Below are 72,089 nucleotides of genomic sequence, written 5' to 3'. Positions count from 1 at the left end.
CAGAGAAAAGATGACTAGGGTGCAAATGGAAGAAATTTGGATGTGCCAAATATAGGGGCAGCCTCTGCCAGGCAGGGACAGACCCCACCCGCTCCTTCAGAGCTTCCTGCAGGGCCATCCTTGGGCACAATCAGCATGGCTGCCCAGGCACTCACCACAGCAACTTCCGAGTCCGGCACTTGCACAAGTGACTGTGGGGAGAGGAGTAGGAGAGAGAGTGAGAGATTGCGTCGGGGGTCCCCAGTAGCCAATCACCTCCAGCCCCAGCCCACATCCCCCACAGATGCTTCACCTGAGCTTCCACTGTGCAGCACAGGGCAGCAAGGAGCATCACGAGGCTGAGCACAGCTGCCTTCATGTTCCTCTGTGCTCTGGGAGCTGGGTGAGGCTGCAGGAGGCAACTCCCAGAGCCCCTCCCACTCCCCAGATGCCCCTGGGCTTGGCAGACTCCCCTGACATGGACTGAGCCCAGCATGCAGCCGTCCCCTTCCTTGGCCCCAGGAAACATGAGGAAGCCAGGGATCAGAGGAAGAACACTGAGTGCTGGGATCCTGATGGCACTGAGCCCAAAGCCCTCAGGTACCAGCACTCAGCACACACAGCCTTTCTTTCACCCAGGACCACCCAGAGATAACACTGTCCTCATATCATGTCTTTGTCCAAGGACTCATCCCTGAGTTCTGTCCTGTCCTGTGAAACTACAAGGTGTGAGGCTGATTCTTTTTGGGAACTAGGATACAGCATTTGGGGAAACTGGGAGGTGAGAGGGTAATAGGGACATGGGTAGTGAGGAACTTATGGAGATATTTGGAAGGCAAGGGGACACAGGGATATGAGGACATGAAGATATGAGAACATCATGTGATACGAACACATCATGGGAACATGAGTATGTCACGGCAGTTTGGGGAAGTCATGGAGATATGGGAAAATGGGGACGTGCAACCAAATGGGAACTTCTTGGTGACAGGGATCTGGAGGTTTGTAGGTGGGGCCATCATGGCCAGGCTGGATGTAGCTCTGGGCAGCCTGGTCTGGTGGTTGGTGACCCTGCACATAGCAGGGTGATTGAAACTAGATGATCATTATGATACGTTTAACTCAGGCCATTCTATGATTCTGTGTGGGCAGTGGGGACAGTTGGGTGATAGGGAAACATAGACACAGGAAGGTTGGCAGTGTTCACTCAGTTGCTTTGTCATCATGCTGGAGATCAGGAGTGAATAACAGAACTTGGCTATGGCTGATTGGTTTCCTCCTTATTTATTGCTTCAAAACCCAAAGACCATGCCTTTTAGAATCATGGAATCTCAAAATCATGGAATACCTGAACCATGGAATCACAGACTAGAATCAGCGAGTCATGGAATCACAGAGCCATGAAATCACAGCACCATAGAACTATAGAATCATGGCATCATTCAGGTGGGACAAGACCACTTAAGTCACGTCAGGAGATGTGTCATGAATTTTCTGCTGTCTTTACATAGCCAAGAGCAGAAGTCCCCATGTTACATCCAGATATCTGCATTGCATGTCTGAGATGGCAGTAGTGCTGCCTCTGTCCATGAGGACAGTTTGCCATTAGGACACGCAGGCACAGAATCCAAGGCTGAGGGTGAAAATTGGCTGAAGGTACCTGAATAAGATCTGAAGTCACTGGGCTGTGTGCCTGAACTTCAGAGAACAAAGGTGTCCTATGGGTTTTGTTCCCATGATGGTCCAGCCTCCTGTCATAGCTTCAAAGAAAGTGAGTCTTGTTGTATCTGGATGAAAGGAAAGAAATAATAGAGAGCTGATAAATGGCTTAGAACTGCAAACAATTCAAGGATTCTACAAGGAAACATGATATGCCAATTTGAAGTGCTTCATCTGACAGAACAGCCAGCTGGTCACAGCTTTCACGGGGCATTTCCCATAAACAGGAGAGCTGCTGTGGGTCATCTCTGAGAAGAACACTTGAATGTTTACGTTGGAAATTGCCCAGAGAGCAGCCAGCTGGAAGAGTTTCCTTTGGGCTGCTTCTGCTCTGTGCAGTATTTGTCAGAGCTGATCAGTGCTGCCTCATTCACTACACTTAAATGTAACGTGGCATTATCCCTACTCTGGGGTGCTTTTGGAAAGAACCAACCAACTGCCCGTGCTGCCATCAGTGAGGAATCTTGACTGAGGTGAGGTACAGGCTGTCTTTGAGATCAGTGTAAAGTAGGTGGGTGACATTTGATAGCAATTTTATGTGAAAGGTTCTCCTTGGGAAAACCCCTCGGCTGGTTTGATGATATCTAAAAAGAAACACTCAGGCTTTTGTAACAGTCAAACACTGAACAAGTGAAATGTGACATGGTTGGAGTTCTCAGGCTGCTCATCCAACAGCCTCCCCTGCAGTGAACTCCCCATCATGGCATCATTTAGGTTAGAAATGATCTCTCAGGTCAACCAACTGTTACCTCAGATAAGAGCTGCATCAGAAGTAATGCCTCGTCTTATGTTACCTGGGCTGTAAAATCAAAGGCGGATGCTGGAGATGTGACTGTAGGGGCTGAACCTTCCCAACAGCATCTCATTACGTGTTGCTGCCAGGAGACAGTTGTCAGCAGATGGGCAGCCTGACAGAATGGCATCTGACGTGGAAGTGCATATGAAGCAAAAGTGTGTCATTCAATAACTACAAGTGGAAAAAAGTTACATTCATTGACATTGACCAATACTTGCTGAATGTTTCTGGAGACCAAACAGTGGATGTGAGCAGAGTGAGCGAGAGGGAGGTGTGTTTCAGCAGTGGTAATGATGACAGACAGAGCGACTGCATTTCCTTTATTCTGTTAAGGTTGACAAAGAGCCTAGTTCATTATGTACACTGTGTTTGGGCTACACTACAAAGGGTTTCAATTACGACTTAGTAGTGAAAAGATTGCAGTATTTTTTAAAAAAGGATAAGAATAAATTACACATATAAAATGGCACAAAAAAAAAAACAACAATAAAAGAGAGCTTGATTCAGTAAAAAGCTGCATTACAAGCCATGAATTCCACAAGATGGGCAGTTCACTGCTTTTGAAAGAAATTGGTCATCGCTTTCCTCACTGCATCCTTGACCTCCCTGTTCCTCATGCTGTAGATGAGGGGGATCACTGCTGGAGGAACCACTGAGTACAGAAGTTCCACTGGCAGATCCAGGAGTGGGGAGGAAATGGTCGGGGGCTTCTGGTAGGCAAAAGCACCAGTGCTGAGAAACATGGAGACCACAGCCAGGTGAGGGAGGCACGTGGAGAAGGCTTTGCGCCGTCCCTGCTCAGAGGGCATCCTCAGCACAGCCATGAAGATCTGCACATAGGACACAACTATGAAAACAAAGCACCCAAAGAATAAACTGGAACCAAAAAAGAGAAACACAACTTCCCTGAGGTAGGAGGCTGAGCAGGAGAGCTTGAGGATCTGTGGGATTTCACAGAAAAACTGGTTGACAACATTGCCTTGGCAGAGAGGCAGTGAAAACGTGCTGGCAGTGTGCAGCAGGGAATGGAGAACCCCAGTGCCCCGGGCAGCTGCTGCCATGGTGGCACAAGCTCTGCTGTCCATCAAGGTCCCGTAGTGCAGGGGCTTGCAGATGGCAACATAGAGAGACATGATGGTGAGAAGGACATGATGGTGAGAAGGGAATACTCTGCTGAGATGAAGAAGACAAAGAAAAAGAGCTGTGCAACACATCCTGTGTAGAAGATGGCCCTGGTGTCCCATAGTGTGTTGGCCAAGGCTTTGGGGAGAGTGGTGCAGATGAAGCTCAGGTCAAGGAGGGCCAGGCTGAGGAGGAAGAAGTACATGGGGGTGTGCAGGCAGCGGTCGCAGGCTACGGCTGTGCTGATGAGGCCGTTGCCCAGGAGGGCAGCCAGGTAGATGCCCAGGAAGAGCCAGAAGTGCAGGAGCTGCAGCTGCCGCGTGTCTGCCAACGGCAGCAGGAGGAACTTGCTGATGGAGCTGCTGTTGGACATCTGCTGTTCCTGGGCTTGGAGTCCTGTTCAGAGAACAGAAGGTAATGACAAGTCCAGACTATTCTCAGAGACACTCCTGCTATGCTATAAAATTTTCTGTTCCCTCTGGAAAATGATCATTTAACACCATAACTTGTATTTATTTCCATGAGCTTCACCATCCCATTAGGAGAAGATTAGGGAGCTCTTTCTCCTCATTTCCTAATCATACCCCAGCCTCCAGGATATTTTCCTCTTTACTGCAGCTGTTCTTCGACACCCCAGCCCCAGCCTCTGTGCACTTCAGTTTGTCTTAGAGAAATCTGCCTGTTTGCAGGACAAGTGAACTATTAATATCTGCAGAAAACAAAGAAACTATAACCTAAGCTGGTTATATCCTTTTAGGTAGATGAGGCTGACTCATAACCTGTGTGACTGATTACAAAACAGCCAACTGACTGGAGAAATATTGGGGAGTCTCAGAGCCTGGCAGGCAGCAGAGTCCTTGTCCCAGCACAAAGTCCTTGGGGCACAGCAGGGACCCTGCTCTACAGGACAGCCTTGGGCACCTGCCTGCAGCCCCAGCAGCACAGCCTGCAGCCATCCTGATGCTGCAGCACAGAAGCCCTCAGCTGGAGCAGAAATCTTTTTCCACAGTAAAGCAAGATGCAGTGCCTACAGACAGATCTTCTATGGGATGTCCCCAGATTGGTGATCCCTCCTGAAAAAGCAGCTGTGCTGCCTACTGCAAGAGACTTACCATGTCGTGGTCTGTGAGAAATGCTCCTCCAGTGAGCTCACAGCCTGCTCACACCATACACACTTTGTAAGCTCTCTCTCCCCTCTCTTCTGTCCTCATATCACCTGCAGATCATGACCCAGCCCTGCTGTTCTGTGCACAAGAGTGGTTCCTGGGCACAGCTGTCTCCCTGCAGCGCTCCCCACTTGTAAGAGCTCCCTGTGTCTCAGGAGCCTGGCCCTGCTCAGCAGCAGAGTATGCCATGTTTATCCTTCCCACTCATCTCCCATGAGATGTCCCTGGGTCTTCATGGCCAACAGCTCCTGAAAGACAACAGCATCATGACTGTACTTTGAAATCTGTTAAGTTAAACACCATATTTCAAGTGGTCAGTGACTAATTCCAGACATGTGGTGAGTCCTACCAGAGTGTGTTTGCTGAAACAAAAGGGGTACGCAGACAAGGACAGGGAATCCTAGAATCATAGAGTCACCAAGGTTGGAAAAGTCCTAAAAGATCATCCAGTCCAGCTATTCACCTATCACCAGTAGCTCCCACTAAACCATGTCCCACAACACAACATCCAGTCATTCCTAGAACACTTCCAGGTGGCTTGCAGAATCAATGGGGTCAATGGGGCCCATATGGGGTTGTGGGTCCTTTATGGGGTTGTGTAGCCTGAATGGGGTCAATGGGGCACATATAGGATTGTGGGGCCTATATGGGGTCTTTGGGGCCGATATTGGTTGTGGTGCCAGTATGGGGTGTATGTGGCCCATATGGGGTCTATGGGACTCATATGTGTTTGTGGGGCTTATATGGGGTTTTGGGCTTATATGGGGTTGTGGGGCCATTATGGGGTCTATAGGGCCCATATGGGGTTGTGGGGCCTGCATGGGGTCCATGGGCCCATATGGGGTTGGGTGGCCTGTATAGGGTCTATGGGGCTCATATGGGGTTGTGGGGCCTGTATAGGGTCTATGGGGACCATAAGGTGTTGTGGGGTCTGTATGTGGTCTATGGGGCCCATATAGGGTTGTGGGGCCTGTATGGGGTCTATGGGTCCCATATGAGGTCTATGGGGCCTATATGGGTTTGTGGGGCCCATATGGGGTTGTGGGGCCTTTATGGAATCTATGGGTCCCATATGGGGTTGTGGGGCCTGTATGGAGTTGTGGGTCCTGTATGGGGTGGTGGGGCCTCTAACGAGTCTTTGGGGCCCATATGGGATTGTGGGGCCTGTATGGGGTCTTTGGGGACCATATGTGGTTGTAGTGCCTTTATGGGGTCTATGGGGCCCATATGTGGTTGTAGTGCCTTTATGGGGTCTATGGGGCCCATATGGAGTTGTGGGAACTATATGGGGTTGTGAGGTCTGTATGGGGTATATGGGGGCCCATATGGGGTTGTGGGGCCTGTATGGGGTTAATGGGGCCCGTATGGGGTTAATGGGGCCCGTATGGGGCTGTGCGGCATTTATGGGGTCTATGGGGCCCCTATGGAGTTTTGGGGAATGTATTGCCTCTATGAGGCTCATATGTGCTTGTGGGGCCTGTATGGGGTCTATGGAGCCCCTATGAGGTCTATGGGCATATATGGGATTTTGGGGCCCATATGGGTTTGTGGGAAGTATATGGGGTTGTGGGGCCTGTATGGGGTCTATGGGGCCCATATAGGGTTGTGGGGTCTGTATGGGGTCTATGGGGCCCATATGGGGTTTTGGGGGCTGGATGGTGTCTATGGGGCCCATAAGGGGTCTATGGGTCCCATATGGGGTCTATGGGTCCTATATGGGGTTGTGGGGCCCATATGGGGCTGTGGGGCCTTTATGGAATCTATGGGGCCCATATAGGGTTGTGATGCCTGTATGGGGTGTATGGGGCCCATATGGTGTTTTGAGGCCTGTATAGGGTCTATGGGTCTTATATGCTGTTGTGGGGCCTTTATGAGGTTTTGGGGCCTGTATGGGGTCTATGGGGCCCATATGGGGTTGTGGTTCCTGTCTGACATCTGTGGGGCCCATATGGGGTTGTGGGACCTGTATCAGGTCTATAGGGCCCATATGGTGTTGTGGGGCCTGTATGGAGTTGTGGGTCCTGTATGACGTGGTGGGGCCTCTACGGAGTCTTTGGAGCCCATATGGGATTTTGGGGTCTGTATGGGGTTGTGGAACCTGTATGCTGTTGTGGGGCCCACATGGGGTTGTGGGGAATATATGTGGTTGTGGGACCTGTATGGGGTCTGTGGGGCCCATATGTGGTTGTGGGGCCTGTATTGGGTCTATGGGTCTCATATGGGGTAGTGGGACCTTTATGGTGTTTTGGGGCCTGTATAGGGTCTATGGTGCCCATATGGGTTTTTGGGGCCTGTATGGGGTTGTCTGGCCTATATGGGGTTTTGGGAACTGTATGGTGTCTATAGGGTCCATATGGGGTTTTGGAGCCTGTATGGGGTCCATGAAGCCCATATGGAGTTGTGGGGCCTGTATGGGTTCTATGGGGCCAATAAGGGGTTGTGGGTCCCATATGGGGTTATGAGGCCCATATGGGGTTGTAGGGCTGGTATGGTGTTTTGAGGCCTGTAAGGGGTCTATAGGGCCCATATGGGATTGTGAAGCCTGTATGGGGTCTCTGGGGCCTATATGGGGTTGTGGGGCATATATGGGGTTGTGTGGTCTGCTTGGGATTGTGGGACTTGTATGGGGTCTTTGGGGCCCATATGGGGTTGTTTGGACTGTATGCGGTTGTGGGGCCTGAGTGGGGTGTATGGGGCCGACATGGGGTTGTGGGGAATACATGTGGTTGTGGGACCTGTATGGGGTCTATGGGGCCCATATTGGGTTGTGGGGGCATTTATGGGGTTGTGGGGTTTGTATGAGGTTGTGCGGCCTGTATGGGGCCTATGGGGTCCATATGGGGTTGTGGCGCTTGTGGGTTTGATTTAGGGTGAGTTTATGATTTAATGTGAGTGATTATTTTCAAAAAATTAAAGTTCTGATTTAAGAATCACTCTTTATCCTTTCAAAAATATAATTTACTTACCAAAATGATGTTTTTAATCCCTTAGAATTGCACTGTATCCCCAAAATACATTCATATTCATCATAAAGATGACATTATCTCCACAAAATGATATATGGCAGCAAAATATGACACACTACTTTTAGAATACCACAATTCCTCTACAAAATAAGAGCGTTTCCCCTGAAATACCAGTATCAGTTACAATTTTTGATTTTAACGCACGCCGTTCAATACATATAACAAAACTAAAAAAATCTCCTTGCAATGATTTGATTTTGTTTCCAAAATATTACTTATCAGGCCTAAAAATAGCATTTTCTAAACAAAATACTGGTATTCATTTGCAAAATAAGACATTTTCTTTACAGAATGATGCTTTCTAGCAAAACATCATAGTTACACTTCCACATAACCTCTATTACTCTATTATTATTATTATTAATCTTATACATACCCTTAATAACAATTCCACATACATTTGCCCAATAGACCCCATATAGACCCCAAAACCCTATATGGGCCCCACAGGCGCCATACAGGCCGCATAAAACCATAGAAGCCCCATAAACCCATATGGGCCCATAGACCCCCTACTAGCCCCACAATCCCATATGGGCCCCATAGACCCCATATAGACCCTACAACCCCATACAGGCCCCACAACTCCATATAGATCCCATAGACCCCATACCAACCCCAAAACCCCATATGGTCCCCATAGGCCTCATATAGGTGCCACAACTCCATACAGGCCCCATAGATCCCATACGGGCCCCAAAGACCCCATACAGTCCCCACAACCCCATGCAGGCCCCATAGACCCCATACTGGCCCCACAACGCATGTGGGCCCCAAAGACCCCATACAGGCTTCACAAACCCATATAGGCTCCACAACCCCATATGGGCCCCATAGACCCCATACAGGCCCCATAGACTCCATACAGGCCCCATAGACTCCATACAGGTGCCACAACCACATCTAGGCCCCACAACTCCATACAGGCCCCACAAATACATAAAGGCCCCACAACCTTATACAGACCCCACAACCACATATGAGAGCCACAACACCATATAGACCCCATAGACCCCAAAAAGGTGCCAAAATCCCATATGGGCCTCACAAAACCATACAGACCCCACAAGCCAATATAGGGCCCACAACCCCATTTGGACCCCATAGACACCATACAGGCCCCACAACTTCATATGGGCCCCATAGAGCACATAAAGGCCCCACAAAGCAATATGTGCCCCATAGACCCCATGCAGGCCCCACAACACCATACAGGTCCCACAACACCATACAAGCCACATAGACCCCATACAGGCCCCACAACCACATATAGGCCCAACAAACCCATATGGACCCCATAGACCCCATAAAGGCCCCACATACCCATACCGGCCCCATTCCCCATAAAGGCCCCACAAACCCATATGGGCCATTTTGATCCCATATAGGCCCCACAACCCCATATTGGCCCCACAGACGCCATACAGGCCCCACAACCCCATATGGGACACATAAACCCAATATAGGCCCCACAACTCCATATAGACCCCATAGACCCCATACCAGCCCCCAAACCCCATATTGGCCCCATAGGCCTCATATTGGCCTCACAACCACATACAGGCCCAATATATTCCATATGGGCCCCAAAGACGCCATACAGGCCCCACAACACCATACAGGCCCCATAGACCCCATACAGGCCTCACAACCCCATATAGGACCTACAACACCATGTGGGCCCCATAGAATCCCATACAGGACCCACAAACCCATATAGGCCCCACAACCCCATAAAGGCCCCGCAATGTTCTACAGGCCCTACAACCACGTAAGAGACACAACACCATATAGGCCCCATAGACCCCAAACAGGCACCACAACACCATATAGGCCCCACAATCCCATATGGGCACCATAGATGCCATGCAGGCCCCACAACCCCATACAAGCCCCATAGACCCGATACAGGCCCCACAACCACATATAGGCCCAACAAACCCATACGGACCTCACAGACCCCATACAGGTCCCACAACCACATATATTCCCCACAACCCCATGTGGGCCCCACAGCAGCATACAGGTTCCACAACCCCATACAGACCCCAGAATCCCATATGGGCCCCAAAGACTCCGTAGAGGCCCCACCACGTCATACAGGACCCACAACTCCATACAGGCCCCACAACCCCATATAGGACCCATAGACCCCATATGGGACCCAGAGACCCCTTATGGGCCCCATAGACACCATCCAGCCCCCAAAACCCCATATGGGCCCCATAGACCCCATACAGGCCCCAAAACCTCATAAAGGCCCCACAACAGCATATAAGACCCATAGACCCTATACAGGCCTCAAAACACGTTTTTAAGCCCCAAATCCATTGCCCCCCCACCCTATATTATATAACCCCTTTTGAAGCACAAAAAAAGACCCCAAAATGCCGTTTTTAAGCCCAAAATCCACCCTCCCCCTTCATATTAAAAACCATATTTGAATCCCACAAAAAGCCCCATAGACCCCGTTTTTAATCCCAAAATACACCCCGTGATGACCCAAAGTCGCTGTTTTTCAGCCCCAAAATACCGTGTTTGAAGACCCGGATGAGGAGGGACTTGTCGGCCTCCGTGTCCCACCAGGACGTGGGGGGCTCCAGTCAATCCAGCAATGGATCAAACTGTCTGCAATTCCCCCTCTCTCTGACCCCCTTAACATAAACTATCTATCTGTAACTGAACTTTGCCTTAGTGAGGCCCCCTTTCCCTTTCTGTAGCAAAGTGTTCCCTTTTCATCTACTATGGGGTCCTTTTTCACTATTTACTGACACTTCATGACGGATGGGCAAGGAAGATGAGGAAAAGCTGCTGCCCTTTGTGAGAGTGCACTGAGCTCTGCCTGGGGATGGCAGAGGAGCCAGCTGAGAACTGATGGAAAAGGCACAAAGAGGAGAGCAGCAGATTCTGTTCCTTGCTTCCTGATCAGGAAGAACAAGAGGAGAAGGACAGGCAGGAATCTGAGTTACAGCTCAGATGGAATTGTCTTCAGACTGCCTGCTATGGTGCAGTGTTTTGGTTCTAGGAGAAAGCCATTGATAACACTCTGATGTTTACAGCTGCTGCTAAGCAGTGCTGTACAGAGCCAAGGCCATGGTCAGTGGAGGGCACGTGGAGCTGGGGGGGAACAGAGTGAGGACAGCTGACTGAAAGTGGCCAAAGGGACGTTCTCTATCAGCTGACAGCAAGCAGAAATTGTATTGAAAGGGGTGGGAGTTCATCTCAGTCTCTTCTCTTCCCAGTGCCCAACTGAGCATCAGTCTGGTGGTGCTGAGCAAGTGCTTGTGCATCAGTTGTTACATACAATTCCATATCAACAGATATATAGTGATAATTATTACACGTCTGCTTTTATCTCTCTTAGTAAATTGCTTTGTTACAGCCCACAAGTTGTACTTTTTTTCCCAGTTCTCTTCCCCATCCCACTGGGAATAGGGCAGTGCACCAAGCACTGTGAGCTGCTGAGCCACATGTTGGGTTCAACAACCACTGTCATTTTGGTGCCCGATGTGAGGCTCCAAGGGTTGAGATAACAGCACAACTGTCCAGAGTGAGATAACTCTGAGGGCTTTGTGGGAGTTGGAAAAGTGCTGGCCATGATGCTGATTGTTTCCCTATTTGTGGAGCTTGCTGAGTCTTCTCATGAAGCTTCACTGCACAGCTCCTTTGTGCTTGGATGCTGGATTAGGGTATTTATTTTGCTATGCTGTTTGACCTCAGTTTGTACCATGATAAAATTGGCAGCTGACAAAGTGAAGTTCTGTGCACTTTCAGCTCTGTGGCCATTTTTGGGTTTTAGAAGTAATATTGTCAGTATGATTAGGAATTACACAATTTAGTGTCGCCCCTGTGAGCCCGGGGGTGTTCAAGGAGTGACTGGATGTTGTGTTGAGGGACATGGTTTATTGGGAACTATTGGTAATAGGTGAACGGTTGGACTGGATGATCTTTTAGGCCTTTTCCAACATTGGTGATTCTATGAATCTATGACTGAGATTAAACATTTATTCAGGAATATCAGTGAGAGATCTGCCCCAAGGTGAGAAGGCTCTGCATGGCAGGGAGTGTGGGACAGTCTGGGCAGCTGCCTGGAGCGGTGGGCACCCCCAGAGCTTTGGAACTTCATCTCCGAGCAACTGCAGGATCCTGAGAAACTGGTAGAATATTGGAGACAGGTCTGCTGTGGCACTGGTAATCCTAAACAGGCACAAATGACTGCAGTGTGCCAGGGCCTGGCCCACACCTACTGAGCTGTGTTCAACACTCTTCAACATCATCAAGGGGAAGAGAGCTGGATCTGCTGACAGTGCTGCAGCCTCTGCAACTCCGGCACCGACCCTGCAATAGCTCCAAGTTTTTGATAGACATCCTGCAGTTGCTCCAAGCTCTGGACAGATCCCTTTGTCACTCCACTCCTCATAAGGAGCTCTGCGGTCACTCCTGCTACAGGTCCTGTAGCTGTTCCAATTATTGCTACAAGAAAATGAAACAAATGCCTCCCAGGGGAGGTGCACTGTGCCAGGAGGTACAGCCCTGTGGTCACTCCAACCCCTCCGATGAGCCCAGTGGGTGCTCCAACTTCAATCACAGGTCCTGCGGTGATTCCTGCTCTGGCAATGAGCTCTGCAGTTGCTCCAACTCCTGTAATAGGAAAACAGCCTCTCCAGTTCCTACAGTGAAACTTGAGGCTGTTAAAACCCCTGCAACTAGTCCTGAACTTGCAAACAGATATGCATATAAGCTATTATCATCTATGTATGATATGTATGTGTATTAGTATATGCATAAATGTTAGCAACTGCCTGTATTGCATACATGTGAAAATATACTATATATATATGTATATATGCATACATCATATTTATAATCGTTTTCTTTTTATCTTGACCTTAGACCACAGATTCTAAACCTCAGCACTGCCTTGAGTCCCTTACAGATCTCCTTGGGACATCTGAAACTATCCCTGCCAGTCAGTGAAATGCACCTGAAGATTTCAAGGTCTTCTCAGGGAGCAGCTCCTGAGGTATATTCCTTACATCAACTTTGGAAGAGGCCTCCAGTTCTCTGGTCATGCTCTGAAGGGGCCCTCTTGTTATGGCAGTGCCAGCAAGGAGACCAGCTCTGACACAGCCGTTCATATTGCCGGCTACTGACTGCAGCCTCAGAGTGCTGCTGTAGAGGCAACAGGACTGTTGTGAGACACACAAGAGCTTCAGGACTGCACAAATGAGAGGGCTTGAGAGCAGTGCAGCACTGGAAATAGAACAGGAATGAAAATAGCACGTTGTGCTGCTGTCTGTGGCTGTACCTCCTCCAAATCCAGACAAAGTTGGATAAAAGAAGGGCTAAGGAAAAGCATATTTTGAATGCTTTTTATTTATCTCTTACCCTATTCGGAGAATCTGGTTCCATGTTTACATGAGCTCTTGGAGTGAGAAAATGGAAATTAGGTAAGAAAGAAGTGAAATTATTTTTTATTTATAAGTTCAATAACATTTTGTTGCAGGTTGCTATATCACGCAATATCAAACAATCAAAGATGCATAAAACAAAAAGAATCATCACTGGGAATCCTGTGAGGAAGATGTGCACTTTATGGAAGCTGGAATAGTGTGTACTGCAACACCTTCCTGAGAGCGTGCTTGATCTCCCTGTTCCTCATGCTGTAGATAATAGGGTTCAGTGTTGGAGGAACCACTGCATAAAGAACTGTAACTGTCAGATCCAGGAGTGGGGAGGAAATGGTCAGGGGCTTCTGGTAGGCAAAAGCACCAGTGCTGAGAAACATGGAGACCACAGCCAGGTGAGGGAGGCACGTGGAGAAGGCTTTGTGCCGTCCCTGCTCAGAGGGCATCCTCAGCACAGCCATGAAGATCTGCACATACGACACCACTATGAAAACAAAGCACCCAAAGAATAAACTGGCACTACAAATGAGAAACACAACTTCCCTGAGGTAAGAGGCTGAGCAGGAGAGCTTGAGGATCTGGGGGATTTCACAGAAAAACTGGTTGACAACATTCCCTTGGCAGAGAGGCAGTGAAAACGTGCTGGCAGTGTGCAGCAGGGAATGGAGAACCCCAGTGCCCCAGGCAGCTGCTGCCATGGTGGCACAAGCTCTGCTGTCCATCAAGGTCCCGTAGTGCAGGGGCTTGCAGATGGCAACGTAGCGGTCATAGGACATGATGGTGAGAAGGGAATACTCTGCTGAGATGAAGAAGACAAAGAAAAAGAGCTGTGCAGCACATCCTGCGTAGGAGGATGGCCCTGGTGTCCCAGAGTGCGTTGGCCATGGCTTTGGGGAGAGTGGTGGAGATGCAGCCCAGGTCGAGGAGGGCCAGGTTGAGGAGGAAGAAGTACATGGGGGTGTGCAGGCGGCGGTCGCAGGCTACGGCTGTGCTGATGAGGCCGTTGCCCAGGAGGGCAGCCAGGTAGATGCCCAGGAAGAGCCAGAAGTGCAGGAGCTGCAGCTGCCGCGTGTCTGCCAATGGCAGCAGGAGGAACTCACTGGTGGAGCTGCTGTTGGGCATCTGCAGTTGCTGGGCTTGGAGTCCTGTTCAGAGGTAATGACAAGTCTAGACCATTCTCAGAGACACTGTTTCTACTGTATTATGAAATGTTTTCATTCTCTTACGACAATGTTTATTTAGCACCACAAATAGAATTGAATTTCATGAAGTTCAGCATTCTATAATTAGAAGAAGCATATGGAGCTTTAACCTTCTCTTCATCTTCAAAATTATCTCATCTCTTTGGATTTTTACAACTGTTTCTTGTCTCATATCTTTACCTTCACTGCTCTTAAAGCCCTCTGTCACAACCTTTGTGCCCTTCAATTTCCGTTCAGGAAACCTGCCTATTTGCAATGTAAGTGCATTATTCTTGTCAAAAAAATTGATAATTTCAACTAGTTACACCCTTGGAAATGTTCCTCTCCATGAAAGGAGAGGCTGAAAGCACATCGTATGTGACAGCTCAGAAAACAAGCAATTGCCTGAAGAAGAGTTTGGGAGTCTCAGATCTGTGTTTATATTTGACAGCCCCTTTTAGATTTCTGCTTCCAATCCTTTCCCCTTCCTTCCAAACAAGAAATAGAAAATTGCTACCTTGTCTGTCCACTCGCAAAGGGCCCTCACAAACATTCAGTTGTGCAGTGGAGCTGTGATTCCCTGCCCCAGGCAGCAGCTGTGGCAGCACAAGTGCTGCTGGGGGGCTCCTTCCCCCCACATGTCTTCCTGCAGCGCCCTGGGGAGCTCCCCGGGCAGGCTGAGTGCTGAGCCTGGCAGGCAGCAGAGTCCCATACCCGGCACACAGCCCCTGGGGCACAGCAGGGACCCTGCTCTGCAGGACATCCGCCTGCAGCCCCAGCTGCAAAGCCTGCAGCCGTGCTGGGACACGCAGCCCTCAGGGCTGTGCTCTGACACTGCAGTACGGAAGCCCTCAGCTGGAGCTGAAGGCTTTTAACACAGCAAAGGAATATGCAGTGCCTGAAGCCAGATCTGCTACGGCATGTTCCCGATTAAGTTAATCTTCTATGAAAAGCAGCTGCATGGTCTGTAGTGAGACTTACCTTGTCATGGTTTGTGAGTAATGCTCCTGTTGTGTGCTCACAGCTTGCTCACACCGTACACATCCTGGAAGCTCTCTCCCCTTTCTCTACTCTCATTTTGGGAGCTGTAGTTTGTGCTGTGTACAAGAGCTGCTCCTGGGCACAGCTGTCTCTCTGCAGCACTGCCCACTTGTATGAGCTCCCTGTGTCCCAGGAGCCTGGCCCAGCTCAGCAGCAGAGGATGTCAGTTTTATCCTTCCCACTCGTGTCCCTTGAGATTTCCCTGGGTCCTCATGGCCATCAGCTCCTGAAAGACAACAATATCATAACTGTTCATTGAAATTTGCTCAATTTTCCACCAGTCAATTCCTGACATGAGGTGAGTTCTACCACAGAGTGTTTGATTAAACAAAAAGGGAACACAGACACGAACAAGGAGGGTTGGATTTCCCTGTGCAGGGCAGTGATCCAGAGGAGGCAGTGCAGGTGCCTCATCCCCAGATAGAAACCCAGGGGTTGAAATGGGATTCAGCTCCCCACAGACCCATGGGAGCTGGGATTCCTCTGGTTCAGCTCAGATGTGCACAAGGAGTTGTACAGTGCTGCTTTAGTATCTTCTATTAACCCAACTATAAATAAATAGACAATAAATGTATTTCGGAGTCTTCCTCTTTAAGCTCTCTCCAGATACCTCTCCATTTCGCTGAACAAGTTTTGAAAACCTGAAGAAGAGAACAGGAAGGCACAAGGCACAGGAGGCTCTTTAGGTTATAATGGGCCCCAGGGCGCATTTGATGCTAAGTCCATCAACCTCCAGTGCAGAGAGAAGTTTGCACAACGTACTCAGCAAGACAAAGTCAGAAGTAACAGTGAAGGTTCTAAGAGTATTAATGGGCCCACTGAGGGCCATTATCAAGCAAGCTTCCCAAGGGACTTGTTAGAGCAGATAATTGGAAGATATGCCTACAGGCAGGCAAAGGCACTGGCATGGTGGCTCTGATGTTAAGAAACCCCTCCTTTCTCTTACAATTCCTGACCCCCAGACCCTTGGTAGGGAGATCCTGTCCCTCATGTTGGCTCACGACCCTTCCTGGGGTGATGAGATGGATGTGTGCATAATGTTAAATGAAAGACATGGGGACAGAAGATCCCAGGCTCTGCATGGGGTGCAAGGATGCTGTGAAGTTCACTTTCCCCGTGTGCCCTGTGTCTCATCTCATGATGTGGGATGTGAGAAGGGCCAGTCTGAACAAGCAGTCAAACCCACAGAAACTCTGAACTTCAGATCTCTCAGTTCCAGTGCCCTCTTTTGCACACCATCCCATAGTTTGATGTCCTTTCTATTCTGTGGTGCCCAGAAGTGCACCCAGTTCTCCAGGTGAGGCTGCAGCAATGCACAGCAGACAGGGACAACCCTTTCCCTCACCCAGCTGGCAATAAATTCCTTAATGCCCTCCTTGGGACCGTTGGTCTTCCTAGCTGCCTTGGCACACTGCTGACTCACATTCAGTTTGATGTTTACCAGGATCCCCAATCCTTTTCAGTCAAACCTCTCTCCAGTGTTCCATATCCAGTCAGTGTGTATGTCCAGGGTTGTCCCTACCCAGGTGCACAATCAGGCACTTGTTCTTGTTGTGCTTTATGGACCAACTGGTGCTCACTTCTCTCTGCAAGTCTTCTTCACCCTTGGTGGAGGCAACAGCTCCTCCTAAACTGGAATCATCAGCAAACTTGCTCAGAACATCTTTTAGTCCTTGTCATGGTTTTGTCATCTTTGCTATTGGTATTCTGCATCATAACATCACGTGGAGCACAGAGAAGAACAACTACACGTCCCAGAGGACCTCACGGTCAGAGAGGGAAACAAGTCACAGAAGTGACGCTAGCTCTCTCTCTCTCACTGGCTGGCAGCGAGTGGGAAACCTCTCTCTTTCTCTTTTATTTTACTTGATTGATTAGCCTCAATTTCAATTAGATTGTAATTAGTCAAATAACTTTTCCTCCTTAGATCATTGCCACTTCTCTGTTTGTTTCCCTGAGCCCAGCTCCCATTTTTCTACCTCTTTCCCTTATTCCCTTCCCATTTGTCAGGGGCCGGGGGGCCCACAGGCCTACTGCCCCTCTGCCATGGACAGAGACTGATCTAGATAACACTGTGACACCATGCAGTGTTCTCAAAGGTGATTCAGTGTCTTGAGAACTTTCCACTCGAGCATTTCCAAAGCAGTTCAACTGCTGAGAGATAGAAATGCTGGTTTGGAATTTCAACAACTGTGGTGGTCTGCTGAACTTCTCACAAAGCAGTGTGTAGGACACCCCACAGTAAGAACTGTCGCGGAGGGAGGGGGGGGCGATAATCCCACGAACACACACATCTCTTACCAACACTCAGACCATTTCCAACAGTCACATTTTGGATGCTGCTCCTGGACTGATGTGACACTGAACAGCGTCAGTGCCAAGGGCTTTACGAAGCGCTTCTTTTCTGAGCACACCTAACAGATATCAGATGGGTCCCTTGGCTCATTTCCCAGTTGGTTGGCAATTTGGAAGCACCGTGGATGAGTTCCACCCAAATCATCACCAGTTTGACCAAAAGGGGTGACAGAAGGGCTCAGAAGGGATGGTGTCACTGTGCAAAGAGCACTGGAAAGACAGGATGAGCTGAAAACACCCTGAGCCCAATGATGGAGTTGAGCAGATGCAAGGACTGATATAAATCACAACCCACAACCACAACAAACCAAGACATAATACTATGACGCCAGAACATGTGACACAGAGGTATATTCAGGATTCCGGCACGGTCACATCTTCGGTTTTTCTGTCACAAAACACAAATGTGTAAAGGCTGCTCTCAGCCATTCTGTGTTCAGTCAAGGTCCCGCGGGGATCTTCTTTGAAATAGAACAAGACCCCAACTCGCCCTTTTGGGGGCTTTGTTCATATGGTTAAAATGAGGGAATAACCCAGCAAGTGTTAATTTTAGATTCCTTTTGGGGGGTGTCCTTAGCCTTCCAAAGGTATTTGATAAGGGATTAAGGTGACAGAAGCTGGCCTCAGGTTGGCTGGATCAACTGGATGGTGACTCACAGGGGCAAGTGGCAAGGGTGGGATAGAAGGTGTTAGATCGAGGATCTTCTCCTTTTGTTGTAAGCTTTCTGATACATCCTTTTGATCACCGAAGTCGCCTGACTCGGAGCCGTCCCGGACCGATCAGCAGTGACTGACCGCGTGGTTCAAGGGGGATCTCGGGCGGTTCCTTCAACCAGGAAACCCCTGGGTAGAGGAGAAGCCTGGCAGCTCTCACGGGAGCAGCTGATGCAGCCGCTGACGCAGACTGTGGGTGTTCCCTGGCTACGGAGGGAGATTTAAATGGGCACAGAGAGGGCAGCAACTAGTCGCTGCCCACCAGTAGACGGACAGGAGGAGGCAGGGCTCATGCACCTCGTGACTTCCTGTTTTAGTTCTGGTAAGTATTCCGATCGACATGGTTGCTCCCCAGCAGAAGGCTGCTGCCAGAAATACTGAGGAGGCCCAGACAAGGGTCCCAATCCCTCAGAAACGGGAGACAGCAACCAAGAAGACTGCAGAGACCCAGACTGAGGTCTTGCACATGCCTTATAGGAAGGCTGCTGCCAAAATGTCTGAGGAGACTCAGACTGAGTCACCCTGAAGCCTCAAGACTGCTTCTACACGTAAGGACAGAAGGGTGATTGTTGTAGGTTACTCCCTTCTGCAAGGAACAGAAGGCCCTATATGCCGGCCCGACCCTACCCGCAGAGAAGTGTGCTGCCTTCCTGGGGCACGGGTCAGGGACATTTCAAAGAAAATTTCTAGGTTGATTCAGACTTCAGATTACTACCCACTTTTAATAATTCAGGCTGGCAGCGAGGAAGTTGGCAAGGAAAGCCTGAGGTCCATCAAGAAAGACTTCAGGGGAATGGGGTGAATACTTGAAGGAGCCGGGGTGCAGGTGATCTTTTCTTCTACACCCGTGGTGTCAGGAAAAGGTACAGGGAGGATCCAAAAAAACCAACTCCTAAATAGATGGCTTAAGAGCTGGTGCAGACACAAGAATTTCAACTTTTTTGACCATGGGGCAATCTACACTGCACCTGGCATGATGGCTGCTGATGCAAGCAGCCTGTCCCTGACGGGTAAGAGGGTATTAGCTGAAGAATTAGCGGGACTCATTGACAGGTCTTTAAACTAGGAACGAAGGGGGAAGGGGGCAAAATAAGGGCTACTGGGGTTGAACGGTTCATTCGTTGAACAAGCAGGAGGAACTGGAAACTGTGATACACTCTGAAAGTTATTACATTGTTGCTATCACAGTGTCATGGTTTTGTAATTTTGTAATTTTGCTATCAGTATTCCACATCATAACATCATGTCAAGTATGGATACTTCTGTTGAATGTGCAGTCCACAGAAGAAGACTACATATCCCAGAGAACAACAGGAGTAACAATAAGTCACGGGACCAGGACTCTATATAATCTCGTTCCCAGGCTGGAGTGCCCTCCTTCTTCTCTCGAACTTCTCGGAGAGTGGGAAGCGTTCCAGCCGTGTCGCCTAGAGTTCACAGTAGGCCTCTCGGTTTTCGGAGACTCTCTCTCTCTGTTTCGTTCGATTTTGTTAGCCTTAATTATATTATATTGTGTTATCTTGTATTTCGATATCATATTTAGTAAAATAAGTTTTTCCTCCTTAGATTGTCGCTGTTTTATCCCACTCCCCTTTTCCCCCTCCTTTCCGGGCCCCGGGGGGGGGGGGCGTGGGGTGGCTTCCCCTGTCACGGGCATAGGTAAATCTAAGTAACCCGTGACAGATTTTTTGGTGGAGAATGCGGGCATAGAGCTTTTTAGCTTTTAGAACAACTCTCTCTTTGCTCTTAAAGAGCTTCGTTACGGGAGTGTTCGGAGTGTTATCTTTCCGTAGCTGCTCACGGAGAACGTGACCTTGAAATACCAGACAAATTGTCAACATTAAGGGCTGCTGCACATTCTCAGCATTGCTATCTAACTTTTGTGTAGAAAACAAAGGGATTTCTTTCTCCCTTAGAGCAAAGCTAGCTAGCTCTGACTTTTACAGAGCCTGCCAGCTATGAATCCACTCTTCATCCCAGTTGCTCTGTTTAAGGGATTGAAAGCAATTATGATCTTCTTAAAGTATTGGTCAACTATTAACACCATAATTTGGTGTTGTGGAATTGTGCAGATATATAGCCTAATAAGGTGGATACTGATGGAGACACCTGCCTGGTACTTTTACGAGATGTGGTATGGTCAGAATTTTGGCATCTACACCTCAGATGCAATTGTGAATCTTACTAACACTTGCATCCCAGATGGAACAGGCAATTTTACAAATACTTGCATCCCAGATGGAACAGGCAATTTTACAAACACCACCATGTTTAATTCATTGTACAGGCTAAAAAAACCCTTTTTATTTAGGTTGTACTCTCAGATTTCCACACGCTTTTCAATAACTGAGATAGGGTTCATACTTGCATTCATGTTATCACTATCAATGCATGCATATATGTTCCTATGCATTCGTTCTATGCGGAAGTCTCCTCCAGAACCAGAGAATGATGACTGGCAGGGAATATGGAAAGGTTTAGGAAAAGTCTTAGAAGCATGGGGACCCGCAGTGTCATGGGATTTCACTCTTGAACACCTAAGGGACCCTAAGAAATTAAGTGAGTATTTGGGTCAGAGATCTAAGGAGGTAAACCTTATGTGGGGTTTGGCTTATGCATACCGTGCTTTGTATCATACTATTCTGGAGAGAGAGAGTTTCCGATCTGAGATTCAAGCCCAAGTTAATTCTGATCAGTCACAGGAGGCATCAGTAGCAATATCAGTTGCCCCTGTGGAAGGCAAGAAATGGAAACGGGTGTCCACGCGTCTAGAACGAAAAGAAGGAGAAGCACAGGGGGGGGCAGCAGAAGACCCAGGTGCCGGGCATGGAGCAGTACCGAAAAAAGCAAAGGCAAAAACCAAGAGGCATGAAGAAGAGACTGATGATGAGGAGGAAATCACCTATTGTCGACCTCTGAAGCTGACTGAAATCCAAGGCTCAAGAAAGGAGTTTACACGGCGTCAAGATGAAGGTATCCTTGCTTGGTTGCTTCGCTGCTGGGACAACGGGGCCAACAGCTTGTCTCTAGATGGTAATGAAGCTCGCCAACTAGGAAGCATTGCCCAAGATGCAGGTATCGACAGAGGGATTAGCAGATGTTCGGATGGAGCTGCTACTCTCTGGTTGCGGCTGTTAGAAGCCGTGAGAGAAAGGTACCCCTATAAGGATGCTTTGAAGCCTAAATTTGATAGTTGGAATACCGTCCAAAAAGGTATTCAGCGCCTGAGGGAATTGGCCATGGCGAAAATGTTGTACAGCCCTGATCCAAGCGAACTTGACCCTGAGAGAGTGAGGGCCGATCCTGACATGTGGCAGAAAATCACAAGTACAGCACCAGAGAGAATTGCACAGTCATTAGTATCAGGATCTAAAGGATTCGTGGACAGATGGCCCCGAGTTGTTGAGCTGATTATAATGCTTCAAACCATCGATCAGCAGCTCCCCCACCTGCATGCCGCAGTTTCTGCCATCTCACGGCTAGAAAACCGAGTAGATGAAATGTGCAAGAAATTGTTTCCATCAACTAATTGTAATGATCCCGTAATAGTATCAGAAACAACTGATGAAGGTCAATCCTCGTACGGGCCACCAGGTCTAATGAAGGATCTGATCAAACTAGTCCAGTCCTACTCCCCACCTGCATCATCAAAAGTCTCAACTGTTAAACGCACACGCTTCCCAGCTCGAGCAAAGAACAACAGTACGATTGCACCGCGTGTTTCCATGTGGCGCTACCTACGTGACCGTGGAGAAGACATGAGGAAGTGGCATGATCAGCCCACGTCTGCACTACGAGCACGGGTGAAAGAACTACTAGACATACCAACCACCAGTGGAGTTGCTCCAGTCATCACAGGTAACCAATAGAGGGGCCCTGCCCTCAGTCAGGGGAGGGAAAGGGATAATAGAGTTTATTGGACTGTGTGGATTCGATGGCCTGGCACATCAGAACCACAGGAATATAAGGCGCTGGTGGATACCGGTGCACAGTGCACCCTAATGCCCTCCAGTCATGAAGGGACAGAATCAATCCATATTTCTGGAGTGACTGGGGGCTCTCAAGAATTGACTGTGCTGGAGGCTGAAATAAGCCTCACTGGCAAAGACTGGCAAAAACATCCTATTGTGACTGGCCCAGGGGCTCCATGTATACTGGGTATTGATTACCTCAGAAGGGGGCATTTCAAGGATCCTAAGGGGTATCGATGGGCCTTTGGGATAGCTGCTGTAGACATGGACAACATTAAGCAGCTGTCTGTTTTGCCTGGCCTGTCAGAGGACCCGTCTGTTGTGGGGCTGCTACGAGTAAAAGAGCAGCAGGTACCGATTGCTACAAAGACAGTGCACAGACGGCAGTATCGCACCAACAGGGATTCCTTGCTCCCCATTCATGATTTGATTCGCCAGTTGGAGAATCAGGGAGTGATCAGTAAAACTCACTCACCTTTTAACAGCCCCATATGGCCAGTGCGTAAAGCCAGTGGAGAATGGAGGCTGACAGTAGACTACCGTGGCCTGAATGAGGTCACACCCCCATTGAGCGCTGCTGTGCCGGACATGTTGGAACTCCAGTACGAGCTGGAGTCAAAAGCAGCCAAATGGTATGCCACCATTGACATTGCCAATGCCTTCTTTTCTATTCCTTTGGCCGCAGAATGCAAGCCACAGTTTGCCTTCACCTGGAGGGGCATTCAGTATACTTGGAACCGTTTGCCCCAGGGGTGGAAACACAGCCCAACCATTTGCCATGGGTTGGTTCAAACTGTACTGGAACAGGGTGGTGCTCCTGAACACCTGCAGTACATTGATGACATTGTTGTGTGGGGTGATACAGCAGAAGAAGTTTTCACAAAAGGAGACCAGATAATCCGGATTCTTCTACAAGCTGGCTTTGCTATTAAGCGAAGCAAAGTAAAAGGACCTGCCCAGGAAATTCAGTTCTTAGGTATAAAGTGGCAGGATGGACGTCGTCACATCCCAGCAGATGTGATCGACAAAATCACTGCCATGTCTCCACCAACTAGCAAGAAAGAGACACAATCTTTCCTGGGTGCAGTGGGCTTTTGGAGGATGCACATTCCAAACTACAGCCTCATTGTAAGCCCCCTTTATCAGGTAACGCGGAAGAAGAATGATTTTGCATGGGGCCCTGAGCAGCAGCAGGCTTTTGAACAGATTAAACAAGAGATAGCCCGTGCTGTAGCCCTGGGGCCAGTACGGACTGGACAGGATGTAAAGAACATCCTCTATACTGCTGCTGGAGAGAAAGGCCCCACTTGGAGTTTGTGGCAAAGAGCCTCAGGAGAGACCCGAGGCCGACCCCTGGGATTCTGGAGTCGATCATATAAGGGGTCTGAAGAGTGCTACACTCCAACTGAGAAGGAGATCTTAGCCGCGTATGAGGGGGTTCGGGCTGCTTCCGAAGTAGTCGGGACTGAAACACAGCTCCTTTTGGCACCTCGACTGCCAGTGCTGAACTGGATGTTCAAAGGACAGGTTCCCTCCACCCATCATGCTACCGATGTCACCTGGAGCAAGTGGATTACGCTGATTACACAGCGAGCGCGAATGGGAAACCTCAATCGTCCAGGAATCCTAGAGGTAATCATGGACTGGCCTGAAGATAAAAAGTTTGGAACATCACCAGCAGAAGAGGTATCACGTGCTAAAGAGGCCCCACCATACAACGAATTACCAGAAAATGAAAAGAAATATGCCCTATTCACTGACGGATCATGTCGCATTGTAGGGAAGCATCGCAAATGGAAAGCTGCTGTGTGGAGCCCCACACGACAGGTTGCAGAGGCCACTGAAGGTAAGGGAGAATCAAGTCAGTTTGCAGAGGTAAAAGCTGTCCAGCTGGCCTTAGATGTTGCTGAACGGGAGAGGTGGCCAATGCTGTATCTTTATACTGACTCATGGATGGTGGCAAATGCCTTATGGGGGTGGTTACAGCGGTGGGAACAAAATAACTGGCAACGGAGGGGAAAATCTGTTTGGGCCGCTGAACTATGGAAGGACATTGCTTCCCGAACAAAGAATATGGTTGTAAAGGTGCGTCATGTGGATGCACATGTGCCCAAAAGTCGGGCTACTGAAGAACAACAAAACAACCATCAGGTAGATAAAGCTGCCAAAATTGAGGTGGCTCAAATTGACTTGGACTGGCAGAATAAGGGTGAATTATTTCTAGCTCGATGGGCTCATGAGACCTCAGGCCATCAAGGAAGAGACGCAACGTATAAGTGGGCCAGAGACCGAGGGGTGGACTTAACCATGGACGCTATTGCGCAGATTATTCATGATTGTGAAACATGTGCCATAATTAAACAAGCCAGAAGGATGAAACCTCTCTGGGAGGAAGGGCGATGGCAAAAGTATAAATATGGGGAGGCGTGGCAGGTTGATTATATCACCTTGCCACGATCTCGCAGTGGTAAGTGTTATGTACTCACTATGGTAGAGGCAACCACTGGGTGGCTTGAAACATACGCAGTACCCCATGCAACTGCTCGAAACACCATATTAGGTCTTGAGAAACAAGTCTTGTGGCGACATGGCACCCCAGAAAGAATTGAATCTGATAATGGGACACATTTCAAAAATTCTCTTATAAATACTTGGGCCAAGATCATGGCATTGAGTGGATTTATCATATTCCCTACCATGCACCAGCTTCTGGTAAAATTGAACGATATAATGGGTTGTTGAAAACTATGTTGAAAGCAATGGGTGGTGGAACATTTAAGCACTGGGAGAAGAATCTGGCAGAAGCCACTTGGTTGGTCAATACTAGAGGATCTGTCAATCGTGATGGTCCTAGTCAATCTAGCCCCCTACACACTGTAGAAGGAGATAAGGTCCCTGTTATACATGTAAAGAACATGTTGGGAAAAGCTGTTTGGGTCCTTCCAGCTTCTGGAAAGGGCAAACCTATCCGTGGAACTGTCTTTGCCCAGGGACCTGGGTGCACTTGGTGGGTAATGCAGAAGGATGGGGATGTTCAATGTGTGCCACAAGGAAATTTGATGCTGGGGGAGTGCAGTCAATAATTTTATGTATCTATATATATATATATATGTTTGCATGTGTAGTGTATTTTAGTTATTATAGTTGTACATTTAGTTATGTTACATGCAATTCTACTATTTAGCTATCACAATTTTACATACGTGTATATATATGTATATATATGTATATATTAACCATGATGTAATAATGTAGAATAAGGGGTGGAATGTCATGGTTTTGTAATTTTGTAATTTTGCTATCAGTATTCCACATCATAACATCATGTCAAGTATGGATACTTCTGTTGAATGTGCAGTCCACAGAAGAAGACTACATATCCCAGAGAACAACAGGAGTAACAATAAGTCACGGGACCAGGACTCTATATAATCTCGTTCCCAGGCTGGAGTGCCCTCCTTCTTCTCTCGAACTTCTCGGAGAGTGGGAAGCGTTCCAGCCGTGTCGCCTAGAGTTCACAGTAGGCCTCTCGGTTTTCGGAGACTCTCTCTCTCTGTTTCGTTCGATTTTGTTAGCCTTAATTATATTATATTGTGTTATCTTGTATTTCGATATCATATTTAGTAAAATAAGTTTTTCCTCCTTAGATTGTCGCTGTTTTATCCCACTCCCCTTTTCCCCCTCCTTTCCGGGCCCCGGGGGGGGGGGGCGTGGGGTGGCTTCCCCTGTCACGGGCATAGGTAAATCTAAGTAACCCGTGACACACAGAAACATGGTGGGATGACTCCCACAATTGGGATACTGCCATCGACGGCTAAAGACTATTTAGGAGAGATAGGCGAGGTAGGAAGGGTGGGGGAGTCGCTCTCTATGTCAGAGATTGGATAAACTGTGAGGAGCTCCCCATGAGAAACAGTCAAGAACAGGTTGAGAGCCTGTGGGTTAGGATTAGAGATGGGACTAATAAAGGTCAGCTGGTATTCGGGGTATACTACAGGCCACCTGATCAAGGGGAAGCTGTTGACGAGGCTTTCTTGCTCCAGATGAGTGAGGCATCTGGCTCACGGGCTCTCATCCTGGTGGGGGACTTCAACCATCCGGACATCTGTTGGGAAAACCACATGGCGAGCTGCAAGAGCTCCAGAAGGCTCTTGGAATCCATTGATGATAGCTTTCTGGTTCAGGTATTGGACAGACCAACCAGAGGTGAAGTGTTGCTGGACCTGCTGCTCACCAACGCTGAGGAGATCATCAAAGGCGTCAAGGTTGGAGGATGCCTGGGCTCCAGCGATCATGCCCTGGTTGAGTTTGTGATCTCAAGCGATGTGGGCCTGGCAAAGAGCAGGACCAGGACACTGAACTTTAGAAGAGCAGACTTCAAGCTACTCAATGGATTGCTGGCCAAGATCCCCTGGTGTGCTGCCCTCAAAGACAAGGACGTTGAGGAGAGCTGGCTGCTCTTCAAGGATGCCCTCCTGGCAGCACAAGAGGTCTCCATTCCCCTGATTAAGAAAGTGGGCAGGAGAGATAGAAAACCAGCATGGCTCAGCAAGGACCTGCTGAGAGAACTGAGGTCCAAGAAAGGGGTGTACAAGCTCTGGAAACAAGGCTATGTCACCTGGGAAGAATACAGGGATGCCATCCAGACTTGCAGACGTGGGATCAGGAAAGCCAAGGCGCAGGCAGAACTGAACTTGGGAAGGGACATGAAAAACAATAAGAAAACCATCTACAGGTACATTGGCCAGAAGAGACAGGTCAAAACGGGCGTACCTACTTTGGTAAATTTAAAAGGAGAAATGGCTTCAACAGATGAAGAGAAAGCTGAGGTGCTGAATGAGTTCTTCACCTCGGTCTTCACTGGTGGCCAGGATTCTAGTCTTTTTCACGTCCCTAAGTCTTGCACCCCCATACCTCTATGTGGGGACCATGGAGGTAAATCCCTCCCCACTGTAAGGGTAGAGAAAGTCCTAGAGTGCCTCCTTAGACAGAATGAATACAAGTCTATGGGGCCAGACAGCGTGCATCCCAAGGTCCTGAAGGAGCTGGCTGAAGGAGCTGGCTGAGGCTGAGCCGCTCTCCATCATATTTGAGAAGTCGTGGCTGTGAGGTGAGGTCCCAGATGACTGGAGGAAGGGTCAAGTCACTCCCATATACAAGAAGGGGAGCAGAGAGGACCCGGGTAACTACAGGCCGGTGAGTCTCACCTCCGTACCTGGGAAGATGATGGAACAGATCCTCCTGGACAACATGCTTGATCACATAAAGAACGAGCACGTAATCCTAGACAGCCAGCATGGCTTCACTAGGGGAAGGTCATGCTTAACTAATCTTGTGGCCTTCTATGATGGAGTGACAGCGTTGGTGGACGAAGGGAAGGCGACTGATGTCATTAACCTGGACCTGAGCAAGGCCTTTGACATGGTCTCCCATCACATCCTCATCTCCAAATTGGAGGACAACTCCTCCCAGCCTGTACAGGTGCCTGGGGTTCTTCTGGCCCAAGTGCAAAACCTTGCACTTTGCCGTGAGTAATCCTTGAGAGCAGCTCGGCAGAGAAAGACCTAGGGGTCCTGATAGATGAGAAACTTAACATGAGCCAGCAGTGCGCTCTGGCAGCCCGGAAAGCAAATGGGATCCTGGGATCCATCAGGAGAGGGGTGGTCCGCAGGGATAGGGAGGTGATTGTCCCTCTCTACTCGGCTCTTGTGAGGCCCCATCTGGAGTACTGTGTCCAGGTGTGAAGCCCTCAGTAAAAAAAAGACATGGAGATTTTGGAAAGGGTCCAGAGGAGGGCCACGAAGATGATCAGGGGGTTGGAGCACCTCCCCTATGAGGACAGGCTGAGGGAGTTGGGTTTGTTCAGCCTGGAGAAGAGAAGGTTGCGGGGTGACCTCACTGCAGCCTTTCAATACCTGAAGGGAACTTACTCCCAGGAGGGGAGTAAACTCTTGGAAAGGGCTGATAATAGCAGGACTAGGGGAAATGGTTTTAAGTTACAAGAGGGAAGATTTAGGTCGGATGTTAGGGGGAAGTTATTTACTAGGAGAGTGGTTAGGTCCTGGAACAGGCTGCCCAGGGAGGTTGTGGATGCCCCGTCCTTGGAGGTGTTCAAGACCAGGTTGGTCAGGGCTCTGGGTAACCTTATCTAGTAAAGGTGTATGTTTTGTGGCCCTGCTAGGCAGGGGGGTTGGAACTGCATAATCTTTGATGTCCCTTCCAACCTGGGTCATTCTGTGTTATGGTTTTGCAATTTGGTTGGTGTTGGTATTCCACATCAGAACACCATGTTTAATAATGGGAGTAAAGGGAACAAGTTTTTTTTCTGTGGTCTGCCTTAAATGGGCATGTGGGGAGGGACACCGGAAGGGAAGTGGAGAAGGGGATGGGGTTGCTGCCCCGGCTCCCTGCGAGGAGACAACGTGGTCGGAACTTCCTGCCTTCCACAGCTCCATCGGTGAGATTGGGGACTTGGTATTCTCTTTGTTGAAACTCTCTTGTTGTTGTTTAGCGTTATTAGGTTATTAAACTGCTGTTCGTTCTCAGATCACGTTTTTCTCCTTCATTTTTTGTTAGACTCAGTCGCAATCTCCCTTCCCTTCCCCTCTCCCTAAACGCAGGTGGCTGGGCCGCGCTGCGCAGTGACGTACAGTGCCGCTAGAGAAAAGGAAGGGGGGGGGGGTGTTTATGTTCCTGCTCCCCCGCGTTTGTTCCCACTGTCCCGGAGTGAGCTCTAGAGAGAACTCCATGACATTTTTGGTGGAGGATGCGGGCAATGCTCTGGGCAATGTTTTGGGCAGTAATTAGGTGGCTTTTTTCAACAGCCCTGTATGTAGGACTGAAGGTCCTTAGGTTCCTTAGGTCCTGGCTTCAGAACATCCTGATGATGGGGGTAGGGGTAGATATATTAAGCCGACGGCTGGCAGGGATAGAGATACCTGCCTGGCTCCCTTCCAGACTAACGAACATCACAGGCACTGTGCTCGAACTGGCTCACGAATGCTCTGAATTCCTTAAGTATGACTGGAGTGTCAAATGGGATACTGTGTTGTTAGTCTCTCTAATTGTAGTAGTTTACTATAACGTGCGGAGAGACTTGCAAAGAATAGTGCAGAGAGACTCAGGAAAAGGGACAGAAGCATCGGAACCCCCAGTATCAGGTAATCTCACCCCTGAACACCAGAGGGACCTTGGGAAATTAATAGAACTTTTGAATGAGAGATTAAAAGAACTGGTGAGTGAGGGTGGGAGATCAGGGGGATCTCAGAACGAACGGCTTATGAAAAAGATAGAGAGTCTCGAGAATGAGATCCAAACCGTAAAGGGAAGGTGCCAAGTTAATCCCAGCCGACCACAGGAAGCACCAGCATCAGTGTCAGTCACCCCAGTGGAAGGCCTGAGATGGGAACGTGTGTCCTCACGTCTGGAACGGATGGAGGAAGTAGAGGAAGATCCTGGCGAGGGACCCTCCCCAAAACCACCAAGGAAGGCAACTCGGAAGACTAACAGACACGGAGAGGATAGTGATGATGAGGGAAAAGTCACCGCTTCCTCTACTCGTAAACCTCTTAAAATTACTGAAATCCAAGGTACGAGAAGGGAGTTTGCCCGACTCCCAGGTGAATGCCTTGTCACTTGGCTGCTCCGGTGTTGGGACAATGGGGCCGCCTGCATGTCCCTAAGCTGCAATGAGGCTTGTCAATTAGGAAACATTGCTCGAGACTCATCTATTGATAGAGGGATCAGCAGATGTCTCGATGGAGTCGCCACTCTCTGGGAGAGGATGCTATCAGCTGTAAAGGCAACCTGTCTTCTCAAAAGTGATTTGGAGCCTGTACTGGAAAAATGGAGTACAGCTGAGGAAGGTATCCAGTACCTGAGAGAAATGGCTGTGGCAGAAATGCTGTTCGATCCCACGTTTGTCCCTGGGGAGCCAGAGGATGGCCATGACCCAGAAAAGGTGAGCTGTACTCCGGAAATATGCAAGAAACTCATACGGTCAGCACCAGGGAAGTATTCCAGTATACTGTTAACGAACTCTAACAGGTATGATGATCTGGATAGAAGACCTGCAATTTTTGAGCTCATCCTTTCACTGCAAAATACCGAAAACACACTACTGCCACACCGTACCACCATCGCAGCCATCTGTCAAATGGTGGATAGACTGGACCGAATGGAGAGAAAACAAGACAACATGCAGAAGAGCTGGTCTGCAGCAAGGAACCACAGTGAACCTGTGGCAGTCTGAGTCGTCAGACGCAAACGCACACCTGTCCGAGTGAATGACCGCAGTGAGCCTATGTCACGTGGCGCCATGTGGAACTACCTGTGTGACCATGGAGAGGATATGAGGAAGTGGCATGATGAACCCAATTTTGCACTGCGAGCACGGGTAAGAGAATTACAAAAGAGGTCAACCACTACTGAGATTGCCTCTACCGCTTCAGACAACCAATAGAGGGACCCTGCCCTCAGCCAGGGAGGGGAGAGGGATAATAGAATGTATTGGACTGTGTGGATTCGGTGGCCTGGCACATCAGAACCACAAAAATATAAAGCACTGGTGGATACCGGTGCGCAGTGCACTCTGATACCCTCAGGTTTCAAAGGAACAGAACGGATACATATACATGGGGTGACTGGGGGTTCGCAGGAACTATCTGTGTTGGAGGCCGAGATAAGCCTCACTGGTAGAGACTGGCAGAAACATCATATAGTGACTGGCCAGGGGGCTCCTTGCATACTTGGAATAGATTACCTAAGAAGGGGACATTTCAAGGACCCTAAAGGATACCGATGGGCTTTTGGAATAGCTGCTATAGAAACAGACAACATTAAGCAGCTGTCTGATTTGCCTGGCCTATCAGGGGACCCGTCTGCTGTGGGGTTACTACGGCTGGAAGAACAACGGGTACCAATTGCCATGAGAACAGTACACAGACGACAGTACCGTACTAATAGGGATTCCTTGCTCCCTATCCATAAGCTCATTCAACAACTAGAAAGTCAGGGAGTAATTAGTAAGACCCATTCACCTTTCAATAGCCCCATATGGCCAGTGAGCAAAGCCAGTGGAGAATGGAGGCTGACAGCGGGCTATCGTGGCCTTGAGGTCACACCCCCATTGAGCGCTGCAGTGCCAGACATGTTGGAACTCCAGTATGAACTGGAATCAAAAGAGGCAAAATGGTATGCCACCATTGATATTGCCAATGCATTCTTCTCTGTCCCTTTGGCCACAGAGTGTAGGCCACAGTTTGCCTTTACTTGGAGGGGTGTTCAGTACACTTGGAACCGTTTGCCCCAGGGGTGGAAACACAGCCCGACCATCTGCCATGGACTGATCCAAGCCATGTTGGAACAGGGCGGTGCTCCAGAGCACCTGCAGTATATAGATGATATCGTTGTGTGGGTTGATACAGCGACGGAGGTTTTTAAAAAAGGAGAACGGATAATCCAAATCCTCCTGTCTGCTGGTTTTGCTATTAAGCGAGACAAATTGAAGGGTTCTGCCCAAGAAATCCAGTTTCTAGGGGTGAAATGGCAAGATGGGTGTCGCCACATCCCAACAGACGTGATGAACAAAATTACTGAAGTGTCTGCGCTCTCTGAGAAAAAAGAGACACAGTCCTTCCTGGGTGTAGTAGGCTTCTGGAGGATGCACATCCCAAATTATAGCCTCATTGTGAGCCCTCTCTATCAGGTGACCCGAAAGAAGAATAGCTTCGTGTGGGGCCCTGAACAGCAGCAGGCCTTTGAGCAAATCAAGCAAGAGATAGCCCGTGCTGTGGCCCTGGGGCCAGTACGGATGGGACAGGATGAGAAGAACATCCTTTACACGGCTGCTGGGGAGAAAGGTCCCACTTGGAGCTTGTGGCAGAGAACCTCAGATGAGACCCGAGGCCGACCCCTAGGATTCTGGAGTAGAGCATACAGGGGGTCGGAAGAGGGCTACACTCCAACTGAGAAGGAGATCCTAGCCGCATATGAAGGGGTCCAGGCTGCCTCTGAGGTAATTGGCACCGAAACACAGCTTCTCCTAGCACCTCGACTTCCAGTGCTGAATTGGATGTTTAAAGGGCAGGTTCCCTCCACTCACCATGCCACAGACGCCACATGGAGCAAGTGGGTTGCACTAATCACACAGTGGGCCCAGATGGGGAACCTCAGCCGTCCAGGGATCCAGAGAAGTGATCATGGACTGGCCCGAAGGTAAAAAGTTTGAAGCACCACCAGCAGAAGAGGTGTCACGCGCCAAAGAGTCTCCCCCATACAATGAACTTCCGGAAAACGAAAAGAAGTTTGCCCTGTTCACTGATGGATTGTGCCGCATTGTTGGGAAACATCGCAGATGGAAGGCTGCAGTGTGGAGCCCCGCACGACAAGTTGCAGAGGCCACGGAAGGAAGAGGAGAATCGAGTCAATTTGCGGAGGTAAAGGCTGTCCAGCTGGCCCTAGACATTGCTGAGCGGGAGAAATGTCCAGTGCTTTACCTCTATACTGACTCATGGATGGTGGCCAATGCCTTATGGGGGTGGTTGCAGCAATGGGAGCAAAACAACTGGCAGCGGAAAGGTAAACCTATTTGGGCCGCTGAACTATGGAAGAACATTGCTGCCCGAATAAAGAACATGGTCCTAAAGGTGCGTCACGTAGATGCCCACGTGCCCAAGAGTCGAGCGACAGAGGAGCAACAAAATAACCACCAGGTAGATCGAGCTGCCAGAATTGAGGTGGCTTAGATAGACCTGGATTGGCAGAATAAGGGAGAGTTATTCCTAGCTCGGTGGGCCCATGAGACCTCAGGCCATCAAGGCAGACATGGAACACATAAGTGGGCTAGAGACTGAGGGGTGGAAATAACAATGGACGCTATTGCGCAGATCATCCATGATTGTGACACCTGTGCCATGATCAAACAGGCCAAGAGGATGAGACCTCTCTGGGGGGAAGGGCGATGGGAAAAGTATAAATATGGGGAGGCATGGCAGATTGATTATATCACCCTGCCAAAGACTCGTAATGGTAAGCATTATGTACTCACCATGGTGGAGGTAACCACCGGGTGGCTTGAGACATATGCGGTGCCCCATGCCACTGCCAGAAACACCATATTAGGCCTAGAGACACAAATCCTGTGGCGACATGGCACCCCAGAGAGGATCGAATCAGACAATGGGACTCATTTCAAAAATTCACTGGTAAGCACTTGGGCCAAAGAACATGGCATCGAGTGGATCTATCACATCCCCTATCACGCACCAGCCGCTGGTAAGATCGAGCGCCACAACGGTTTGCTGAAAACCACGCTGAAAGCAATGGGTGGTGGAACATTTAAGAACTGGGAGAAACATCTAGCCGAAGCCACCAGGCTGGTAAACACCCGAAGATCAGCCAACCGAGACGGCCCTACACAATCCAACTCCCTGCAAACTGTGGAGGGAGACAAGGTTCCTGTGGTGCATGTAAAGAATATGCTGGGAAAAGCGGTTTGGGTCCTCCCAGCCTCTGGAAAGGGGAAACCCCTCCGCGGAACTGTCTTTGCACAGGGTCCTGGGTGCACCTGGTGGGTGATGCAGAAGGATGGGGATGTTCAGTGTGTGCCACAGGGAAATTTGATGCTGGGAGAGTGCAGCCTGTGATTCCATGTGTGTGTATATATATATATATATCTGTATGTACATATGTAATGCATGTTAACTACTGTTCTGTTTATATGTTGATAAAAGTTAGGCATGATGTGGTGATGTGTAATAAGGGGTGGAATGTTATGGTTTTGCAATTTGGTTGGTGTTGGTATTCCACATGAGAACACCATGCCTAATAATGGGAGTAAAGGGAACAAGTTTTTTTTCTGTGGACTGCCTTAAATGGGCATGTGGGGAGGGACACCGGAAGGGAAGTGGGGAAGGGGATGGGGTTGCTGCCCCATCTCCTTGTGAGGAGACAACGTGGTCGGAACTTCCTGCCTTCCACAGCTCCATCAGTGAGATTGGGGACTTGGTATTCTCTTTGTTGAAACTCTCTTGTTGTTGTTTAGCATTATTAGGTTATTAAACTGCCGTTCGTTCTCAGATCACGTTTTTCTCCTTCATTTTTTGTTAGACTCAATCGCAATCTCCCTTCCCTTCCCCTCTCCCAAAACGCATGTGGCCGGGCCGCGCCACGCAGTGCCGTACAGTGCCGCTAGAGAAAAGGGGAGGGGGGAGGGGGAATTTTGTTCCTGCTCCCCCAGGATTGTTCCCACTGTCCAGGAGTGAGCTCTAGAGAGATCTCTGTGACATTCTGTGATTCTGTGATCTACAAGAAATCATTGGCTGCACTCCCCCAACATCAAATTCCCTTGTGGTACACATTGAACATTCCTATTTTTGTGCAACACCCACCAAGTGCACCCAGGTCCCTGGGCAAAGACAGTACCCTGGAGAGGTTTGCCCTTTCCAGATGCTGGAAGGACCCAAACTGTTTTTCCCAATACGCTCTTTAGTTGTACTACAGGAACCTTATCTCCCTCCATGGTACGTGGGGAGCTGGATTGGTTAGGACCATTATGATTACTAGATCCTTGAGTGTTGACCAACCAGGTAGCTTCTGCTAAATGGTTCTCACAATTTTTTTACGTTCCGCCACCCATTGCTTTCAACATAGTTTTCAACAACCCGTTGAATCGTTCAGTCTTACCAGAAGCTGGTGCATGATAGGGAATATGGTAAATCCACTTAATGCCATGATTTTTGGCCCAAGTGGTTACAAGAGAATTTTTGAAATGAGTCCCATTATCTGATTCGATTCTTTCCGGAGTGCCATGCCGCCACAGTATTTGCTTCTCCAACCGTAATATGGTGTTTCTGGTGGTAGCATGGGGTACTGCGTATGTTTCGAGCCACCCAGTGGTTGCCTCCACCATGGTGAGTACATAACGCTTACCATTGCGAGATCGTGGCAAGGTGATATAATCAACCTGTTGTATTAGGCGAAATACGGGGATGTTATCGGGCTGTGACGTGACAGGCCCTTCCCCATATTCTGGAAGAATCTTGCTACGTGTAATACAGTAGGCGTAGACGAAGTGGACAAAGGTTATATAAGGTCGTGTGTGCTTCAATAAATCGCCATTTTACCACGCTACCACCTTGGTGTCACTTGGTAATTGGTCTAACTACTGCTTCAGTTGGAGGCGAGAGATCGTAAAGCCATTAACGATCATAAAGCCTTCAAATGGTGACCGCCGACGTGATTCGTCACGATTAGGCGTGATTAGGGACTTTTGGAGCAAGGTAGTTGTCTGCTAAACGGCAGCAGGATCCCACTGCGGTAGCGAATCCTCTCGTCGCGGAGTAGTGGAAGCCCAGGGTCGAAGAGGAGTGGCCATCACTCTTCGACAGGTGGGAGAGCGAGCTCGGAATCCCGGAATCTCGGAATCTCGGGGACCCCCAGGAACCTTCGGGGAAGCGCCAGGGAGCGGCCAGGAGAACTACGTTCGGCCGGGGCGACATGGAAGCCGTTATCAAGGTAATTCTTCACGCTTGCAAACTTCACTGTGGGAAACAGGCTCCTTCCAAAAAGGAGGTAACAGCAGTTCTTTCACTGCTGGAAAAGGAAGGGCTTTTAACAAACCCGTCTGATTTATACAATCCTGGCAGATGGGATGGAATTACGGCCGCACTATCTCAAAGGTCGCTGGCCACTCGAAAAGTATCAGAATTCAAAGTATGGGGACTTATCTTGGAGGCGCTGAAAGCAGCACGGGAGGAGAAGCTAGCAAACCAACGTGCTAGAGACATTCTGGGTTTGGAGACGGGGGGAGGCCGGGGGGGGAGTCTTGACTCTCTTACAGATTCAGTGCAAGGCAAGATGGCGCCGGCTCCCCCGAACACATCTGTTCCTTCGCCTAAGACGGACATTCCAGAAGGCAGCCCTGAACAGGAGGACACCCCGCCTCCGCCCCCCTATCCTAACTCCTCGTATCCTTCATTGGACGCCTACAGGGATGAAGGGGGAGGGAAGCCCCTCGAGGAATGCGATGTTGCTACTGTACCTGATAAGAACAAGGACAAGGGAGAGAGAAAGGGGGGAGGCATGGTGGTGCCACCAGAGCTGAAAGGAGGAGGTGTGGTCCCACCAGAGCTGAAAGGGGGAGGTGTGGTGTCACCGGGGAAAAGTGTAAGGAGGGGTGGTACTTCTTTGCTGTCGGGTCCCGCCTGTTGCTGTGCGTATGCCCAGAAAGGGGGGGATCGTGCCAACCCATGTGATAGTGAAGGTGAATGTGGGTGTGATGATTTCATGTGGCCCGCCCAAGGGGCTGGCCAAGCCGCCCAAGGTGCCGCCCAGGGGGGATGTGGCCCCACGGCACCCGTACCGTGGAGCCCACCCACTTTCACTGATTGGGCCCAGACAAGGGAGGACCTCCAGACAGCCGACCCGGAAACAACAGCTTTTGCCCTCCCGATAATAGTGAAACAGGATGGTCCGGCTTGGACCCCTCTGGATTCCAAGGCGATTACTCGCCTTGCAGAGTTAGTTAAGAACAAGGGCTTGCGTTCTCCGGTAACTATGTCAGCAATTGAGGCTCTCATGGCCTCGAGTCTCCTGCCGTACGATGTGGTCAGTCTCATGAGGGTGATTCTTGAGCCCGTGCAGTACACGCTGTGGTATGATGAATGGAATAGATTGCTTCAGGCTGTTGTCGCTGAGGCAGCTCGTAATAACAATCATCCGGCTAATGCGCATACAGGTCAGGGCCGTGGAGCTAGGGTTGAAAGAACTACTCTCTTGCGCCTTCAGGGACTAGCAGATGGTATGGTGGGGTCCCCGGAGGATCAAGCAAGAGGGCTGAGAGAGGGGGAGTTAGCTGCGCTTACAAAGGCAGCCTTTCAGGCTCTGCTGACAGTGGCTAAAGTTGCGGAGCCTGTGCTCCCGTGGTCCGACATCAAACAGGAGCCTTCTGAGTCATTTTCTGATTTTGCTAATCGCTTGATTCGTGCCATTGAAGGGTCTGACCTCCCGAAGGGAGTCCAGCCTTTGGTTGTGATAGACTGTCTCAAGCAAAAGTCGCTCCCGGACGTTCAGCAGATAATTAGGGCAGCTCCTGGAACTTTGAACACCCCAGGGGAGATTATCAAATATGTGCTAGATCATCAGAAAAATACTCCCTCCAATAATGATGGCTTGGCAACTGCCGTGCAGGGAATGGCTGCCGAAGTCAGCTCTGCGATTAAATCTGCAGTGATGATGGCAGCTCGCACCGGGGATGAGAAGGGAAAAGGTCCGTGTTTCAAGTGTGGGCAGCATGGTCATTTTAAAGCACAATGCCCCAAGAAAGCTGGGCAGAGCAAGCCGCAAGGAAAACGTTGTCAGTTGTGCAATGGGGTTGGACATGTTGCGCGTCACTGTCGAAAATTTGAGGTTTTGCCGCAGGGAAACTGGAACGGGAGGGTGCCAGCGGCCCAGGGCCCCTTCCCGCTTCATTAAAATGGGCCAAGCGTGTTGACCACACGGTGGCGCTGACCATGGATCTAGGTGATAGGCCATTGGTGAGGGTCATGATGACGTTGGACCCTGGAGTGCCTACACTAGGTCCTAGGACGGTGTACCTTACAGCTTTGTTGGACTCTGGTGCAGATGTTACTGTTATTGCAGAGCGCGATTGGCCATTCCAGTGGCCAAAGGTTGCAACATCAAAGGTCCTGATAGGGGTGGGGGGTGAAATGACCACCTCTGTGTCGGATGCGGAAGTGGGAATTTCAATCATCAATCGAGATGGCTCAATAGAAAAAACGGTTTTCATCACCCCCAATATAGCTCCGATCAGGGGATCTCTGCTAGGCAGAGATCTTCTTCTTCTCATTGGGTTACGGCTGACAAATTTATCCTAAGGGCCACTGTCCACCACTTGGCGCTGCAGCATGCGATTCCGCTGCGTTGGAAACAGGATACATCTCCTGTTTGGGTGGATCAGTGGCCCATTCCTGCTAAAAAATTGGCAGCGCTCATACAGCTTGTTTCCAGAGAACTTGCACTAGGCCATATAGAGTCATCGCTTAGCAATTGGAACACGCCCATCTTTGTCATTCAGAAGGCCTCTGGATCGTTTCGGCTGCTCCACGATCTCCGAGCAGTCAATTCACAGATCATCCCCTTTGGTCCTGTCCAGCAAGGGGGACCTTTGTTGTCAGCAGTCCCACAGGGATGGCCTCTGATGGTCATTGATCTAAAGGATTGTTTCTTCTCTATCCCATTGGCTAAACAGGATAGGGAAGCCTTTGCATTCACAGTTCCGGTTGTAAATAATCGAGAACCAGCTCAGAGGTACCAGTGGAAGGTTCTTCCGCAAGGTATGGTCTGTTCACCTACGATCTGTCAACTTGTGGTGAGCAGAGTCATAGAACCAGTGAGAAAGGCACTGCCAGGATGCCAAATCGCCCATTACATGGATGATTTGCTGCTTGTTGCACCTGATGATGCTCAGTTGAAAACGTTGGAGGGGCAGATCGTCCGCACCCTCATCTCTGCAGGGTTTGTGATCTCTCAGGAAAAGATCCAGAGAGAACCAGGGATTGAATTCCTGGGCTATAAATTTGGATCTTCCACAGTAATCCCGGAGGGGCTGGAGATTAAGCCTCAAATTACAAACTTATGGGATGTGCAGAAGTTGGTGGGGGCACTGCAATGGGTGAGGAATGCCATTGGCATCCCTCCGCGCCTCATGAAACCTTTCTATGATCAACTGAAGGGATCAGTCCCACAAGAGGAGAGGCATTGGAATCCAGAGATGGAGTCAGCCTGGCAGGAGATACTGTCAGCCTGCTCCACCAATGCCCTTGCCAGGTGGGAACCTGATCGCCCGTTGGAGGCTGCGGTCACTAGGTGCCAGCATGGTTCAGCTGCAGTGATTGGGCATGCTTTGAACTCTCGGCCACGCCCACTGTCATGGTTATTTTCTGCTCAGCCGGTGAGAGCATTTACCACATGGCTAGAACAGCTGTCATATTTGCTGCGAAAGGCTCGCCTCACTGCGATCAGAGCTTTCGGGAAGGACTTGGAAGTCATCTATTTACCAGGAGCTTTTCGAAATGTGCAACCTCTGCCAGATGAGGTGTCATTGGCTGTTTATGACTTCAGCGGAAAGTTTTGCTATTCAGACTCACTGCCAATTTTTGAACTGGCAAAACCCCTCCAGATATCATTGCGACACAGGGTCCTGGACACCCCTGTGAACGGTCCTACAGTCTTCACTGATGCTTCGTCATCAACGGGCCAGGGGGTGGCTGTGTGGCAAACAGTTGAGGGTGGCTGGAGTTACAAGATGATAACAGACAAGACAGCAAGTGTTCAGATGCTCGAAGCTAGGGCTATGGCAGTGGCACTACATCTTTGGCCCACAAAGCCTTGCAATGCTGTCACGGATTCTGTGTTCGTGGCAAAAATGCTGCTACGGATGGGAAAGGAAGGGCAACCGAGTACAGCAGCTGCAGCCCTGTTAGAGGATGCTTTAGCTATCAGGGTTGCACCCGTTGCCATCCTTCATGTTCGTAGCCACTCTGAGGTGCCAGGTTTCTTTACAGCAGGAAACGACATGGCTGATCGGATAGCAGGGAACCAGGTGTGCACTTTGCAGGAAGCTCGTGATCTTCATTCAGCACTTCACATAGGGGCCAAGGCACTGGCTCGAGCCTGTTCTATCCCGATTACAGTCGCTAGGGAGGTAGTGCAAACCTGCCCTCACTGTAATTCTGCGCCAGCTTTAGGAGCGGGGGTTAATCCTCGTGGTCTCGCTCCATTAGACGTCTGGCAAACAGACTTCACAATGGAACCACGGATGGTCCCACGACAGTGGCTGGCTGTGACTATTGACACGTCCTCTACCGTCATTGTAGCCACACAACATGGTCGTGTCAGTTCTACAGCAGCACAACACCATTGGGCCACGGCTATAGCAGTTTTGGGAATGCCGCGCCACATAAAAACAGACAATGGTTCTTGCTTTATTTCGCGTTCGTCCAAAGATTGGTTAGCTCGCTGGAATATCACACACACCACAGGCATTCCGGGAAATTCGCAGGGCCAAGCTATCATCGAAAGGGCTAACCGCCTCCTCAAGGAAAAGATTCGTGTCCTTGGGGAGGGGGAAGGCTATTCGGGAAAGATCCCAGTATCACAACAAGGGGAAATCTTGGCCCGCGCACTGTATGCACTAAATCACTTTGAGCGAGGAGAAAATTCCAGGACCCCCACCCAGAAACATTGGCGGCCAAGAATCATTGAAGAAGGCCCGCCAGTAAAGATCAAGGTGGATAATGGGTCCTGGGAGTCGGGATGGTCCATACTAGTCTGGGGAAGGGGGTACGCAGCAGTAAAATGCAAAGGCACAGGAGACATACGTTGGGTGCCATCGAGAAAAATTAAGCCAGAGGTTGGTGGTGAAAAAGAAAATGTCAGGGAAATAACAAGAGCTGAGTATCCTCTTCCAGGACCTCTTGATCGGCCGCCCAAGGAATCCTGAACTGGTGGAGCGCAGAAGAAGATCTTTCATCTGGATACCGAAGAAATTCTTGAGACTCAAGAACCCAAAGGACCCAGAGAAACAACCCCTGCTGCCAACGAGAGACACCATTTTGATGCTGCTATGTCTTTTGTCTTTATGTTGGTCGCCGGTGGGGGGTGTTCACTTGATCCAACAACCTGGGAATCTGTGGGTTACTTGGGCGAAACAAACAGGCAGGACGGATTTCTGTCTTAGCCTGCAATCAACCACCTCGCCATTTCAAACATGTTTAATTGGGATTCCTATATGGGGGAACTCCTCTGAGTTTCAGGGATACGTAAGATCATATAATCCCATACAAGATCCATGCAGAGAATTCTACGCACTAACAGCTATTAACATCACACGTAGAGATTTAGGGAATGACACTGTAATCCTTGCCAGCAAAAGGATAGCATGTGTTGTTTGTACACTGAATGTCACTCTTCCTTGGGATCCCCAAGAGCTGCAGATATTGGGGTCTCAACAGGTACCTAACGATACATGGGATAAAGAGGGAGGCTATTGGTGGTCTCCTGGATGTATTGGCTTTGCAAGATTTAACCACGAGAGGAGCCGTTCAAATATTTTAGATCTTCTCACACCTCAAGGTCCTTATTGGAATGCACGGAAAAATAGATCAGATCCATTCACTACCGTCTATCCACACAATACAGAGCTATTTACCTGGGAAGGGTCATATTGTGGCTTCCTTCCAAACACATCCACACCTAGGGAAAATAGTAGTTATTGTCTGCCTGAACATTGGGTGAGTAACCCTGGTGTCATTAATGTGTCGAGGCCTGATGGTTCTCAACGGGGAATAAATTGTAATCTCAGCAGCAAGTATGCAAAAGGCTGCTGTTTTGAACCCAGGGCAAAAGAACAGGGGCTAGAAAAATACATCTGGAACAACTCCACTGCGAAAGCACTGCCACCGGGTATATTCTTGATTTGTGGTGACCGTGCATGGCAAGGTATACCATCAAATGCAGTGGGAGGACCTTGTTATTTGGGACGGTTAACCATCTTGTCCCCACGAGCCCTCGACTGGGTGCGCCTGACCAGAAACATGACGAAATCTCGGAAGAGACGGAGCATTCACACACTGGCATCGGACTGTGGTGACAAAGTTCAACTTTGGGGACCAACAGCAAGGATTTTTGCATCTATTTTTGCACCAGGAGCAGCTGCAGCGCAGGCGCTAAAAGAGATAGAGAGACTCGCTTGCTGGTCCGTGAAACAAGCTAACATGACTTCCACACTGCTGAGTGAGCTACTTGAAGACACTGACAGTATTAGACATGCTATGCTTCAAAACAGAGCAGCAATTGATTTCTTGCTTCTCGCACAGGGTCATGGTTGTAAAGACTTTGATGGGATGTGTTGTTTTAACTTGAGTGATCATAGTAAGTCGTTGCACGAGAAGCAGGAGGTGAAGAGGCTGAAGAAGAGGAGGAAGGTGCTAAGGAAGAATCAGAAGAAGGCAAAGAAGGTGAAGAGGAAGATGGAGAGATATTGTTGCGTATTGTAACGGGTTAAGCCTTTTAAGCATGGGGAGGGGGAAATGTTGTATTAGGCGAAATACGGGGATGTTATCGGGCTGTGACGTGACAGGCCCTTCCCCATATTCTGGAAGAATCTTGCTACGTGTAATACAGTAGGCGTAGACGAAGTGGACAAAGGTTATATAAGGTCGTGTGTGCTTCAATAAATCGCCATTTTACCACGCTACCACCTTGGTGTCACTTGGTAATTGGTCTAACTACTGCTTCAGTTGGAGGCGAGAGATCGTAAAGCCATTAACGATCATAAAGCCTTCATCAACCTGACATGCCTCTCCATTATTTATACTTTAGCCATCGCCCTTCCCCCCAACAAGGTTTCATCCTCTAGGCTTGTTTAATTATAGCGCATATTTCACAGTCATGAATAACCTGAGCAATAGCGTCCATAGTTAAGTCCACCCCTCGGTCTCTGGCTCACTAATATGTTGCATCCCTTCCTTGATGACCTGAAGTCTCATGGGCCCACCGAGCTAGAAATAATTCACCCTTGTTCTGCAAGTCCAAGTCTATTTGAGCCACCTCAATTTTGGCAGCTCGATCAACCTGATGGTTATTTTTATGTTCTTCAGTAGCCTTACTTTTAGGCACGTGAGCATCTACATGGCGCACCTTTACAACAATGTTCCTTATTCAGGCAGCAATGTCTTTCCACAGTTCAGCAGCCCAAACAGGTTTACCCCTTTGTTGCCAGTTATCATCTTCCCACTGTTGCAACCACCCCCATAAGGCATTTGCCACCATCCATGAATCAGTACAAAGATGAAGCATTGGCCACCTCTCCCATTCAGCCACATCTAAAGCCAGCTGAACAGCCTTTACCTCTGCAAATTGACTTGATTCTCCTATACCTTCAGTGGCCTCTGCAACTTGTCGTGAGGGGCTCCACACAGCAGCTTTCCATCTGCGATGCTTCCCTACAATACGACATGATCCGTCTGTGAATATGGCAAATTTCTTTTCATTTTCTGGTAGCTCATTGTTTGGTGGTGCCTCTTTAGCACGTGATACCTCTTCTGTAGGTGGTGTTTCAATTTTTTTTACTCTCAGGCCAGTCCATGATCACTTCTAGAATTCCAGGAAGGCTGAGTTTTCCCATTTGAGCTCGTTGAGTAATTAATGAAATCCACTTACTCCAAGTGGCATCAGTAGCATGATGGGTGGAGGGAACCTGTCCTTTAAACATCCAGTTTATTACTGGCAAGCGAGGTGCTAGAAGAAGCTGAACCTCTGTCCCAACTACTTCAGAAGCAGCCCGAACCCCCTCATACACGGCTAAGATTGCCTTCTCAGTTGGAGTGTAGCGCTCCTCAGACCCTTTATATGATCAACTCCAAATTCCTAGGGGTCAGCCTCGGGTCTCTCCTGAGGCTCTTTGCCACAAACTCCAGGTGGGACCTTTCTCTCCAGCAGCAGTGTAGAGGATGTTCTTCACATCCTGTCCCGTCCGTACTGGCCCCAAGGCCACGGCACGGGCTATCTCTTGTTTTATCTGCTCAAAAGCCTGCTGCTGTTCAGGACCCCATGGGAAATTATTTTTCTTCCGTGTTACCTGATAGAGGGGGCTCACTATGTGGCTGTAGTTTGGGACATGCATTCTCCAAAAGCCCACTACACCCAGAAAAGATTGTGTCTGTTTTGTTGGTGGGCAGAGACATAGCAGTGATTTTGTCAGTCACATCTGCTGGGATGTGACGACGTCCATCTTGCCATTTTATACCTAGGAACTGGATTTCCTGGGCAGGCCCCTTCAACTTGCTATGCTTAATGGCAAAACCAGCTTGCAAAAGAATTTGGATTATCTGTTTCCCTTTCTTGAAAACCTCTGCTGCTGTATGGCCCGACACCACAATGTCATCAATATACTGCAAGTGCTCAGGAGCATTACCCTGTTCCAAGACGGCTTGGATCAACCCATGGCAAATGGTTGGGCTGTGCTTTTACCCTTGAGGTAAATGGTTCCAGGTATACTGAATACCTCTCCAGGTAAAAGCAAACTGTGGTCTACATTTTGCAGCCAATGGGATGGAAAAGAAGGCATTAGCAATGTCAGTGGTGGCATACCACCTAGCTTCTTTTGACTCCAATTCATACTGGAGTTCTAGCATGTCTGGTACAGCAGCACTTAATGGAGGTGTGGCCATATGGGGCTGTTAAAAGGCGAGTGAGTTTTGCTATTCACTCCCTGATTCTCTAATTGGCGAATTAGCTTGTGAATGGGGAGCAGTGAGTCCCTATTGGTGCAGTACTGCTGTCTGTGAACCACTTTGGTGGCAATTGGTACCTCTTGGTCTTTTACCTGGAGCAACCCCACAGCAGAAGGATCATCTGACAGACCAGGTAAAGCTGACAGCTGCTTAACACCGTTTGTGTTAACAGCAGCTATCCCAAAGGCCCATCGATACCCCTTGGGATCCTTAAAATATCCCATCCTATGGTAATCGATTCCCAGTATACATGGAGCCTCTGGACCAGTCACAATTGGTTGTCTCTGCCAGTTTTTACCAGTGAGGCTTATTTCTGCCTCCAACATAGTCAATGCTTGGGAACCCCCAGTCACTCCATGGATATATACTGGTTGTGTCCCTTGGTGACTTGAGGGCATTAGGGTGCATTGTGCACCAGTTTCCACAAAGGCCTTATATTTCTGTGGTTGAGATGCACCAGGTTACTTAATCCACACAGTCCAGTATACTCTATTGTCCCTTTTCCCCCCCCTGGCTGGGGGCAGGGCCCCTCTATTGTTTACCTCTGCGGCTTGCAGCAACTGGAATTTTCCCCCTTTTGGAAGAGTTCACCTTGGTGTTTGTTTTGCATTGTAATTCTTTCACTCATGCCTGAAGTGCAGAAGTGGATGAATTTACACCACTTCTTCATGTCCTCCCCATGACTACAAAGGAAATACAACAAAGGCTAGACGTGTAGTCTTATCGTTGTCATTTGCTTGAATACAAGGTGTTTTATCGTTGTCATTTGCTTGAATACGAGGACGTCTCTTTTTTATGGTTGAGATTTTCGATGATACAGGTCGAGAGGAAATCATGTTGTTTAGCTTTCTCAATAGGCGATCGTGGAAATCCTGGTCTCCATCATCTGGTATCACCATGGATTCATCTACATCAGGCACATTTGACAATTTGTCAATAATATCACTTTGTGTTCCCTCCATTTTGTTTAATCTTTCCACAATGGCTGAAGTGTAAAGATTAACTTCTGTAGCGCTTATAAATAATTCAAATTTCTGAAATCTGCTAATTAGTTCATTCACCAGGGGTTTCCTTTCCCCTTTGCCATATACAAATGCAGGTGCACTGACATGCTTTTCTGGAGCCGCCTTTGTAAAGTCACGCCACATTTGTCGTGGAACACGGACTGCTTCAGGATCATGTAATTGGTTTGGATCGCTACAATTGAAGTGGGAGCTGTATAGCATTTCCACCAGAGCACTTTCTCTCAAAAAATGGATACCTTTCTCTATATCAGTCCATTTCTTTCTCTCAGGCTCCAAGTGCCGTTTAAAGGGGAATCTATCTCTTACCACTATCAACATCCACTTCCAGAGGGTGTAGGATCTTGGCATGTGCTAGTACCTCTGTCCACACGTGAGTCCCTGGAAATGCCACCCAGTTTGCGAGCTTCACTACCATCTAGCCACGCACTGCTGGCACCATTGTCCCAGCTTCAAAGTAATCAAGTGACCATATGTTCTTTTGGCTGACGTGTGAAATCCTTTCTTAGATCCCGAATTTCACTCATTTTAAAAGATCAATCAATAATGGTTGTAATAGTTTGCTCGCCTTTTGCTCTATCAAGAGTCCCAGGTGTTGATGGTGACAACTGTGTTGATGAGGCCACCCCATCTAAAATTTTGGACTTAAGAATTTCTCGTAAAGAAAATCTAGCTTTTGGCTCCTCTTCTTCTTTTGACTCTGACTCTTCTATTATTTCCTTCTGGTAAACCTCTTTTTTTTTCCTCTCTCCTAACTTCCTCTGCTCCTCTAACATCTCTGCTCCTCCAACTTCCTCTGCTCTTCTGACTCCCCCTGCTCTTCTGACTCCCCTTGATCTCCTAACTCCCTCAGCTCTTCTAACTCCTTCTGCATTTTCTCTGACTGAGTTGAAACTCGTTTTGTTTTTCGCCCTCTTACAGGGGCAACCAACATTGTATCTGGTGCCCCCGATGGTTGGATAAATTGAACTACATGTGCCCCCAGTGGCTGTTCAAATTGGACTACATGTGCCCCCAATAGTTGGTTAAATATATTCAGCTCACCCCAGAGGGCACATAGCTGGTTTTGGAGAGTGTTCCGCTCATACTGGATGGCACTGAGCTCAGTCTGGAGGCTGTCGTAGTTGGACTGGAGGGTGTCGCACTCGGATTGGATGGTTTTACACTCGAACTGGAGGATGTTATTCTTAGACTGGAGGGTGTTGTGCTCAGTCTAGAGAGTGTTGTACTCGGTCCGGAGGGCATTGTGCTCAGTCTGGAGAGTGTTGTGCTCGGACTGGAGAGTGCTGTGCATAGACTGGAGGGTGTCGAGTTTGGATTGCATACGCTCATTCTCGGCCCTGAGACTCTCTCTCTCAACCTCAAAATCTTCCCTCTCAGGAATGGTATTGAATAAGGCCCGATAAGCATTAGCTAGGCCCCAAGTCATTTGTGCCTCCTTAGATCTGCCTGAGCCACAACATTCCTGTCTCAAATATGCGGTCAAACTCTCAGGATTCTTTAAGTGTTCAGGAGTAAAGCTCCATGACACTAAAGATGTCTGTCTTCTAAAAGTCTCTCCAAAGTCTCTCCACACTCCCTGCCACTCAGTATTCTCTGATTCTATGGAAGACTTCCTCCTGATGTAACAAATGTAATAAATCCAAGAACCAATAAGTTAAAAAGTCAACAGTAAGTTCAGGGAGATTGACAGTGTGTTCAACTGGGCCAAATGGTCATTCGAAGACTGCTTAAAGGGTGCAAAGAAAAAAGGAGGAGCACGCTCAAAAACCACCATTTCTGTACTATTAGTTGCATTAGTTGCTCCCTCTGGAGCTGTATACAGATACCAAGTAAGCATTGCTAACCATGCTTTCAATCAATTATACATTTCTATAGCTCCATAGGAAAAAGTGGCTAGCTTAAACAACATCCAATATGTTTGGAGCATCTCAAAAGAGGAACTAATGAGACGCAGTCCCTTGTAAAAAGAATTTAATAGAGGAAAATAATTTTTTTTTTCCTTTTTTTTTTCTCCAATATAGAGGAAAAAAAGTAAAAAGTCATAGCTCAAAAGTGTTTACTAATAATCCGAGGTATTGGCCATCCGCCCAGATTCAGGAATTTAAAGTTTATAAAACTTTATATATATATATACTTTATATATAAAACACCCTTGCCATTTGCCCCCGTGAGCTACCATCCAGTTGCTGAGAAGCCAGGGAAACACTTCTCTCCCTGGCCAGCCTGTGTGGATTGATCCAGCCAACCTGAGGCCAGCTTCCCTCGCCTTAATGAAATCCCTTAACAAATACCCTTGGGAGGCTCAGGACACCCCCAAAAAGGAATCTAAAATTAACACTTGCTGGGTTATTCCCTCATTTTAACCATATGAACAAAGCCCCCAAAAGGGCGAGTTGGGGTCTTGTTCTATTTCAAAGAAGATCCCCGCGGGACCTTGACTGAACACAGAATGGCTGAGAGCTGCCTTTACCCATTTGTGTGTTGTGACAGAAAAACCAAAGATTTGACCGTGCCGGAATCTTGAATATACCTCTGTGTCACATGTTCTGGTGTCATAGTATTATATCTTGGTTTGTTGTGGTTGTGGGTTGTGATTTATATCAGTCCTTGCATCTGCTCAACTCCACCATTGGGCTCAGGGTGTTTTCAGCTCATCCTGTCTTTCCAGTGCTCTTTGCACAGTGACACCATCCCTTCTGAGCCCTTCTGTCACCCCTTTTGGTCAAACAGGTGATGATTTGGGTGGAACTCATCCACGGTGCTTCCAAATTGCCAACCAACTGGGAAATGAGCCAAGGGACCCACCTGATATCTGTTAGGTGTGCTCAGAAAATAAGCGCTTCGTAAAGCCCTTGGCACTGTCGCTGTTCAGTGTCACATCAGTCCAGGAGCAGCATCCAAAACGTGGCTGTTGGAAATGGTCTGAGTGTTGGTAAGAGATGTGTGTGTTTGTGGGATTACCCCCCTGATGGTTCTTACCGTGGGGTGTCCTACACACTGCCCTTTGAGAAGTTCAGCAGACCACCACAGTTGTTGAACTTCCAAACCAGCATTTCTATCTCTCAGCATTTGAACTGGTTTGGAAATGCTTGAGTGGAAAGTTCTCGATACACTGAATCACCTTTGAGAACAGTGCATGGTGTCACGGTGTTATCTAGATCAGTCTCTGTCCGTGACGGGGGGCAGTAGACCCGTGGGCCCCCCGGCCCCTGACAAACAGGAACAGAATAAGGGAAAGGGGTAGAGAGATGGGAGCTGGGCTCAGGGAAACAAACAGAGAAGCGGCAATGATCTAAGGAGGAAAACTTATTTGACTAATTACAATCTATTTGAAATTGAAGCTAATCAATCAAGCGAAATAAAAGAGAGAGGTTTCCCACTAGCTGCCAGTCAGTGAGAGAGAGAGAGAGCTAGCGACACTTCCGTGACGTGTTTCCCTCTCTGACTGTGAGGTCCTCTGGGACGTCTAGTTCTTCTTCTCTGAGCTCCACATGGTGTTATGATGCAGAATACCAATAGCAAAGATGACAAAACCATGACAAGGGTAGAGAGGACTTGCAGAGAGAAGTGAGAACGAGTTGGTACATAAAGCATAACAAGAACAAGTGCCTGATTGTGCACCTGGGTAGAGGCAACCCTGGACATACACACTGACTGGATATGGAACACTGGAGAGAAGTCTGACTGGAAAGGACTGGGAGCACAGGAAACAAGTTCTTGCTAGGTGGGTAATGGAAAGGACCATCCCTGTCTGCTCTGCACTGCTGCAGCCTCACCTGGAGCACTGGGTGCACTTCTGGGCACCACAGAATAGAAAGGACATCAAACTATGGGATGGTGTGCAAAAGAGGGCACTGGAACTGAGAGATCTGAAGTTCAGAGTTTCAGTGGGATTGACTGCTTGTTCAGACTGGCCTTTCTCACATCCCACATCCTGTGATGAGAAACAGGGCACACATGGGACATGAACTTCACAGCATCCTTGCACCCCATGCAGAGCCTGGGATCTTCTGTCCCCATGTCTTTCATTTAACATTATACACAGCTCCATCCCACTGCCCCAGGAAGGGTCCTGAGCCAACATGAGAGACCAGATCTCCCTGCCGACGGTCAAGGGGTCAGGAATCATAAGGCAAAGGAGGGGTTTCTCAGCATCAGAGCTACCATGCCTGTGCCTTTGCCTGCCTGTAGTCATGGCTTCCAATTATCTGCTCTAACAAGTCCCTTGGGAAGCTTGCTTGGTAATGTTCCTCAGTGGGCCCATTAATACTCCAAGAAACTTCACTGTTACTTCTGACTTTGTCTTGCTGAGTACTCTGTGTAAACTTCTCTCTGCACTGGAGGTTGATGCACTCAGCATCACATGTGCCCTGGATCCCATTATAACCTAATGAGCCTCTTGTGCCTTGTGCCTTCCTGTTCTCTTCTTCAGGTTTTCAGAACTTGTTCATCAAAATGCAGAGGTATCTGGAGAGAGCTTAAAGAGGAAGAATCCAAAATACATTTATTGTCTGTTTATTTATAGTTGGGTTTAAAGAAGATACTAAAGCAGCACTGTACAACTCTTTGTGAACATCTGTGCAGAACGAGAGGAATCCCAGCACCTGTGGGTCTGTGAGGAACTGAATCCCATTTAAGCCCCAGGGTTTCCATCTGGGGACGAGGTGCCTGTACTGCCTCAGCTGGATCACTGCCCTGCACAGGGGAAGTCCAACCCTCCCTGTCCTTGTCTGGGTGCCCTTTGTGTTTTATCAAACGATCTCTGGTAGCACTCCCCATATGTCTCCAATCAGTCATGGACCACTGGACATGTGGTGGTTAATTGAGCGGATTTCAAAGCAAACTCATGAAACTGTTGTCTTTCAGGAGCTGATGGCCATGAGGACCCAGGGATGTGTCAGGGGAGATGAGTGGGAAGGATAAAAATGACATCATCTGCTGCTTGCTTGTCTGAGCTCCTGGGACACAGGGAGCTCATAAAAGATTACAGAGCTGCAGAGAGACAGCTGTGCTCAAGAGCAGCTCTTGTGCACAGCACAGCCTGCAGGTGACAGAAGGAAAGAAGAGAAAGGGGAGAGTGCTTGCAGGATGTGCACTGTGTGAGTGGGCTGTGAGCTCACTGCAGGAGCATTGCTCACAGACCAAGACATGGTAAGTGTCACTGCTGACCGTGATCTGCTTGTCATAGAGTGTTAACTAAACTTAGACATCCCATAGCAGATCTGGCTGCAGGCACTGCAAGTTTCTTTATTGCGGAAAAAGCCTGCTGCTCCAGCTGAAGGCTTCCATGCTGCAGTGTCAGAGCACAACAATGAGGGCTGTGTGTCCCAGCACGGCTGCAGGCTGTGCAGCTGGGGCTGCAGGCTGGTGCCCAGGGCTGTCCTGTAGAGCAGGGTCCCTGCTGTGCACCAGGGGCTGTGTGCTGGGTATGCAACTCTGCCGCCTGCCAGGCTCAGCACTCAGCCTGCCCGGGGAACTGCTCAGGGTGCTGCAGGGAGACGTGTGAGGGGAAGGAGCCCCCCAGCAGCACTTGTGCTGCCACAGCTGCTGCCTGGGGCAGGGGATCACAGCTCCACTGCACAACTGAATATTTGTGAGGGCCATTTGCAAGTGGGCAGCCAAAGTAGCGATTTTCTATTTCTTGTTTGGAAGAAAGGGAAAAGGATTGGAAGCAGAAATCTAAAAGGGGCTGTCAAATATAAACACAGCTTTGAGACTCCCAATTCTTCTTCAGTCAATTGCTTGTTTTGTGAACTGTCACAAGTGACGTGTTTTCAGCCACTCCTTTCACGAAAAGGACCCTTTCTAAGGGTTGAACTAGTTGAAATTATCATTTTTGTTGACAAGAATAATGCACTTACATTGCAAATAGGCTGGTTTCCTGAACAGAAAGTGAAGGGCACAAAGGTTGGGACTGAGGGCTTTAAGAGCAGTGAAGGTAAAGATATGAGACACGAAACAGATGAAATAATACAGGGAGATGGGATAAGATTAGAAGAGGAAAGCAAGGTTAAAGCTTCATATGCTCTTCTACTTACAGAATGCTGAACTTAATGAAATTCAATTATATTTGTTGTGCTAAATAAACATTCTCATAAAAGAATGAAAACATTTCATTGTACAGTAGAACAAGTGTCTCTGAGAACTGTCTGGACTTGTCATTATCTTCTGCACTCTGAGCAGGACTCCAAGCCCAACAACAGCAGATGACCAACAGCAGCTCCATCAGCGAGTTCCTCCTGCTGCCACTGGCAGACACGTGGCAGCTGCAGCTCCTGCACTTCTGGCTCTTCCTGGGCATCTACCTGGCTGCCCTCCTGGGCAATGGCCTCATCAGCACAGCCATAGCCTGCGACCGCTGCCTGCACACCCCCATGTACTTCTTCCTCCTCAACCTGGCCCTCCTCGACCTGGGCTGCATCTCCACCACGCTCCCCAAAGCCTTGGCCAACGCCCTCTGGGACACCAGGGCCATCTCCTATACAGGATGTGCTGCACAGCTCTTTTTCTTTACCTTCTTCCTCTCAGCAGAGTATTCCCTTCTCACCATCATGTCCTATGACCGCTATGTTGCCATCTGCAAGCCCCTGCACTACGGGACCTTGATGGACAGCAGAGCTTGTGCCACTATGGCAGCAGCTGCCTGGGGCGCTGGGGTTCTCAATTCCCTACTGCACACTGCCAGTACGTTTTCACTGCCTCTCTGCCATGGGAATGTTGTGAATCAGTTTTTCTGTGAAATCCCACAGATCCTCAAGCTCTCCCGCTCAGCCTCCTACCTCAGGGAAGTTGTGTTTCTCATTTTTACTATCAGTTTAGTCATTGGGTGCTTTGTTTTCATAGTTGTGTCCTATGTGCAGATCTTCATGGCCGTGCTGAGGATGCCCTCTGAGCAGGGACGGCACAAAGCCTTCTCCACGTGCCTCCCTCACCTGGCCGTGGTCTCCCTCTTTCTCAGCACTGTCCTTTATGCCTACCTGAAGCCCCCCTCCTTTTCCATTCCATCCATGGACCTCATGGTGGCAGTTCTGTACTCAGTGGTTCCTCCGACTCTGAACCCTGTTATCTACACCATGAGGAACAGGGAGATCAAGAACTCTCTCAGGAAGGTGTTGTAATAAGCACTATTCCAGCTTCCATAAAGTGTTCATCATCCTCATATGGTTCCCTGTGGTGGTTCTTTATCTTTTATGCATATTTGATTGTTATGGTTTTGCAATTTGGTTGGTGTTGGTATTCCACATCAGAACACCACGCCTAATAATGGGAGTAAAGGGAACAAGTTTTTTTTCTGTGGTCTGCCTTAAATGGGCATGTGGGGAGGGACACCGGAAGGGAAGTGGGGAAGGGGATGAGGTTGCTGCCCCGGCTCCCTGCGAGGAGACAACGTGGTCGGAACTTCCTGCCTTCCACAGCTCCATCAGTGAGATTGGGGACTTGGTATTCTCTTTGTTGAAACTCTCTTGTTGTTGTTTAGCGTTATTAGGTTATTAAACTGCCGTTCGTTCTCAGATCATGTTTTTCTCCTTCATTTTTTGTTAGACTCAATTGCAATCTCCCTTCCCTTCCCCTCTCCCTAAACGCACGTGGCCAGGCTGTGCCGCACAGTGCCGTACAGTGCCGCTAGAGAAAAGGGGGAGGGGGGATTTTTGTTCCTGCTCCCCCGGGTTTGTTCCCACTGTCCCGGAGTGAGCTCTAGAGAGAACTCTGTGACATTGACGGTTTGATTTTGTGTGATACAGAAATTTGCAGAAAAATGTTGCATATGATTTCATAGTTTTTTCTAACTCTTTTATATTTGCTAATTCCAAAAGTTCGTATAAACATTGAACCAGATTCCCTGAATAGGTTAAGGGATAAATAAAAGGCTTTCAGAGTAGACATATCTTTTTCACTTCCTGTCTTCCTACCTTGTCTGGGTCTGGGGGAGGTACAGCCATGGACAGCAGCACAATGGGCTCTTTTCATTCCTTCTCTATTTACCCTGCCACAGTGCTCTTAGGTCTTCTCATTTCTGCTGACCGGAAGGTCTTGTGTGTCTGACAGCAGTCCAGTTGTCTCTATAGCAGCACTCCGGGGCTGCAGTCAGTAGCCGGCAATATGAACGGCTGTGTCAGAGCTGGTCTCCTTGCTGGCACTGCCATAACAGGAGGGCCCCTTCAGAGCAGGACCAGAGAACTGGAGGTCTCTTCCAAAGCTGGTGTAAGGAATATACCTCAGGAGCTGCTCCCTGAGAAGGTCTTGAGATCTCCTTGTGTTATTCACTGCGTGACTGGGTCAGATTCAAGCGTCCCAAGGAGATCTGTAAGGGAATCAGCGCACTACTCCAGATTAGAATTTACTCGGTTAAAGCTATTTAGTAAGACAGAGAAAAAGAAAAGGATAATAATTATGACATATGATTCATGATGGTATCAAACTCCATAACCACAAAGTAGCGCCATACCATGTCAAATGCCAACCGGGTGGCTCGAGTGGGCCCTGCCAGGCCAAAAGCCGGCCTGCCGGCACATGTATATCCAACTGTTTTGTCTTAACTATACACCCAGCTTCGTTATCCCAGCTGTACTGTAACTATAGCAATGTTGACATGTCTCACTGGTCCTTTTCTTCTGACATTTCCTAAAGCCTGGGATACATAATCTTCATGAAAGACCCCTATTTACCTGATCCCTACTTCCAATTCCACCCTTTTCTTGAATCTAGCAAAATCTTGTACTAAATGATTCCATTTCTAGAAACTGAGTTTCTAAAATAACTTCAATTTTCCATCTTCTGCCATAATCTATGTCTTTTCCAATCCTCGTATCTATTTCCTGTATCTTTGCAAAGCCACATCACACATCGTGACATTATACACATCAAAACAAGCAAGGCCAATATTGCAACGCAAGCCAGAAACAATTGTTTTAACTAGGCAAAGTTGGGGAACCAATCAGTTAACTTTTCCAGCAACCCTGTAAAACCAAGGGATGTATCATCTAATGAAACCTGATGGAGCACTCTAGTACGTTCCCACATAGCCTGCAAATGAATCTCTACTCTTTGCATCTCATCTATATAAGCCCGGAAGCTCTGATTTATCATTACACAAACTTCCTTTGATGTTATTAAGTCCAGCGCCATTCTATTCTGCAGTACTACCTTACTTAACATTGAAACTTCTACTTTTAGCGCTTGTATTGCATCAGTAGTTGCATTTTCTATTATCTCTAATGTAGCTGTGCAGCGACTTGGCACGGACTCAGATGTGAACGATCCAAATTGTTTATTACAAGTTCTCACATCCCTTATATACCTTCACAAGTTGTTATTTTCTAACTTTCCCATCCGCCCTTACAACTTTCCCAAACACCTTACATGTCAACAAAGCATTCTACAAAACACTTTTCAACTGTCCATGCAGGCACATATCCAATCAGAGCTGTGAGACTCTTCTTCTCCTTGCAGAGGTGTCCTTGGTTCCCATGCTGTTTATCTTGCTCCACAGCTGCTGCTCTGAACAGCTTTTCTTGTATTCCCACATAGCTGAAATATTAATAATTGCTTTCTCTAAATTTGCTTATGCCTAAGCTCGGAAAGAAACATCTAACAAAACTATGAAAGCCAGTTGGCCTGTCTATAAAGGGGTTATTTACACACTTCATCCTCTTCCAAGGAGTTCTTAGTATCCCAGGAGGGAGAATAGTTTTGTTGTAAAATGAAGTATGTGGTACCAAATATCCCCCTACACAATGTCCCCTCCATTTACTTGGTAAAGTCTTCCTTGCCTGTCCATCACCACAAAGCCACCACAACCCTGGTCCTAAGGGGCACTTCTATGATCGTTTATAAAAGGTGATATTATAGCAAGGGTCATCTTTCCCACTTTGTCTGGGGCTCTCAAGATTACAAAACTGTACTCCATTCCATAGGAACACATTAAATTCCCCTACACTTACTGGTCTACCTATACCACATCTCCTAAGCATTGTGATGATATGTTTTGCCAAGAGTTGTAACTCAAACTTAGGTTTTTCTACCTAATACCCTGTATTTCTGAAGTTACTTTCTCATTCATACACTTACGTCTACCTCCTTCTCCTTTCCACAATGTCTAATTGGTGGACGGAATCCCATATTGAGGGAGTTCCATTCCTCCATCCCTTGGCAAGGCCGTACATACCCAGCAATCTGAAATATTCATAATTCAAGTAAGATTTTCTGTCATTTGTATAAAAGCATTATCCTGCCAAGCTAAAGCAACTCCTATATATATACAAAAAACTAATACATTCATGTTTTCTTCGTAAGCCTAAGCTTAAGAGGTTCTTTCTCTTCAGCAGTCCACCATGGTTAAGCAGCCTTCTTCAGGCGAGTGTGGTGTATCCATGGGATCAGTCCTTCCACCTTAGCCACTGTATGTGTAGTCAGTAGCACTTGGTAGGGTCCTTCCCACTTCGGTTCCAAAGGTGAATCTGAGAGGGATTTAACATAAACATAATCTCCAGGTAATACATCATGTACTGGCCCGTCCAGGCACCGTGCTCTAGCACCAAATACCACTCTTTCAGTTCTCTTTATTTGCCTTGTTAGGCTGATCACATATTTGTCCTAACACCTCATCCCCCACCTGTGCAGAGATTCCCTGTTGTACAGCATAAGGTCGCCCATAGAGAATTTCATGCGGGCTTAATCCTTCCTCAGTTCGGGGTTTAGTTTGAATTTTCAGAAGATCCAGAGGCAGTGCTTGCAGCCATGGAATCCCAGCCTCTTTGTCAAGTTTTATTATTTGCAGCTTAATCAAGTGGTTCATCTTTTCCACCTGGCCACTTGAATGTGGCCTATAAGGTGTATGCAATTGCCACTTGATTCCCAATAAAGTACTGATATGTTGAACCACTTTAACAATAAAATGTGGGTCTCAATCAGAAGAGATTGTTCCTGGCACCCCGAACCTTGGAATTATTTCTTGTAACAAAACCTTTGTTACTTCCCTAGCCTTGTTAGCTTGGCAGGGGTATACCTCAGGCCGTCCTGAAAAGGTATCTGTTAAAACCAACATGTATCTGTACCACCCATTTCTTGGGAGCTCTGAAAAATCCACCTGCTATTGTTGTCCTGGATAATTTCTTCTTCCTATTTGCCCTAACTGAACTTTATGGCCTGTTTTAGGATTATTTTGTAAACAAACTTCACATTGTTGGGTCACTTCTTTGATGGTAGTATACAAATTTCGGGTGACCACTCGTTGAACAAGATATTTATATAATGCTTCTGCTCCCCAGTGAGTTTTCCTATGTTCAGTCATCACCACAGCCCATAATATGGCTGCTGGAATAATTACTTTTCCTTTGTGGTGTAAAGGCCCATACTTCCTCTTTTACGTGCCCTTCCAAATCGTTTATCAAGTTCCAATCCTCTTTTGAGTACTTTGGCTCACCATCCACCTGAATTTTACCATCTGGAATCAAGGAAGCCTCCACCACCTCACCCTCTGCCTCTCGCTTTGCTTCTCTGTCGGCCAGTACACTTCCCATTCCTTCAGCACTGTCTCCCCTTTGGTGGGATCGACAGTGCATTATAGCAACCTTCTCTGGCTGTTGTACTGCCTCCAGGAGTCTGAGTATTTCTTCAGCGTGTTTAATACCTTTCCCTTGTGTTGACAACAGTCCTCTTTCTTTCCATATCGCTGCATGTGCATCAACAACACTAAAGGCATATTTTGAATCAGTCCATATGTTTATCTTTTTCCCTTTTGCCAATTCTAGGGCCCTTGTGAGGGCTATTATTTCAGCTTTCTGTGCTGAGGTGTTTGGAGGCAAGGACATAGCCTCTATTACCTTATCAATGGTTGTTACTGCGTATCCTGCTTTATGAATTCCATGCCGAACAAAACTGCTCCCGTCTGTGTACCAGGTGTCTTCCGCATCCTCCAATGGTTCTTCTTTCAGGTCTCTGCGACTGGAATATACTGTTTCAATAGTCTCTAAACAGTTGCAAGACACGGGTTCTCCTGTAATTCCACTAAGAAAAGCAGCTGGATTTACAATATTTTTTACTGTTATTTCTACATCATCTTGTTCTGCTGGAATGGCTTGATATTTCAGAAATCTCTGAGGGGAAAGCCAATGTCTCCCTTTTACCTCCAGCACTGTAGAGACCATGTGGGATACCAATGCAGTTATCTTCTGCCCCATTGGAAACGTCCGTTCCTCTTGGATATTGATTACCAAGGCAGCCACAACCCTTAGGCATCCAGGCCATCCTTTGCTTACTTTATCAAGCTGTTTAGAGAAGTAAGCTACTGCCCTCCGATATGGTCCAAGATTTTAGGCTGGAACTCCCAAGGCTATCCCCTGTTTTTCATAGGAGTATAGCAGAAAGGGCTTAGTGACATGAGGGAGTCCCAATACTGGGGCCTTCATCAACTCCTGTTTCAACTGCTGAAATGCACTTCTGGCCTCCCCATCCCAAATCAGATCCTTTGGGAAAGATTTTGGCATCGCGTAGAGCGGCTTTACCGTTATTCCGTAGTTAGGTATCCATAAACAGCACCATCCTGTCATTCCGAGGAATGTCCGCAACTCTCTGGAGGTGTGTGGCTCAGGGGTTTGACAAATAGCCTCCTTCCGGGCAGGTCCCAGCATCCGCATCCCTGCAGCCATCTCATATCCCAGGTACGTCACTTGCTGTTGAGCAACCTGTGCCTTCTGTGGGGAAACTTGATACTGGTTAAGTCCAAGGAAATTCAACGAACTAACTGTCCACTTCAGATATGACTCCTTTGTTTCTGTAGCTATTAAAAGATCATCCACATATTGTAATAATACCCCTGCATCAGATGGGTGCTCCCACTGCTCCAAGTCCTTTGCCAACTGATTCCCAAATATCACAGGACTGTTCTTAAATCCTTGTGGAAGCACAGTCCATGCAAGCTGCGATTTTTGTCCTGTACTCAGATTTTCCCATTCAAAAGCAAATAACAGCTTGTTTTCCATGGCTAGTGGTAAGCAGAAAAAGCATCCTTCAAATCCAAGACAGTAAACCATGTATTAGTTCAGTGGATAACTTGGTGAGCAGAGTATATGTATTAGCTACCAGAGGGTAAGTCCTCTGTTATTTTATTGATTGCCCTTAGGTCTTGGACAATTCTATAACTTCTATCAGGCTTTTTGACTGGTAACATTGGTTACACACTCTACCAGCAGGCCATGCTTTATGAATCGGTCAATTATTGGTCCCTCTCTATCTTTTGTCCTTGGGGAGTATTGTTTAATTCGTGGGAGCTGACTCCCTGGCTTGATTTTTATTACTACAGTGGATGCATTTTTAGCTTGGCCTAGGGTTTCAACTTCCTATACTCCTAGGTAAACCTGGTCCCTTACTTATTCTGGTATCTCTGTACTTGTTGGGGTAGTTATTAAGGCCAAGCTAAGTAGTTCTATTGCAGGCTCTTCCTTTACTTTAAATGTTATTTTCCCCTCTTCAAATTTCACTTCTGCTTCCAGCTGTTCCAATAAGTCTCACCCTAGAAGACATTTTGGTGAATCTGGCATATATAGGAATCTATGTATTCCCATCTGTTTTCCCAAGTCAAACTTCAATAGTTTAGAAATATATGCCTTTCTGTTTGACCTGTGGCCCATTTTACCATCACAAAATCTTCACTCAGTGTCATTGAGGATTCATTTAAAACAGAATAAGTAGCTCCTGTATGCACCAAAAATTCTCCTCTTTGTTTTTCATTCCCTAGCTTTATTTTATCCAGTGGATCCGCTAGGGTAGATTCCCCAGGTTCATGTCAGTCCCTTTTCACTGGGGCTTGGATCTTAACCCAGGCCCCCTCCCTTTTCTGTGGGCATTCTTTTTCCACTGTCCTTTTTTTTTTTTTTTTTTTTTTTTTTTTTCCCTACAGATGGCACACTGTTCTTTCTCAGGCAGCCTTCTTACTGCCCTTGGCCCCACCTCCTGCAATGCTGTTAATCTGAAGTGCCATTCAGGGGCCACTTTTCCCCATATTCTAACTCACACAATAACCACCACTGATTGCAGTACTTTATCAGCGTCTTTTTACTCAGGCTACCCCCTGGCTCTCCTGCAATTTCTTGCCAGTGTGCTAAAATACACCTGAGGGGAGTTTTCTCAGGTATGTCCTTTCCTTGCAAACTCCACATTGTGCTCCTCTGTTGGTTCACTATCCTCTAGGAGTCCCCACAGATAACTCCTCGTACTTCAAAATTTCCCCAAAACAATTCTGCAAACTCGTTCCACCAGTCGCACCTGCACTCTGGGTACAAATGACACCAACAACCTTAATATATTTCTGTACAGACTAAACAAATTATCACGTATACAGGATAACACTCTCTAGTTCTGTGAAAATGACACTGTTCCTCTGGTCTGTCACTATAATTTATAAACTATACTCTTCCATTCTCATTCTACTCCAAATAATTCATTTACTCATATAACACACACAATCACTTCAGTTCCTCCCTAAAACACGCCAACCATTTCTCTTACGGGAAAACCAACTTACAAGGCAAGAACTCCAACTCACTCACACTTGTATGCAAACTATTATGAGTATTAGCAGCAATTTTATCTATCATATGTAAACAAACAATCAGACAACCATATATTTCATACTCTCAATCACATACACTGCCGGCTTCACACTTCACTGAGTCAGAGCTGCAGACCCTTTTACTAGCGCTTTGATAGCAGTTACTCAAATACACGGTAACTGGCCACAAACAATAGGTGGTAATAGCAGCAATAACAACTTTATAATTTTCACTGATGATAACAGTAATAAGGCAACCTGTAGCTCCCACTACTATGGTCCCAGAAATTCACAAATCATTCCACAAGATGCCTTTTCCCTGCATACAACTTATGTTCCCTGCGTACAAATTATGTTCCACACATACGACTTATGTTCCCCATGTACGACTTATGGGTCCCTTTGTAGGAACTCCCAAGGAGTCTTCCTACCCCAGCTGGCAACCAACCAAATCTGTGAGCTCACTCGGCCAGGGGAAGCAACAACCGCTTTGTTATATCCCGCGTAGGACGTCTCCTTACAGCTTACGGGCTACCCTTATCCCATACACATACCTTTCTGCCGATGGATGGTCCTTGTCTGCTCCTGTGGTGATCAGGTGAGGAAGGGGAGTCCTTCCGAGAAATCTCGAGGCATGCCAAAGGCATTCCCTCTCTCAGCTGGTCCCACAGCCAAGCAGAGATTGTTCCATCTGGGTCACCAAAATTGACATGCAGAATCAGACTCTATAACCAGAGATAGGTTATAAAGCAGGTATGTGTTTATTCAGCACTGGGCACTCCTCCTATCATGCACACCGAAAGGAAGGAGCGTTACAAAGTTATATAGCAAGTGTATACATATGTGTGCCCTGGTGGCACAGTGGTAGTAATGCTGCTTTGCAACACTGGAGCCTGGGTTCGAATCCCCCCTGTGGCGCAAGTGGTAGAAGTGCCGCTCTGCTACACAGGAGGTTCAAATCCTGGGGGTTGGACTCGATGATCTCTAAGGTCCCTTCCAACCCGCACGAGACTGTGATACTGTGATACTGTGATATTCATCAAATTTCTGAGATATCATTAACATATTCATTGTTTATCTGGGAACTTGTTTACATGCTGTCCCTCCTACTGATGCGTGCACAGTCCGTAGTGGGGGGTCTTGCCCCAGTGGTCGTTGGGATGAAGCCAGAAGTCTTCCTCAGACTTCTGGGTTGCTTTGACCCAGCTCCTGTACTCCATCAGTCAAAGCCAGTTTCCACTATTGCACTACTTCTACCCTCATTTACACTTCCACATATCATCAAGTAAACTTCCATATGCCATTAACAATTACACTTTCTTATACCTTCAAAACGGTTTGTCAAACAATTCAGTTCTTTAATTCCCTTAAACACCCTTAATACCATATATCTTTCTATTCACAATCTGTATTGTTCAGTTATAAAGTCCTCGCCACAGAACCAGCATTGTTTGGCCAACATCTCTCTCATACTTCCTTGAAAGCAGTACATAGTATGACATAAATGGGCTGACACTCATTGTTTGGGTGGAATCTACACCTCTCCTCAGGACCTTCTTCCTAATCTATAGAGTACAAATTCCCATCTTCTTATATACAAGCAGAAAGCACATATGAGTGGACAGACAACACAGGGTCTCTCACTTTGTCCATCTCTGGCCATTTCCCTCACAGGAGGAAGGAAATATGGATCAGGACTCGGCACTCGCCCTGCAGCTGTTCTGTGTCTCACTCACACTACACTCACTCTGACATTTAGATCAAAAACCATGGTTTATTCATAACACACAATGCTGACAACGTCTTCTAGCTGGAATTACAAAATCACAGAATCACAGAGTTGTAGGGGTTGGAAGGGACCTCTAGAGATCATCGAGTCCAACCCCCCTGCCAAAGCAATCTCCCTACACCATGTCACACAGGTAGGCGTCCAGGAGGGTTTTAAATATCTCCAGAGAAGGAGACTCCACCACCTCCCTGGGCAGCCTGTTACCCTGGTCAACCAGTTGCAAACTTTAAGGTTTTTTCCAGAGTCAGCTTGACACACGGTACCAAACACTTACAGCAGATGATAACATTGGACATGCAACCTATAAACCCCATGATTACAACTTGGAGAACCCAGGTTACCATTTGACAGGATATCCATTATATCCTATACCCGTAGGAGAGTCCAACCTAGGTCTGTCCTATTGCCAACCACCTCTGAGAGAGTTCTCGCTCTTGTTTCCATTCATATGACAGACAGTTCGCTTTCCTAGGAACTCACCCAAGGAGTCTTCCTACCCCAGCTGGCAACCAAAGCCATGAGCTCACCTCCCTAGGAGCAGCACGTATGGCTGTAAACTGTGTAAGATGTCTCCTTGGGACTTATGAGTTCCCCTTACCATACGCATACTTGGTCCATGTATGGATGGTCCTTGTCTGTCTCTGCAGTGATCAGGTGAGGAAGGGAGTCCTTCAGAGAAATCTCAGGGTGCACCAAAAGTGTTCCCCTTCTCAGCTGGTCCAGCCGCCAATTAGAGCTGGTCCCATCTGGGCCGCTAAATTGACTTGAGGAATTAAACTCCATAACCCAGTTTTTATATTATAAAGCAGGTATGCATTTATTCAATGCTGGGTTCAAGGAGGATCACTTTTTCTGTCTTGCACACCAGCAAGCCAAAGCGTTACATATTTCAAAGCCAAGCTCATACGTATTCAATAAATTTTCAGGAACCCAACTACTTATTCATTGTTTCCAGTAACACTTTTACATACCACCTCTCCCTCTGGCAAATGCACAGTTTGTAGTGGGGGGTCTCCCTCCAGTGGACGTGGGGATAAAGTAAGACATATTTTTCGCAAAGGCTCAAAGTCTTTCTCACTCTCTCCTTTTAACCCTGTCATGTTTGATAGAGGTAGTCTGGTCCTGGACGGCTTCTTGGGCAATGTTCCCTTTAGTAAGCAGGATGTTCTTCCTTTATGTTAACAACACATCCTACTTGTTTATTGGCCCACGTACCTAACTTTTGACTCAGATTAACTGCTTTACTCTATCAGTTTGCCCTTTTACGAAAGAGAGGCTGAAAGCACAACTTGTGTGACTGTTCACAAAACAACTGATGGATTGAAGAAATACCGGGGAGCCACAGAGCTGTGTTCAAATTTTACAGCGTGTATTAGATTTCTGCCTCCAAACCTTTTTCCTTCCCTCAGAACAGGAAATGGAAAATCCCTGCCTTGGCTCTCCTCTAGCAAAGTACCCTTACAAATATTCTGCAGTGTAGTGGAGCTGTGATCCCCCTGCCCCAGGCAGCAGCTGTGGCAGCACAAGCCCTGCCGGGGGGCTCCTTCCCCCCACACCACACGTCTCCCCGCAGCACCCTGGGCAGCTCCCCAGGCAGGCTGAGTGCTGAGCCTGGCAGGCGGCAGAGTCCCATACCTGGCACACAGCCCCTGGGGCACAGCAGGGACCCTGCTCTTCAGGACAGCCCTGGGCACCCAACTGCAGCCCCGGCTGCACAGCCTGCAGCCATGCTGGGACACGCAGCCCTCAGGGCTGTGCTCTGGTGCTGCCGCACGGAAGCCCTCAGCTGGAGCAGAAAGCTTTTTGTATAGTAAAGAAATATGTAGTGCCTGTGGCCAGATCTCCTATGGGATGGCCCACATACAGATAACCCTCTATTATAAGCAGCTGCATTACCTACTGCAAGAGACTTACCGTGTCGTGATCTGTGTACAATTTTCCAGCAGTGATCTCACAGCCCAATCATACAGTACACATCCTGTAAGCTCACTCCAATTTCTCTCCCCTACTTCAGTCAGCTGCAGGCTGTGCAGTGCACAAGAGCTGCTCCTGGGCACAGCTGTCTCTCTACAGCGCTGCTGTCATGGTTTAAATGAAAAATCCACCTGCGTCCGTGACAGGGGGCCGTGGGCCCCACAGGGGCCCTAGGCCAAAAGGAAAAAATTAATTAGGAAAAGAAAACAGCGGCAACGATCTAAGGAGGCACACTTATTTACTAAATACTATATCGAAATACAGGATAGCACAATATAATACAATATAATTGAAAATTGAGCTAACAAATCAAGCAAAATAGGAGAGAGAACGAGGTCCCGGAACTGAGAGGCCTACTGTGAATCCAGGCGAAACGGTGAAGGCGCCCACACACTCCCCTGAACGCCAGAACTCGAAAGACATCAGTCTAGCCTGCGACAGAGTAAATATAGTGTCCAGGTCCCGTGACCTATCTCTCTGCTCGCGTTGATCTCTGGGAGATGTAGTCTTCTTCTGTAAGTTGCAGATTCAGTAAGATTATTCATGCTTTATATGATGTTATGATGTGGAATACTGATAGCAAAATTACAAAATTATTAAACCATGACATTCCACCCCTTATTCTACATCATTACATTCTGCTTATACATACATACACATTCATACGTATAGTTGTGAGTAATCAGCAACCTTATTTTCTCAACAATTTATATTTATTCCATACAGATCTCTAAGTTGAGAACAAAACTCTATAACCTAAACCACTATTATTTATTAATTTTGAGAAAATGGCAAAACTGCCAGAAAAAGGAAAACATGTCAGCGGTGGAGGAGAATGGCAGCGCTAGTAGGGCATCCCCCACATCAAAGTGCACTCATTGTTTCCCAGCCACCACAGCAGATTTCCATTTCACTTATACTTCTTTCCATGTGTGCTCTACACATGAATGGACATTGCACAATACAGAGTCCAGATAGAAAACTTGCTTACAGAATGCCTAATTAAGGTATATAGAGAAAAAGTGTTTCCTTAAAATTAATCCATTCTATCTTAAGTCCTGTACCTAACTGGACATTCGTAAAAATTTCTGAAACTCTACCTATATACCTACAAGAAATCATTGGCTGCAATCCCCCAACATCAAATTCCCTTGTGGTACACATTGGACATTCCCATTATTCTCCATCACCCACCAAGTGCACCCAGGTCCCTGGGCAAAGACAGTACCCCGGAGAGGTTTGACCTTTCTGGACGCTGGAAGGACCCAAACTGCTTTTCCCAACACGCTCTTTATGTGTACTACAGGAACCTTATCTCCCTCCACAGTACGTAGGGAGCTGGATTGGTTAGAACCATTACGATTACTAGATCCTCGAGTGTTGACCAACCAAGTGGCTTCTGCTAAATGGTTCTCCCAATTTTTATACGTTCCGCCACCCATTGCTTTCAACATAGTTTTCAACAACCCGTTGAATCGTTCAGTCTTACCAGAAGCTGGTGCATGATAGGGAATATGGTAAATCTACTCAATGCCATGTTTTTTGGCCCAAGAGGTTACAAGAGAATTTTTAAAATGGGTCCCATTATCTGATTCAGTTCTTTCCAGAGTGCCATGCTGCCACAGGATTTGCTTTTCCAACCCTAATATGGTGTTTCTGGTGGTAGCATGGGGTACTGCGTATGTTTCGAGCCACCCAGTGGTTGCCTCCACCATGGTGAGTACATAACGCTTACCATTGCGAGATCGTGGCAAGGTGATATAATTAACCTGCCATGCCTCTCCATATTTATACTTTTGCCATCGCCCTTCCCCCAGAAAGGTATCTTCCTCTTGGCTTGTTTAATTATGGCGCATGTTTCACAGTCATGAATAACCTGAGCAATAGCATCCATAGTAAAGTCCACCCCTCGGTCTCTGGCCCACTTATATGTTGCATCCCTTCCTTGACGACCTGAAGTCTCATGGGCCCACCGAGCTAGGAATAATTCACCATTGTTCTGCCAGTCCAAGTCTATTTGAGCCACCTCAATTTTGGCAGCTCGATCAACCTGATGGTTATTTTTATGTTCTTCAGTAGCCTTACTTTTAGGCTCATGAGCATCTACATGGCGCACCTTTACAACAGTGTTCCTTATTCGGGCAGCAATGTCTTTCCACAGTTCAGCAGCCCAAACAGGTTTACCCCTTTGTTGCCAGTTATCATCTTCCCACTGTTGCAACCACCCCCATAAGGCATTTGCCACCATCCATGAATCAGTACAAAGATGAAGCATTGGCCACCTCTCCCATTCAGCCACATCTAAAGCCAGCTGAACAGCCTTTACCTCTGCAAATTGACTTGATTCTCCTTTACCTTCAGTGGCCTCTGCAACTTGTCGTGTGGGGCTCCATACAGCAGCTTTCCATCTGCGATGCTTCCCTACAATACGACATGATCAGTCTGTGAATATGGCAAATTTCTTTTCATTTTCTGGTAGCTCATTGTTTGGTGGTGCCTCTTTAGCACGTGATACCTCTTCTGTAGGTGGTGTTTCAATTTTTTTTACTCTCAGGCCAGTCCATGATCACTTCTAGAATTCCAGGAAGGCTGAGTTTTCCCATTCGAGCTCGTTGAGTAATTAATGAAATCCACTTACTCCAAGTGGCATCAGTAGCATGATGGGTGGAGGGAACCTGTCCTTTAAACATCCAGTTTATTACTGGCAAGCGAGGTGCTAGAAGAAGCTGAACCTCTGTCCCAACTACTTCAGAAGCAGCCCGAACCCCCTCATACACGGCTAAGATTGCCTTCTCAGTTGGAGTGTAGCGCTCCTCAGACCCTTTATATGATCAACTCCAAATTCCTAGGGGTCAGCCTCGGGTCTCTCCTGAGGCTCTTTGCCACAAACTCCAGGTGGGACCTTTCTCTCCAGCAGCAGTGTAGAGGATGTTCTTCACATCCTGTCCCGTCCGTACTGGCCCCAAGGCCACGGCACGGGCTATCTCTTGTTTTATCTGCTCAAAAGCCTGCTGCTGTTCAGGACCCCATGGGAAATTATTTTTCTTCCGTGTTACCTGATAGAGGGGGCTCACTATGTGGCTGTAGTTTGGGACATGCATTCTCCAAAAGCCCACTACACCCAGAAAAGATTGTGTCTGTTTTGTTGGTGGGCAGAGACATAGCAGTGATTTTGTCAATCACATCTGCTGGGATGTGACGACGTCCATCTTGCCATTTTATACCTAGGAACTGGATTTCCTGGGCAGGCCCCTTCACCTTGCTACGCTTAATGGCAAAACCAGCTTGCAAGAGAATTTGGATTATCTGTTTTCCTTTCTTGATAACCTCTGCTGCTGTATGGCCCGACACCACAATGTCATCAATATACTGCAAGTGCTGAGGAGCATCACCCTGTTCCAAGACGGCTTGGATCAACCCATGGCAAATGGTTGGGCTGTGCTTTTACCCTTGAGGTAAACGGTTCCAGGTATACTGAATACCTCTCCAGGTAAAAGCAAACTGTGGTCTACATTTTGCAGCCAATGGGATGGAAAAGAAGGCATTAGCAATGTCGATGGTGGCATACCACCTAGTTTCTTTTGACTCCAATTCATACTGGAGTTCTAGCATGTCTGGTACAGCAGCACTTAATGGAGGTGTGACTTCCTTCAGGCCACGGTAATCCACTGTCAGCCTCCATTCCCCACTGGTTTTATGCACTGGCCATATGGGGCTGTTAAAAGGCGAGTGAGTTTTGCTATTCACTCCCTGATTCTCTAATTGGCGAATTAGCTTGTGAATGGGGAGCAATGAGTCCCTATTGGTGCGGTACTGCTGTCTGTGAACCACTCTGGTGGCAATTGGTACCTCTTGGTCTTTTACCTGGAGCAACTCCACAGCAGAAGGATCATCTGACAGACCAGGTAAAGTTGACAGCTGCTTAACACCGTTTGTGTTAACAGCAGCTATCCCAAAGGCCCATCGATACCCCTTGGGATCCTTAAAATATCCCATCCTATGGTAATCGATTCCCAGTATACATGGAGCCTCTGGACCAGTCACAATTGGTTGTCTCTGCCAGTTTTTACCAGTGAGGCTTATTTCTGCCTCCAACATAGTCAATTCTTGGGAACCCCCAGTCACTCCATGGATATATATTGGTTGTGTCCCTTGGTGACTTGAGGGCATTAGGGTGCATTGTGCACCAGTGTCCACCAAGGCTTTATATTTCTGTGGTTGAGATGTGCCAGGCCACTTAATCTACACAGTCCAATATACTCTATTGTCCCTTTCCCCCCCCTGGCTGGGGGCAGGGCCCCTCTATTGTTTACCTCGGTGGCTTGTAGCAACTGGAACTCTCCCCTTCTTGGAAGAGTTCACCTTGGTGGTTGTTTCACATTGTAATTCTTTCACTCATGCCTGATGTGCAGAAGTGGATGAATTACACCACTTCTTCATGTCCTCCCCATGACTACAGAGGAAAAACAACAAGGCAAGACGTGTAGTCTTATCGTTGTCATTTGCTTGAATACGAGGTGTCTTATCGTTGTCATTTGCTTGAATACGAGGACGTCTCTTTTTTATGGTTGAGATTTTCGATGATACAGGTCGAGAGGAACTCATGTTGTTTAGCTTTCTCAATAGGCGATCGTGGAAATCCTTGTCTCCATCATCTTGTACCACCGTGAATTCATCTACATCAGGCACATTAGCCAATTTGTCAATAATATCACTTTGTGTTCCCTCCATTTTTTTTAATCTTTCCACTATTTTGACAATGGCTGAAGTATACAGATTAACTTCTGTAGCGCTTATAAATAATTCAAGTTCCTGAAGCCTGCCAATTAGTTCATTCACAAAGGGTTTCCTGTCCCCTTTGCCATATACTAATGCAAGTGTACTGGCATGCTTTTCTGGAGCTGCTTTTGTAAAGTCACGCCACATTTGTCGTGGAACGCGGACTGCTTCAGGATCATGTAATTGGTTTGGATCATTACGATTGAACTGGGGGCTGTATAGCATTTCCACCAGAGCATTTTCTCTTAAAAATTGGATACCTTTCTCTATATCAGTCCATTTCTTTCTCTCAGGCTCCAAGTCCCGTTTAAAGGGGAATCTATCTCTTACCGCTATCAACATCTGCTTCCAGAGGGTGTAGGACCGATTTTGGCTTGTGCCAATACCTCTGTCCACACGTGAGTCCCTGGAAATGCTACCCAGTTGGCGAGCTTCACTGCCATCGAGCTACGCACTGTTGGCACCATTGTCCCAGCAGCGAAGTAATCAAGTGACCATATGTTCTTTTGGCTGACGTGTATAATCCTTTCTGCGATCTCGAATTTCACTCATTTTAAAAGATCGATCAATAATGGTTGTAATACTTTGCTCATCTTTTGCTCTATCAAGAGTCCCGGGTGTTGATGGTGGCAGCTGTGTCAGTGAGGCTGCCCCATCTCTAAGTTTGGACTCGAGAAATTCTCGTAAATAAAATCTGGCTTTTGGCTCCTCTTCTGACTCTGACCCTGACCCTGACGCTTGTGTTATTTCCTCCAGGTAACCCTCCTTCTTTTTCCTCTCTCCAAACTTCCTCTGCTCCTCTAACTTCTTATGCTCCTCTAACATCTTCTTGTACCCCTCTAACATCCTCTGCTCCTCCAACTTCCTCTGGTCTTCTGACTCCCCCTGCTCTCCTGAGTCCCCCTGCTCTCCTGAGTCCTGCTCTACTAACTCCCTCCGCTCTTCCAACTCCTTCTGCATTTTCTCTAACTGAGTTGAAACTCGTTTTGTCTTTCGCCCTCTTACAGGGGCAACCAACATTGTATTTGGTGTCCCTGATAGTTGGTCCAATTGGACTACGTGTGTCCCCGGTGGCTGGTCAGATTGAACTACATGCGCCACCAGTGGCTGGCCAAATTGAACTACATGTGCTTCCAATGGCTGGTCAAATTGGACTACACGTGCCCCTGGTAGTTGGTTACATACATTCAGCTCACCCCGGATGGCACATAGCTGGTCTCGGAGAGCGTTCCGCTTGAACTGGACGGCACCGAGCTCAGTCTGGAGGCTGTTGTAGTTGGACTGGAGAGTGTTGTACGCGAACCGGAGGACGTTATGCTCGGCCTGGAGGGCAGTGTGCTCAGTCTGGAGAGTGTCATGGTCGGTCCGGAGGGCATTGTGCTCAGTCTGGAGAGTGTTGTACCCGGTTTGGAGGGCATTGTGCTCAGTCTGGAGAGTGTTGAGCTCAGTCCGGAGGGCACTGTGCTCAGTCTGAAGAGCGTTATGCTCGGACCGGAGGGCATTATGCTCGGACTGAAGAGTGTTGTGCTCGGTCTGGAGGGTGTCACAATTGGGTTGAAGGGCATCGTGCTTAGGTTGGAGGGTGCTGCGCTCAGACTGGAGGGCATCATACTTGGCCTGAAGAGTGTTGTACCCGGACTGGAGAGCACTGTGCTCAGTCTGGAGAGTGTTGTACTCGGTCCGGAGGGCATTGCGCTCAGTCTGGAGAGTGTTGTACTCAGACTGGAGGGCATTGTGCTCAGTCTGGAGGGCATTGGGCTCGGTCCGGAGGGCATTGTGCTCAGTCTGGAGAGTACTGTGCTCGGACCGGAGGGCATCGCAGTTGGGTTGGAAGGCGTCGTTCTTGGCCTGGAGGGTGCCGCACTCAGACTTGAGGGCGTCATACTTGGACTGGAGAGTGTTGTGCTCGGTCCGGAGGGCATTGCGCTCAGTCTGGAGAGTGTTGTACTCGGACCGGAGGGCATTGTGCTCAGTCTGGAGAGCATTGTGCTCAGACTGGAGAGTGTTGTACTCAGACCGGAGGGTGTTGTGCTCGGACCGGAGGGCATCGTGCTCAGTCTGGAGAGTGTTGTGCTCGGTCCGGAGGGCATTATGTTCGGACTGAAGAGTGTTGTGCTCAGACTGGAGGGTGTTGCACTTGGGTTGGAAGGCATCGTGCTTGGGCTGGAGAGTGCTGCACTCAGACTGGACAGCGTCGTACTTGGATGGAGAATGTTGTAGCTGGACCAGAGGGCGTTGTTCTCTGAGCGGAGGATGTTACACTCAGACCGAAGGGCGCTGTGCTCTGACCAGAGGGCGTTATGCTCGGACTGGAGAGTGTCGAGTTTGGATTGGATACTCTCATTCTCGGCCCTGAGACTCTCTCTCTCAACCTCAAAATCTTCCCTCTCAGGAATGGTATTGAATAAGGCCCGATAAGCATTAGCTAGGCCCCAAGTCATTTGTGCCTCCTTAGATCTGCCTGAGCCACAACATTCCTGTCTCAAATATGCGGTCAAACTCTCAGGATTCTTTAAGTGTTCAGGAGTAAAGCTCCATGACACTAAAGATGTTCTAAAAGTCTCTCCAAAGTCTCTCCACACTCCCTGCCACTCAGTATTCTCTGATTCTAGGGAAGACTTCCTCCTAATGTTATAAATCCAGATACTGAGTGAGATCACTACAATAACCAACAGTAAATTCAGGGAGATTAATACGACTGACAGTGTGGTCCACTGGGACAACTGGTCATTCGAAGACTGCTTAAAGGATGCAAAGAAAAAAGGAAGAGCACGCTCAAAAACCACCATTTCCGTACTATTGGTTGCATTAGTTGCATTAATAGCTCCCTCTGGAGCTGCATGCAAATACCAAGTAAGCGTTGCTAACCATGCTTTCAATCTATTATACATTCCTATAACTTCATAGGAAAAAAGGGTTAGCTTAAACATGGTCCAGTATGTTTGGAGCATCGTAAAAGTGGAACTAATGAAATGCAGTACCTTATAAAGCAAACTTAGGAAAGGGAGCATTTTTCTTTTTTTTTTCTTCAATAGAGGGGAAAAAAGTAAAAGAAAACAAAGCTCAGCAGTGTTTATAAAATATACTGGAGTATTGGCAGTCCGCCTGGACTTTCAAGGTCAAGTTCACAGGTGCAGAACCGCAAACACGAGATAGCTCCTTAACAGGGAAAAAAAAACTCGTAGCTCTGTTAAAAGC

At 47.9% G+C, this 72,089-nt stretch overlaps 1 protein-coding gene, 1 long non-coding RNA gene and 1 pseudogene across 5 annotated transcripts in view; 2 read left to right on the top strand and 1 right to left on the bottom strand.

Moving 5' to 3' along the window:
- The window catches only part of LOC146755118 (uncharacterized), a 1,738-nt gene extending 1,347 nt beyond the window's left edge, over positions 1–391 (bottom strand). For all 3 annotated transcript variants that reach the window (XR_014938414.1, XR_014938412.1, XR_014938411.1), the window contains exons 1-2: positions 293–391; positions 156–191 (exon numbers count right to left, since the gene is read on the bottom strand). This is a non-coding gene — a long non-coding RNA (uncharacterized LOC146755118). The remainder of the gene's footprint in view (positions 1–155; positions 192–292) is intronic.
- Positions 392–35,975: 35,584 nt separating this feature from the next.
- LOC146755117 (uncharacterized) lies at positions 35,976–42,738 on the top strand (annotated as a pseudogene). Its single transcript, XR_014938427.1, has 4 exons — positions 35,976–38,344; positions 38,386–40,893; positions 40,952–41,123; positions 41,328–42,738. The product of XR_014938427.1 is annotated as an uncharacterized LOC146755117 (transcript).
- A 7,423-nt stretch (positions 42,739–50,161) lies between these two features.
- Positions 50,162–53,128, top strand: LOC146755116 (olfactory receptor 14J1-like). Its single transcript, XM_085526393.1, has 2 exons — positions 50,162–50,952; positions 51,985–53,128. The coding sequence occupies exon 2, from the start codon at positions 52,008–52,010 to the stop codon at positions 52,917–52,919; it is 912 nt and encodes a 303-aa protein (XP_085382519.1). The 5' UTR covers positions 50,162–50,952; positions 51,985–52,007; the 3' UTR covers positions 52,920–53,128.
- The last annotated feature ends 18,961 nt before the right edge of the window (positions 53,129–72,089 follow it).

This window comes from Coturnix japonica, chromosome 36 (genome assembly GCF_054131305.1).
Source record: "Coturnix japonica strain WE chromosome 36, WE-NBRP24, whole genome shotgun sequence".
NCBI lineage: Eukaryota > Metazoa > Chordata > Aves > Galliformes > Phasianidae > Coturnix > Coturnix japonica.
This window is presented reverse-complemented; position numbering and strand designations above follow the sequence as displayed.

Excerpts from the sequence above, each read along its gene's own strand:
- LOC146755116 (XM_085526393.1), top strand. The coding sequence starts at position 52,008 with ATGACCAACAGCAGCTCCATCAGCGAGTTCCTCCTGCTGCCACTGGCA.